This window comes from Hippopotamus amphibius, chromosome 9 (assembly GCF_030028045.1).
Source record: "Hippopotamus amphibius kiboko isolate mHipAmp2 chromosome 9, mHipAmp2.hap2, whole genome shotgun sequence".
Taxonomy (NCBI): domain Eukaryota; kingdom Metazoa; phylum Chordata; class Mammalia; order Artiodactyla; family Hippopotamidae; genus Hippopotamus; species Hippopotamus amphibius.
Genome location: NC_080194.1, coordinates 56,595,207 through 56,662,640, shown reverse-complemented (window position 1 = coordinate 56,662,640; position 67,434 = coordinate 56,595,207). Strand labels below are relative to the sequence as shown.

The 67,434-nt window shown below is 44.0% G+C and overlaps 1 protein-coding gene across 2 annotated transcripts; it reads left to right on the top strand.

Moving 5' to 3' along the window:
- The first annotated feature begins 26,918 nt into the window (after positions 1-26,918).
- ENDOD1 (endonuclease domain containing 1) lies at positions 26,919-54,672 on the top strand. 2 transcript variants are annotated; one of them, XM_057749153.1, is made up of 2 exons: positions 26,919-27,293; positions 50,565-54,672. In XM_057749153.1, the coding sequence occupies exons 1-2, from the start codon at positions 26,994-26,996 to the stop codon at positions 51,765-51,767; spliced, it is 1,503 nt and encodes a 500-aa protein (XP_057605136.1). In that variant the 5' UTR covers positions 26,919-26,993; the 3' UTR covers positions 51,768-54,672. The 2 variants fall into 2 exon arrangements, with proteins under 2 accessions (XP_057605136.1, XP_057605137.1); XM_057749154.1 differs by lacking the exon at positions 26,919-27,293 and adding an exon at positions 29,609-30,017.
- The last annotated feature ends 12,762 nt before the right edge of the window (positions 54,673-67,434 follow it).

Sequence of the window (67,434 nt, the reverse complement as noted above, 5' to 3'; positions counted from 1 at the left end):
TCAGAATTATTCTCTAAAGGAAAGTAACCTTGCAATAACCAACCTGCTCTTTTGCCTAGTATAACTTCCTATTCTCACTCACTCTGCCTACATCTTTTATTTTGTACTGCTCCTTGGGGTTTCTTCCTGCTAGACTGAATGCTGCTAAATTCGAATCAAATTTTGCATAAATAAACTTGTAAAATTCTTAATATGCCTCAGTTTATCTTTTAACAGTCTAAAGCAGAGTAATCCAGAAAAGTTAAAAGTGAAAGCACAGGCAAAACTGTACCAAGCAAAATACAAACAGAAAGCAGAAGTCATGGATCTTAATATCAGACAAGTACAATTGAGGCTCAAAGGTATATGAAAGGGCTCTAAAGGCTAAATTTCCCCATGAAGGTATAGCAGTCATAAATACACATGCAGCTTTGATAAAGTACAAATTATAGAAAATCAAACAAGTTGAAAGAAATGCATTAAAAATAGGAGAATTTGTCACCTTATGTGATATTGTGATTTATAATATGAAACATATTTGGTCCTCATCTGTTTCTGGTTGATAGGTCCTAAAACCCTTGGAATTTCCTAAGTAAAAGTGTGGGAAGACATTCGGGAACCTTTCTGAAACCTTGAAAATGTTAAAGTATGTGGACCGAGCGATGGGATTCAGAATGTCCTGCTTGAGCAGTGGAGGAGCTGAGGGTGCGGGGCATGGAGACTAATATCACCCTGTTTGGCCCTGAAGGATGGCTGGTTAGCCAAAGACGGGTAAGATTCCTCAGAGGAGGAACAACCTAAGACAGGCACAGCCGCAGAGGGGCCAACAGGGGTGGTGCATAAAGCCTTCCTTATATCACCGTGTTTGGCCCTGGAGGATGACTGGTTAGCCAGAGACGGGTAAGATTCCTCAAGGGAGGAACAACCTAAGACAGGCACAGTCGCAGAGGGGCCAACACGGGTGGGGCACAGACCCCCAATATCTGAAAGAGGTCTCCTGCCCCCAGGGCTGTTTTGCTCTCCACCCCCAGCTCAAATCCACACCTGCTCAGCTCGGACCCAGGAGGCAAACAAGGATCATTGCCCCAGTCATGTGAGGCCTTTGATTGTTTATGAGTGTAACCTGAGAATGTTAGCCCAGGAACTCAATAAAAGCAACCTGGGATGAGTCAGCAGGGCTCTTGATCCGAGAGGTCTTGAGCCCCCCGGTCCCACTTTTCTCTTCAGTCTGTGTCTGTGTCTTCTTCAAGCTTGCGGCACCCGTCACTCACCTCGAGTCGCCGAGCTGGTCTCGGCATAAAAGAGTTATGCTTTATGATTTTGTTATGTTAATGAGGTAGCTGTTGGAATGCCCCTAGGTCATTTAAGGATGGGGGCTGGTTGCAGGGGAACCAATCCTGTGATTAGAGGGTTGGAATTTTCTGTCCCACCCTAGACTTCCGAGGAGGGGAAGGGGCTGGAAGTTGAACCAATCACCAATAGCCAATCATTTAATCAATCGTCCATATGTAATGAAACCTCCATAAACCTCCCAAAAGGATGAAGTTTGGGGAGCTTCTGGGTCAGTGAACATGTAGAGATTTGGGGACAGTATTGCACCTTGAGAGGGCATGGAACTCCCCTTTACCATAGTTAGTGCAAGAGAGAAAAAATAGACAAGCATAAGGATGTAGAAAACTTTGACAGCATTAACAATAAGGTAGAATTTATGTACCTGGTAACAGAGAGAGTACTCCCTTTTGTCATTGCCAAAGGATCAATCACAAAAATTGACAATACAGTTGGGCGAATAGAAAACACCAATACATTCCAAAGTAAGAAAAAGAAAAATCAAACTCCTTAATTATCATGCAATAAAACTAGAAATTAACTTTAAAAATCAGGAAATATATACCTCCTTCCTAGAAAGTGAAAAATTCTCAACTAAAAGACTCGTAGGTTAGAGGGATATAAACCACAATAGCTAAGTTCCCTGGAGACAAGGACATAGAATAAGTATTTGTTAACTCTATAAACTCTAGAGCCAGACTGCCTGATTTTGAACCCCAGCTTTATTCTTACCAGTTTGTACGACCTTGGCAAATTATTTAACTTCATGATGATTCAGTTTCCTCAACTGTAAAATAGGACAGTAATACTACCTACCTCATATGATGGATAGGTTGATTTCTATGAGTTACTATTTTTGAAGTGCTAAGACAGATGCCTGAGTGTTTTTAGGTGAATGAAATACATATGAATACATGAGATTCAGTTAAAACAGTACTGAAGAAAGTTTACAACCTTAAGTATTTTTATCAATAAAATTAAAAGGATGCAATTAAATGCATTGTTTCCGTCTCATGAAGTTAGGGAAAAACAGAAAGAAAGTAGTAGGAAGGAATTAATAAAGACATATGCAGACATAAATGAGTTAGAAAAACTGTAAAATAATATAACTGAGAAATCAACAAAATCTCCACTGGATACTTTTCTAGGAAAAATTAATGAATTAAAACAGATTTCAGAAGAGATTGAAGCTCTAAGACAAATTTCTATGTAAGAAATACAGAAAGATGTCAAAAGATATGCTTCAAAAATCGCTAGTACCGGGTAGCTTCCTGGGGGAAGTGTGTGAAACCTTCAACCTGTGGATCTTTTCAAACGTATTTAGTCATTCAAAAAGAAGAAAAAATTCGAAGTTTTAAAGTAAGCACAACATTGATGGAAAAACTGGCAAATTGCATAGAGTATAGACAAAAGTTATTTATGAACATCGATACAAAAGTTTTAAATTAAAATTAGCTAAGACAGGCTTCCCTGGTGGCCCAGTGCTTAAGAATCTGCCTGCCAATGTAGGAGACACCGGTTCAAGTCCTGGTCCGGGAAGATCCCACGTGCCTCGGAGCTGCTAAGCCCATGCGCCACAACTACCAAGCCTGGGCTCTAGAGCTTGTGAGCCACAACTATTGAGCCCATGTGCCACAACTACTGAAGCCCGTGCACCTAGAGCCCGTGCTCCACAACAAGAGAAGCCATCGCAATGAGAAGCCCGCGCACCGCAGTGAAGAGTAGCCCCCGCTCTCTGCAACTAGAGAAAGCCCGCATGCAGCAACAAAGACCCAACACAGCCAATAAATAAATAAATACATTATATGTATATATATATAAAGTAGGCTTTCTTTCTCCTGGCTCTTCATGACCATACCTTATAAAATAAATAAATAAAATAAAATAACAAAATAAAAATTAGCTAAGATTGTCTAACTACATTAAAAGAGTAACATAATGACTAAATGACATTTACTGCAGGAAAGCTATGATGGTTTATTTTGTTTTTTTTTTTTTTTTGGCACACGGGCGTAGTTGCTCCGCGGCATGTGGGATCTTTCTGGAGCAGGGATCGAACCCATGTCCTCTGCATTGGCAGGCGGATTCTTAACCACTGCCCCACCTAGGAAGCCCAGCTATGATGGTTTAAATTAAGAAAACCTAGTAATGTGACTTATTAATAGATCCAAGAAGAAAAGTTATATGATCATTTTCATAAATGCTGATGGGCATATGATGGAATTCAACATTCAGTTCTGTTTAAAACATGGCCCCACAGAGGAATCAATGAATATGTCCTTACACTGAAAACATCTTCTCTGTTTATCTAGTTAAATATTTTATCCCAAAAGCCAGCAGTTCACTTATAAGGGAAATATTTGAGACATTTCTCCCAGTGATTAAAATAGAATTAGAGGTATTAACCACTGCAAAATATTAGAGCTATAAGTGATGGAAAGGAAGAAACTATTTACTTTTGTTTGATTGACATGAAAATCCTGGTTTCTGGAAAACCCAAGGAAGAGGCTATTTATAACTATCTTTTTTTCTCTCACTCTTCACCCTAACAGAGCTCACTGGTGCCCAGATTTTACTTCTTGGGACATTTTGTGAACAGTGAAAAGCATTTCTGCAGTGAGGAGGCAGAATTAATTTTCCTAAATCAAGAGGGTGAGAGGATTGAAGCGGAACTCAATAGAACTTTTTTGTCCATCTAAAATGAGTAAAATTAAAAGGAAAGAACCAAAGAAGGGCCAAAATTCAAAAATTCTCTATGAGGTAAAAAATTGTTGGGTACTATTGTGTGCCAAAGGGTAGTCAGTGTTTGTTCGAAAGTAGGATTCCTAAAATCAAGATTTCAGAAAAGGTCAGATGACAAAAGTGACTAAGTTGGGGTGGAGATGAAAATCATTTTAAAAAGGGGAGGAGGCAAAGAAGCTGAGAGGTCAGTTTGCTGAACAATGTGAGAAAACTCTCTTGAGAACTTTCACATTTTTCTTGCGTGTGTCAACGGTCACCCACACGTAGTCACTATTTCAAACTTTCTACCTTTCCCGAAACTTCTATTTTATCTCATTTTTAGTCAGGTGACCATAACTCTTACTTACTGGTGAAGACTCCCTCATTGTCCCAGACCTCTCTGATCTTCTATAGCACACTGTCTTCACTGACCACAGACAATATGCCAGGCTCCAAACCAAGCCTCAAGATCAGCACAATACACAAAAATCACCCTGTGAGATAGAAACTACTATTATTCTTTTTAAATAGATGAAGACACAGAATGATAGAAAAGTTGAATAAAATACTTAAGGTCACCACCTTGTAAAGATTGGGGTGAATATTCAAATCCAACTTATTGATTAATGTTAATCCTGTGCTTGTATTATCTTCCCCATGGAAATAAGCATCTTTTCAGGAAGGTCTAAATCTTGACTTATTTTTATATTTCCCATTGAACCTATTTTGATACCTATAGTAGTCACTCAATTCACATTTATTTGAATAAGTGATTAAGTTAAATCATCCAGCTAGAGTTTCTTATCTTTTTCTCACCTTACTAAAAATTTCTGAGTCCTCACCTTTCAGTCTTTCTGTGGCTTTTAATTTTAAGATTAACTCTATTTTGAATTACAGTGAGAAGCCGTGGGATTGGATTAGAATATGGCTGATTGAATTAAAATATCTGTGGCCTATCAGCCCATTCCCTTGTATTTTGAGGATGGCTCCAGTGAGAAAATATTTTATTAACTTCTTAATCTAAAATTAAGATTTCAGATTAGTGGAAGATATGCTGTATATTCTATTCTTTCTTTCTTGTGAAATGTATGAAATTGATAGAAAGGGAGACACTTCTCTGTTAAAAGTTTAAAGCATTTCTTTTTCAGTTGCAGGAACATCTTTTTTAATTTTTACACCAGAAGCTGTGATAGATGGAGCTCTTATTTCTTCTAGATTAGAAAAGAATATATATGTGTAAATAGTATACACATTATTTATACATGAATATATAGATATATATGTAATATATAGTTATTGTTTCATGGGTGATAACTAGTTTTGCTATGTTGTCAAGTTAAAAGTTTTAAACATGGATTTGTATCAGGCAAAATACTTTCATTTTATGAGAAACTGAAGGAGTGGACCAGAGTTGGACGTGAATGATTTTGGAGGATGTTGAGGGATTGGACAGGAATGGTGCTGAGTGAATTCAGCGTTTGATGGGACACATAGATGCAGGCCATAAGTCCATGGCTGCTTCATTTTGAGGTTGAGTCCAACGGGGAGAGCATATTTCTGGATCTCAAAAAAATGTTCATGTGGGGGCTTCCTAGGTGGCGCAGTGGTTAAGAATCTGCCTGCCAATGCAGAGGTCATGGGTTCAATCCCAGCTCCAGGAAGATCCCACATGCCACGGAGCAACTAAGCCCGTGTGCCAAAAAAAAAAAAAAAAATGTTCATGTGAAGTTAGGATTCCACATTATTGAACAATTGCCTGTTTATTCCTTCACTCTTGTTTCTTACTTAAAGAAAAACATGTAAAAGAGATTAAGGCAAGAAATATTTACATTTGAGATGAAGTTAATTTTTTTTAATCTTTATTTTTTATTTTGGTGATTAAATTTTTAAAAATTTTATCAAGTTTATCTTTTCATGTTCAGGTTTTAAAGAAATATTTTCCCTCAAAATATTTTCCTTTAGTGAGAGGATAAAAAACTGAGTTTACTAGTAGTGGAAAAGAACATTTTGGAATCTGTGACTGGTCAGCTGACAATGGAATTAAATCAGAGCTGATTGAATAAAATTATTCCCTCAATCATATCCATAATATAAATCTTCACTAATTTTTTTAACTTTTTATTTTATTTTGGAGTATGTTGATTAACAATGTTGTGTTAGTTTCAGGTGTACAGCAAAGTGATTCAGTTATACATGTATCCACTCTTTTTCAAATTCAGATCATCACACAATATTGAGCAGAGTTCCCTTTGCTATACAATAGGTCCTTGTTGGTTAATTATTTTAAATATAAGTGTGTACATGTCAATCCCGAACTCCCTAACTTGAGCTCATTTGTGTCATAGCTTTTTAGATTCGCATATAAGCGATATCATACAATACTTCTCTTTCTCGGTTTCACTTACTTAACTCAGTATGACAATCTCTAGGTCCATCCATGTTGCTACAAATGGCATTATTTCATTCTTCTTAATGGCTGAGTAATATTCCATTGTATCTATATACCACATCTTCATTTTCCATTCTTCTGTAGATGAACATTTAGATTGCTTCCATGTCTTAACTATTGAAATCTCTTCTCCTTTGTGTGAGAAACTGCAGAATCTAGGATTCGGTTCCTGAATGAACTGGAAAGCTGGGAGATACTTTTTATAATTTTAGTTACTTAGAGTTCAGGTGAGAATTGTTGGTGGTGAGTAACACATATGAGAGGTTTTACTGTTGTAGCAGTTAGTACTTATGTTTTATATGATAACGATTCACGTGGACCTCCAGCAACTTCAGCTGTATCCAAAACAGACTTTGGGATTTGGGAGTTTGAGGCTTATTAACTTAAAACCATAGCATATGAGAAACATGCCATCTAGAATCTAATTTTTACAATAATGACATTTCATTCAATCATGAAAAAGAAAAAAAGCATTTAGCAAATATATTGCTTACATGGAGCCCGAATAATTGAACAGATCAGGTCTGTTTAAGAAATGGAAAATCCGAATGTCTGGTACCATTGTAATAGCCAGTCTGTCCAGCAGGGGGCGAGGGGGAGGAAGGTGTGTTTGCTAAACACAGGAAAAGAAAAGACCCAGCGGTGAGCGAGCATCTCCAGTTTTAGGAAACAGCTGAAAGCATGTGGAAGACTGCCTTCGCCTGGCACACGGAGGACATGGACCTTTACAGCATCAACTTCCTGCACTTCGGGGAGCCCAAGACTTGGTACGCGGTGCCCCCGGAGCACGGCCGGCGCCTGGAACGCCTGGCCAGGGAGCTTTTCCCGGGCAGCTCGCGGGGCTGTGAGGCCTTCCTGCCGCACAAGATGGCTCTCATCTCGCCCACGGTCTTCAAGGACAACGGCATCCCCTTCGGTCGGGTCACGCAGGAGGCTGGAGAGTTCATGGTGACGTTTCCCTATGGCTACCACTCTGGCTTCAACCATGGCTTCAACTGCACGGGGCCATCATTTTCGCCACCCTGCGCTGGATTGATTATGGCAAAGTGGCCTGGGAATAGTGGCCATGACCTTTGGAAAAATCTGGGTCAGAATAAGGGAGATTTCAGGTGAGCCCCCTTAAGAGATTAAAAATAGGGGGGAAACTCTAAAGGGGACCTATAATTACCAGATGGGAAGGGAGTTGGAGGTTAGAATAGCAACATTAAGACCAGAGCTTTGTAAGGTACTGAAGTTGTGTGTGTGTGTGTGTGTGTGTGTGTGTGTGTGTGTGTGTGTATTGCCTTCTATTTTCCTGCAGCAATGAAGAATGAAGACTTTGTTTTCTTGGAGCAGCAACGAAGTAGGGAAGTGGGGAGATTTTATTTTCCTTGCCAGCCAGGCTTGGAGATGGAAAAATAAGATGAGTGTGGCCATGAAGAGGTGAGGAAGAAGGGCCGTGTCTCTGGGTTGCACTGTAGAGAAGAAAGGAGACTTGGGGAGGCCTGCATTGTTACTAGACTGTGAGGCCACTTTCCCTGGCCCCTCTCCAGAGCTGCAGAAGCTTTCCTTCCTCACCACGGCAGAGAGGGTGACTCCCCAGGTGACTCTGGATGGTGACTGCCAGGAGAGCCTGAGTCCACTACCAATTTTTGTCTTTGGTATAGGAAATTCCAGAAAGGCTGTTACTCTGGATAGTCATAATGATTCTCTATTCATGATTCCTTCCCTATGACCTCCCCTGCAGCCTCCTATTTTTCTTTTAATGGTGAAGTAAATAAATGTGGTGTCGTTGATGTGGTTTGTGTTTTCCCTCCATTTACAAACTTAGTCCATCGATGGACCCGTTCTGTGTGTATATGTGCAAAGTTGAATCTGAAGAGTGATGCCTTTAGTAAAGCAAACCTTTCCATAGTCACTGCTTTGACCTTTCCAGCAGAGGGGAGAACCGGACTTAGAGTCAGCAGAAACAGAATTCAAACCTGTGCTTTGCTACTTTCTAGTTGTGGGACCTTCAGCAAAAAAAATCATTGATTTTCTCTGAGCCAAAATTACAGGGCAAGAGTTTTGTGAAGATACAGGGATGTATGTGATGGGCATGTAGGAGGTGCTCAGTTAATTTGCATGTGTATCATACACTCTCCGGACCTCTAGGGCAAGCCCAATGCCAAGGACATGCTCATATTCTGATGCTCAGTTCTACTGTTGCTTTCCTCACCACCCCCACAGGCTTACCCATTACTTTTCTTTTATTTAATAGACTTCATTTTTTCAGGGTAGTTCACAGCAAAATTAAGCGGAAAATACAGAGAATTTCTACATACTCTTTCCCAGGCTCCTCCACCAGCATCCACACCAGAAAGGAACATTTGTTACAATGGATGAAGCTGCACTGACATTTCATTGTCACCCAGAGTCCATTGTTTAATTTACTGTTCACACTTGGTGTTGTACAGTCTATGGATCTGACAAATGTATAATGACATGTATCTACACTTATAATACCATACAGAATAGGTTCATTGCCTAAAAGTCCTCTGTGCTCTGCCTATTCATCTCTCCCTCCTCCCGAACCCCCAACAACCACTGATCATTTTACTGCCTCCATAGTTTTGCCTTTTCCAGAATGTCATTAGTTGGAATCATACAGTATGTTGTCTTTTCTGAATGACTTCTTTCACTTAGTATGCCTTTGTTTCCTCCATGTTCAATGGTTTTATAGCTCATTTCTTTTAATTGCTGAATAATATTCCATTGTATGATGTACCACCGTTTATTTATCCACTCACCTGCTGAAGGATATCTTGGTTGCTTCTAAGTTTTCGTGCAATTATGAAAACTACTATAAGCATTCATGTGCAGGTTTTGGTGTGGATGTAAGTTTTCAAACTCATCTGAGTAAATACCAAAGAGTGCAATTGCTGGATCGTATGGTGAGACTATACTTAGTTTTGTAAGAAACTGCCAGTTCTTTTTACTGGTAGAAAACTGTTCTTTTTTTCTCATGACCTACCACATATTTGCACAAAAGGTCACATACACCCATTTGTAAATTCCACTCCTTGTCGTATTTGTCCTTGTTGCAGTGCTACCAAGGCAAGGTCAAGATTTTACAATCAGTCAAAAGCCAGAGGACCCAGCCTTTGTTCACACTTCTACACCAACTTGTTGAGTAGTCTTTCAACAAATCAGGTTTCACTGGCTCTCTGCTTCCCAGTTTAGGCAAAATGAGCTCTTCGCCACATTGCACCTGTGCTAGAGTTAGCACGTAACAAGTTCAGATCAGGCAAACATGATTTGTGCTAATAAATAATGAGCTACTATCTTAATACTAGAAGCCCGAAGTTGTAAGGGCTCCTTACCGTTAAGTACATTAGAACCTGTACTTAAATGTAACTTCTAGAGGTTGATGTTTGGGTCTTGGGAATCCTCTAAGATTTATAAAAAGTTTCAGTTATGGATTTGTCTGACTACCTGGCCACACAATTATTCATAGAGATTATCCATCAGTAATGGGTCATTACTGAATCAGTTCAGTTTCTGTGTGTGCAAAGAGTCCTTTCCAGATATTTAGAAATAACTTCACCCTGATATCTGTTTCATTGGATTGTGGCCATATATGGGTTTTGAAGTTGCTTGTCCCCCCAGTGTTTGTGTTACCTTTCATCCCTTTAAATAGGAAACCACAAACAGTTGCTAGGAATTGGCTACAGAGATAAAGGGAAAGCACACTGAGCTGGGTTGAACCGACCCGGGTGAGGAAGAGCTCCTGGCACCAGCTGCCTTGCCCATCCCACTCTGCTCACCCGCCTCTCAAACTGAAATGCCTCACATGCTCCTTGACACTGATCTGCGGTGACTTCGGGGTCATAGTGGGACTCTTCTTACTGGTCCTCAGGAAGTGGTGGGTGTTATGGAGATAAGAAGTTTCAGGGGCAAAACTGAGCCCTGTCGGGCATGGGCAACATGTGGGAGGTGCCACTCTATGAAAATGTAACATTTGTGTGGCTGGATTTCCACATTTTCTAGGATCCTGGCACCCAGTATTCTTATGCCCTAATTGTTTAGCCCCTCTGCCTAAAAAAGGGCTACATCTAGGCCTGTAGACCTCAGAGAGCATCTTTTCTCTGTTCCGTCTCTCAGAGCATCTTCTCAAAAGATTCACATGGTGTCTGTGTGTTTCAGGGCCCATCCACTCATCCATCCATCCGTTCATTCACTCAGCACATGCTTACTGAGCGCTTACTGTGTACCAGGCATTGTTTTTGGAACTGGGGACACAACAGTGAAAAAGGCCAAGTTCTCCTGGAGCTTATATTCTCATTATAAAGAGAGACATCACAAGTCAAGTATTCATAAGGGCTACGAGAAAAAATCAAGCAGAGTAAAGGGTTAGAGAGTGACAGGGCTGCTGTGTCGGAAGGGTGGCCTCTCGGGGGTGTGGTCTTTGAGTGCACCCCGCAGACAAGGGGGTGGGAGCATCATTCTAGGCAGAGGGACAACACATGCAAATACCCTGGGGTAGGCGCACGCTTAAGGTGCTCCCAGGTTAGCAAAGCGGCTGGAGAGCAGGAGAGAGGCAGTGGGAAGCCAAGGCAGGACCTGGTTGTGGGAGAGACACAAAATGTCTTAACTCAGTGAATGCAAACTCCTCCCACTGAGTGCTTGGTGCCATTGGTGGGTTTTGTTTGCATGTTTGTTTGCTTTGTTTTTGTTTTTTAATGCATTTATTTATTTATTTATTGGCTGTGTTGGGTCTTCGTTGCTGTGCGCGGGCTTTCTCAGTTGCAGTGAGCGGGGGCTACTCTTCGTTGCAGTACACAGACATCTCATGCGGTGGCTTCTCTTATTGTGGAGCATAGGCTCTAGGTGTGTTGGCTTCAATAGTTGTGGCACACGGGCTCAGGAGTTGTGGCTTTAGGGCTTAGTTGCTCCGAGGCATGTGGGATCTTCCTGGACCAGGGCTCGTACCCGTGTCACCTGTATTGGCAGGTGGATTCTTAACCACTGCGCCAGCAGGGAAGTCCACCACTGGTGTTTTAATTAAGCTGGGGATAGAGGCATTTGGGCACCATAGAGCCTCTGAAAGCATTCATAATTCACAGCCATCCCTGGACATGGCTCTGTCTTTCCTATCAGATGCAAATCCTGAGAGCAGGAGGTCTGTATGTTCTGGTTTCCTGTAGTATCACCTGACATGGCACGTGTCTGACTCATATTGAATTAGGTGGGACTTTAGCATGTCCCTGGAATTCACTAAGTTGACAATAGTCATTGCACCCCAAATCAATGGCATGCAGTCAGCATTTTAGAATTGTGCTGAGGCCCATATGTGAACAATGCAGAGGGCTATGAAGGAAAGAAGACTCTTAGCTCCTCAGGAGACCTCAGGAGAAATTCTCTGGGGAAAGAGGCACCAGGTGAGAGATTGTGTGTGAGAGTTGAATGGACAGTAGATTTAGTGTTTGAGGCTACGTAGGGAAAATCGTGGCTCCAGAAAAGGATAATTTTTAGGAAAGTGCTAGGATTAAGAATTTGCGAAGAAAGAGCTCAGGATCCATTCCCTGGGAATGTCAATGGTCTCCTGCATATGTTTCTTTTTGAAAAACTCCTTCGTACCCAGGTGGCCTAACCTCACCTCTCCATGGTGCTATCACCTCGACTGTACTTACACATGACCCTCTAGGACCCTGCGCAGTTCATTAACCTATGGTTTAGCTCATGGATGGAACCAGATTCATACAATTGATAATCATCTTTCTTGGCTTCCTCTGTATAGTGAGGACTCGAAGAATATTGTTGATTGAGTGAATGACTTGAAACCACCAATAGAAATGAAAAGAAGAGCTAGCATCATAAGAAAGAGCTAAGATAAATGAATAGTTCCTATTATAGCATAATTTCTTTCATGTTAATTGTCTTTTAAATAAGATATCCAGTTCTAAGCTGGGGGTTGAAATAACTTACAGAGCCAGAGAATAAACTGTTTCTCTTATTCCAATGAGACCTTCATTCATTGATTCAGCAAGTATTGTTAAGTCCCCTCGCGGTGCCAGGCCAGTACTACGTGCTGAGGAAACATGATATGAAGTTTATGATCTGCTTGGAGACAGACAGGCAATGAGGCTGTTGCACCATGCCACAGCTTCTTCCCAGCAACCATAACCGTAGCCAGGCTCTCTCCCAAACTGCTGGCTTTAGAGAAATGTATCCCTGAAGAAATGTATCCCTTACTGGGAAGAGTAAACCTCAAGTTCGGGGCCAAAGCCGCATAGGGCTCTCAGAGCTGTTTCAGTCTGTTCTTGGGCTCATGGCAGCTCTCTTGATCACTTTTCTCAATCGTACCTGACCCATGGGCACAGGTCACCTTTTTGGGAGAATGATGGCTGCTCCAGGCATTCCTTTCCTGCCAGATCTCCAGGGGGTGGGACTGGCTTTGAGTGCCCCACTGGCTGCTGCACCGCAGAAAGTGCGTGTGGCTTACTGCGAAATCCCTCCCTTCCTCCACCCCTGACGCTGACGTTCCTTGGCTCCTTTAGGGAGCAGGCTCCTTTATGTTCCATTTCCTGTGTTCCATTCTATTCTGTCTTCCCACCATCTCCCCCCTTGCTAGGGACCCAATGCGTCCTCCTAAAATTCAGATGTTGACACCCTAATCTCCAGTCAGGGATTTGCAGATGGGGCCTTTGGCAAGTAATTAGATCCTGAGGGTGGAGCTCTCATGACAGAGATTAAAGTCCTTCTAAGAAGAGAGATGATTACTCTCTTCACCTCATGAAGATGCAGCAAGAAGGTGGCTCTCTGTAAGCCAGGAAGAGAGCCCTCACCAAGAACCTGACCGTGCTGGCACCCTAGTCTTAGACTTCCTGCCTCCAGAACTGTGAAAAAAATGTGATGTAAGCCCCCCAGTTTATGGTATTTTGCGGTAGCAGCCAAAACGGACAAAGACATGCCTCTAACAGCTTGTCTACAGTTTACACTTGCTACGCTAGGAGAAAGGTAGAAACACAGAGGCTAGGGACAGGAGACATGCTTACCATGTTATGAGCATCTACAATGTGCCAAGAACCCTGACTCCCAATTTGTATACATCCTTCACTTTTCCTTCCAAGAGATCAGTCTGTAGATTTGGGCAGTTAGAAATTGGAAGCCCAGCTCTGCCTTTTGCTAGGGTGACTGGCAAGTGACTCAGCACTTGGAGGCCCCAGCTCCTGGGAGAGCCAGCGGGGCCCAGCACACACCCTGTGTCCAAACACCAGCACTGTGCTCCTAAAACCTTGGCAAGCTGCTTCTGGACGTGATAATGAGTGCACACAACAGTAGGGCGGTTGTGAAGCTCCGTCGACTTAGTATAAGCAAGAGACTCAGAGCAGTAACCAGCTTGAGGTAAAAACAAGATATCATTTCACATTTAGTTGAACACTTTTTTAAAAAAGTGTGATTTCAGCACAGTGGCAAGAAACACACAACAAAGTCTAGCTATTATTGATGTTGTTATTATTACTCATTTTGTGTCACCTTAACAATATTATTCATTACTAGTATTACTTTCAGACTTAGAGGTGACAGACCTGGGGTCATCCCTGCTAAAGTATTTGAAGGGAGAATGACAAAGGGAAAAGATACAGCTTCTTTTTTTTTTAAACTTTTTATTTTATTTTGGAGTATAGGTGGTTAACAATGTTGTGTTCGCTTCAGGTGTACAGCAAAGTGACTCAGTTATACATGTACATGTATCAATTCTTTTTCAAATGCTTTTCCCATTGAAGTGGTTACATAATATTCAGCAGAGTTCCCTGTGCTGTACCCCCCCCCCCCACCCCCAGCCCCCACCCCGTAACCATAAGTTCATTCTCTAAGTCTGTGAGTCTGTTCCCGGTGTTTTGTTTTAAGATTTTTTTGATGTGGACCATTCTCAAAGTCTTCATTGAACTTGTTACAATATTGTCCCTGTTTCATGCCCTTGGTTTTTTTTGGCTACAAGGCATGTGGGATCCCAGTCCCCTGACCAGGGATCAATCCCTCACCTCCTGCATTGGAAGGTGAAGTCCCAACCACTGGACTGCCAGGGAAGTCCCTGTTTCTGCTTTGTAAATAAGCTCATATGTATCTTTTTTTTTTTTTAGGTTCTGCATATAAACAATATCACACAATATTTGTCTTTCTCTGTCTGACTTCACCCGGTATGACAATCTCTAGGTCCATACATGTTGCTGCAAATGGTATTATTTCATTCTTTTTAATGGCTGAGAAATATTCCATTGTATATATGTACCACATCTTCTTTATCCATTCCTCTGTCGGTAGACATTTAGGTTGCTTCCATGTCTTGGCTATTGTAAACAGTGCTGCAGTGAACATTGGGGTGCATGTATCCTTTCAGATCATGTTTTCATCTGGATGTATGCCCAGGAGTGGGATTGCAGGATCATATGGTAGCTCTATTTTTCTTTTTTTAAGGAGCCTCAATACTGTTCTCTATCGTGGCTGTACCCGTTTACATTCCCATCAACAGTGTAGGAGGGTTCTTTTTCTCCACACTCTCTCCAGCATTTATTGTTCGTAGATTTTTTGATGATGGCCATTTTGACCAGGTGATACCTCATTATAGTCTTGATTTGCATTTCTCTAATAATTAGTGATGGTAAACAGTTTTCCATGTGCCTCTTGGAAAAGCCTATAGCTTCTTATCACTCAAAGCATGGTGGGGATCCACAGCACGGACATCGCTTTTGATCTTGGTGAAGTGCAGGAGCTCGGACTTCGGCGCCGACCTACAACTCAGAATCTGTATTTTAAACTCGATGCCAGGCGAATCAGTGGCATGTGCAAGGTGGAGAAGCCCTGTTGCAGTGCACGGGTTCTCAACCCACTGGAATCACATTTGAAACATGCAGATGCCTAGACCCCCGCCCCTCCACCCTCCCACGGCCCCAAAATGCTGGTTCCATTGGCTGCCGTACAAATGATAACACTGCTATGCAGTCATGGTTGACACCCACCCATCTAGCTTTTGGTCCACGGGGAGTCAGGCTGCAGGGGTGGATGGGAGTTAAGTTTCTTCAGCAAGTGCCCGCGAGAGTTCGGGTTTGTTTTCTTTCTTGTCAGGGCCCGTGGAAAGATGGAGGGACACAGGACACATTCTTCTCTCCCGCCCCCGCCACTCCCCGGTCTTCATTCCAGCTATGGACACGTGACCAGGCTCTGTGCAGGCTTCTTGGCCAATGTTTCTGTTTCCCTGGTTGTGAATCACAGTGTCCAGTCTGGGCTGGCTGGCGGTCTCTCTGTCAGTCCTGTGTGCCTGGGGCTTGGCTTCTCATGGATGCAAGTTTGCATTTTCCTGAAATGGGATTCATCTCCTTCCTTCATCCACTCCTGCCCACTGCTCACAGCACCCAGAGTCTACTGACCTTTCCTGTGAGACCCTGGATCCCTGGTGGGAAATGCCTATTCCCACCGGGCTCAGGCTGCTTATCTAAGTGACTGTTGCTGTCAGAATGACAGCTCGTGCCCCACCATAAGGCCAAGGGCTCTCCAGGGGGCCAGTCTACTGTTGTTTGGATATGAAGGTCATGGGGTTGTCATTTTCTGAATTTTCCAGAGAAGCTAAAAAAATGGGATTTTATGGAAAAAAAATTTAACTGCTGACAGCTAGTTAAAAAACAAAACAAACAAACAAAAACTTAAAAGTCCTGAGGGCCAAATAAAACATTTCCAGAGCTCAGAGTTGCCCACTGTTCTAAACAGCCCATTTGGGTTGCAAAGATTTCACAAGCCATGGCAGCTAATCCAAATGATCGTGCTGGACCTTTGGAGATGGTAGGAAAGGGAAGATACCTGGTGTCCTCTAAGTCATGTGACCAAGGTTGCTATTTTTTTTTAAATAAATTTATTTATTTATTTTTTTATTTATCAGCTGCATTGGGTCTTCATTACTGTGTGTAGGCTTTCCCTAGTTGTGGCAAGCAGGGGCTACTCTTTGTTGTGGTGCGCAGGCTTCTCATTGTGGCGGCTTCTCTTGTTGCAGAGTACGGGCTCTAGGTGCACAGGCTTCAGTAGTTGCAGCATGGGGGCTCCTTAGTTGTGGCTCACAGGCTCTAGAGTGTAGGCTCAGTAGCTGTGGCATATGGGTCTAGTTGCTCTGCGGCATATGGGATCCTCTGGACCAGGGATCAAACCCGTGTCCCCTGCATTGGCAGGTGGATTCTTAACCACTGTGATATCAAGGAAACCCTGGCCAAGGGTTTTTTTTTTACAATAAACTGCATATATTTAAAGTGTAAAATTTGATGTTTTTTTTCTTATTAGTAATGTATATATGGCAATCCCAATCTCCCAATACATTCCCTCCCAACTCCCCCCTCCACCCCCTGCTTTCCCCACTTGGTGTCCATATGTTTGTTCTCTGCATCTGTGTCTCTATTTCTGCCTTGCAAACTGGTCGCATTGTACCATTTTTCTATATTCCGCATTTATGTGTTAATATACGATATTTGTTTTTCTCTTTCTGATTCATTTCACTCTGTATGACAGTCTCTAGGTCCATCCATGTCTCTAAAAATCTCCCAATTTTGTTCCTTTTTACAGCTGAGTAATATTCCATTGTATATATGTACCACATCTTCTTTATCCAATCATCTGTCAGTGGACATTTAGGTTGCTTCCATGTCCTGGCTATTGTAAATAGTACTGCAACGAACACTGGAGTGCGTGTGTCTTTTTGAATGACAATTTTCTCTGGGTATATGCCCAGTAGTGGGATTGCTGGGTCATATGGTAACTCTATTTTTAGTTTTTCAAGGAACCTCCATACTGTTCTTCATAGTGGCTGTATCAATTTACATTCCTACCAACAGTGCAAGAGCATTCCCTTTTCTCCACACGCTCTCCAGCATTTACTGTTTGTAGATTTTCTTATGATGCCCATTCTAACCGGTGTGAGGTGATACCTCACTGTAGTTTTGATTTGCATTTTTCTAATAATTAGTGATGTTGAGCAGCTTTTCATGTGCCCCTTGGCCAAGGGATTTTAATCCAGTGGCTTGTTAGTTTGGTAGCCTCTCTGCTGAAGGCACATCTTCCATCAGCCTAAGCATGGCTGTTTCTGACACTCACCATCTAAGACCTCTGTACGTCCTCCTAGGTGGACAGAGGACCTCTCTGCCTGACCTAGAGCCAGATATGGTGGGAGTTGTGCAGGATAGTCATACTTCCCTAGCATAGCAGAACAGAAGGAAAGAAAGGAGGGTTTACACTCTCCAATCCTCTCCCTCCCTTCCTCGCTGCCCTCCCAGAATGACAGGCAGCCCTAGTCTTTGACAGAGCCCCTTGTTTAATGCTGCCATGTCTCTGCTAGTGACCGAATGTTTCTCCCTCAATATTCTCTTTATGCAAGATGATGTGACTTGTGTTTGTTGCTAATATTAGATCTGCAACAGATGCCCTCATTGTCGGGCCCTGGGTTCATGTGGAGCAGATTAATAAAGCAAAGACAAAGGCCTCAAATACTCAGTGACTTTAAGAGCAGAATTTGCTGCAAGGGGCAAGGGGCTTACACTGTGTCGGGCAAGGTGAGGGGACAGGCCCATGAGAAACCCAGGAATTGAGACCACAGTCTAAATGCCATTAGTACTGTAGGCAGAGCTCTTGGGGGAAACGGGCAGGGGGGATAAAGTATCAAGAAGAGGCATCTTCACGTGGAGACAAACAGTAATGTGGTTTAAGCAACACGTCATCTACTCATCACTGGTGGACAAAATTAGGAGCCAGGGGAACCAGATAGTAAGTCTGGGGAGACAGCAGATAGCTCAGTGAGGATGGCCAATGAAGTGGTTCTTTCTGCTGCTTTCCATTTTTCTCAATAAAGCCTTTTAAGGCAGATCACAGGAGGTGCTTACCTACCATGCGCCTCCTGGGTTTTAGCATGGACCACTCAGACGTTCTTTGCCCCTCCCTCATCTTCTTACTGCAGGATACTTTGTGTTTTGTTTTCTTTTAAGTTTATTTTAGTGAAGTATAGTTGATTTACAATGTTGTGTTAATTTCTACTGTACAGAAAAGTGATTCAGTTAGGCATATATATACATTCTTTTTCATATTCTTTTCCATCATGGCTTATCTTAGGATACTGAATATCGTTCCCTATGCTATACAGTAGGATCTTGTTGTTGATCCATCCTATATATAATAGTTAGCTTTTCCTAATTCCAAACTCCCGATCCATCCCTCCCTCACCCTGTGTTGTGTTTTTTAATATCTACTGAATGTGCTTCCCTATCCCCAATTTTTATTTAGTTGCCTGGACCCTTGGGGAAGTTCCTGTTGCACAGTGAGGTGGCGATCTCATCTCTTTTGCCTGCTACGTGCACGCACACACTAGCAGGCATTGTCCTGATGAGCATTTTCTGCCCGCAATGATCCCAGCACTAGTGCCTCAGAAGGCTACCTGAGACTTGGTCAAGGCTAGTGGATCAAGGGTTTTTTTGGTCTGAGGAGGGTTGTGCTGGAAAGGTTCTGTGCTCGAAAGGTGCTATCTTGATTCAGAATTGAATTGTCAGGTTGAATCCTGCAGCTAACCTGTTTATAATCTGAGTTTAATCTTTCTGAAAAGAAAATTAGAGCCCTAAAAATACCTGTCTTGTAAATTGCATTTTTGTAATTGCATTTTTTTTTTCCCTAAATGAAGGACTGGTCACCTACCTATAGCGAAACTATATGGAAGAAACAAACTAGTGATTGTTGAGTTTTGCTATAGGTTAAGTGCTTCACATTGTTTAGTTCATTTCATTGTCATGTCAAAAATATGAGGTAGGTATTATTATTTCCATTTTACAGATGAGGGATTTAAAGCTTAAAGTGCTCAAACAGCTTATAAATGGAAGAGCTTAGATTTAAATCAAAGTCTTCTGATACCCAAACCTCTGTTTTTCCCACTTATCTGCACTTCTGGAGTTCTTTTGCAATTGCCAGATGCTGTTATATTCAGATTAAGACAGACACATATAGACAGAGATAGGACTGAAAGTTTTCCTTAATATATTTTGCAGTAATAAAAATAAACACAATTATTTTAAATTCATAAGTAGTTACAATGGAATAGATAATTAGGCAAATAGATTTCTGAAATAAATGTTTAAAGCTCCCTGCTGAAAATCAGGATGACCTGGTAGAAGCTGAGATCATGAGTTCCAGGACAGCTGAGAGCATGTTGTATTCACTCTGTGTCCCCAGGAATTAGCACTGAGCCAACCCACAGTGGGGAGGGAGGTACTCGGTGTTTGTTGAATGACTGAGTCTCCTCTATCCACATCAATATTTGGAAAAAAAGAGAACATCTACTTAATTTAAATGGACCTCCTTCTCCCGCTGAGAGACTGTTGCCTTTAACAATACTGCCAGAGACTGAAGGTTTGTGTCCCTCCAAAGCTCATGTGTTGAAACTTAAGTGATGGTATTTGGAAGTGGAGACTTTGGGAGGTAATTAGGTCATGAGAGTGGCGCCCTCATGAAAGGGATAAGTACCCTTAGAAAGAGACCACGGAGAGCTTGCTTGCGTCTTCTGCCATGTGAGTACACAGCAAAAAGACAGCCATCTATGAACCAGAAAGTCAATTCTCACCAGACACTGACTCTGCTGGCTCCTTGGTCTTTAACTTCCCAACCTCCAGAACAGTGAGAAATAAATGCTTGTTTCTAAGCCACTATGATATTTTGTTATATCATCCTGAAAGGACTATGACAGATAGTTTATCCAAGCCAAGCAGTTTATCCATATCTGGAGAAGGTGGATTTTGGTCATTTTTCTTCATAAGAACCTCCATTTCCTGTTTGTATTATAGGAAAGAATGACTCAGTGCCTTGGTGATCTATGAACAACTAGTGAAAATGAAATTCTCCCGTGAGTTTCTCTAAAATGTATTCTTACTAAAGCTACAGTGGTTTCCAAACTTCAATTGAATTTAATACTACTTGCTTTAAAAAAGAATTTCATTTTTTTCTCTTGTAAGATAATTTTTCTATATAAAATTTTAAATACACAAAACAAAAGAAAATAAAATAATTTTACTTACCTATCATGCAAAGGCAATTATTGAGCTCCTCTCAGTCTTTTATTTTCCTTTGCATATGTTCACACACTGAGTTCACAGCATGCATAAGATTTTTTATTCTACTTTTCTAAATATTCTATTATATAAATATTCATAGAACTTCATTTTCCATTTTTCCTGGAAATTAAAAAAAAACTTTCATAATACAAAGGCGATATATGTTTGTTCTAGTTAAATAAAACAGTGCTAATGAAAGATGCACAGATTATTCAAAATGAAGAAAATTTAAGATGTGGAAGCTTAAAACAGAATGTTCTGCTTTCTCCCATTGACAGCTGAATACATTTTAAAAGAGAACATGCAATCAGCAAGAAACAAAAAGCCAGGGAAGCTCCTTTTGATCCCCTGTCTAAATATATAACATTCACTCATGTCTGCGTGTCTCTCATCTGAATAAACTCCTTTTGGGGCCCAGAGCTGAGCTGAATTAAGGTTGGTGGGGGAGGCGTAGGAGTTGCTTATAGAACCAGTTTCCAAAGTTCACTAGAGCATCACTGGAAATCTGATGGTATTTAAAAAATATGTTTCTTGAATCTTCTCTTAGGGATAGTGTGGTCTGTAATTGGGAAACAAGACTTTCATTAGTCACTTGGGGAATGGTAGCCCAATGGTTACTATCCTCCTAAGAAAAGCAGTTGGTTAACTTAGGGCTTTGGATTTGCTCCCTGGTATATGCAGGTTTGGGGTGAGAGCTGGATTTCTGAGCCACAGCGTCAGAGATCCTACTTCTCCGCTGTGTCTCAGAGCACCAGTCTCTCTAATAAATGATTAGGAAATGAATATTGCTCTAAAGAGACATCAAATTTTTAGCCTGTCCAAGGTACCCACACCTCAGTGGGTCTCAGTTATATCACCTCTCTGAGACCTTGGCTAAGATAAAGGGATGAGTACCAGATGCGCCCTCCAACTTCAGGACAAGTTGGAGGAGCTTCTCTCTTTCCTGGAAAATGAGTCAGTCATGTTATCACTTGCCATTGCTATCTTGGATATTTGTTTAAAAATGAGCTATATTGGTTGACTCTGATGAGGTTAGAAGAGCTATATATATTTTGTATCTATATCATCTACTAAATATTCATTTAGTACTTTCTATGTACTGTGTATTCTTCTAAGTTCTGTGTATCCTGAATTTCATCACATCTAAGATGCCAGTGATTATAAGATGCACCATGACTTTTCATACCACTGAGGCAACTAAGCCATGCTACGCCATCAACTGTAAATTGCACCTCAATTTCAGAGATGTTAAAATGTGAAAAATGAATGTCTTAGAATCAATGAAACATGATATATTAATACATTTTAAGATTAAAACAACTCTAGGAGGTAGGTTCTATCATTATCCTCATTTTGTAGATGAGAAAACTGAGGCATAGAGAGATTCCACAATTTGCCCAAGATCACACTGCATTTGCACCCAGACAATCGAATTCCAGGGTCTAAGTTCATAACTACTACACTCTTCTCCCTGCAGATATGGAAATCTGAAAGAAAAAAAGTTTCAGAAAAGTTATTTTAACTATTTCTCTGCATGAGGGGACTCAAAGTTATTCCTGTCTGGGTCCACCCCTAACATCTGGATCAATATCCAAAGACAACTGAGCAACCTGGAAGTGCTCAGAAGTTCTATGGACCATATGTCTTTTCTAGTGCTGGCTTATGGGGTGAGAGTGTGCATTGGGCATGTGGCTTCTTCTATGAGGACTGAGGTTGTCTAGTGTTACTTGCAGACATCACTCAAGGTTTAGCTTTGCTAGAAAGAAGATGGTTTTGCTCACAGTTTCAGGAGAGCATGACTCAGCCTCCTGTTGGCTTGGGTGTCAACCACCACTTCTGGCTCTGAGGCCTTCTGCTTCTCAGAAAGCCTGGCATGCTTTCTCAGGCTTAGTCATGATTAGGAAAATAACTCAGGCATTCTCACCCAGATAGGAGCTACTTTTCAGCCTCCTCGCCTCTCCTCATAATTCAAATGGGATTAACTTCCTCCTTACTTGTCAATTTCATACAAATGCTTGACAATCAACAGAGAGGAGAGGGAAAGAAGTAGCTTCAGGGACCTAGAAATTTAATTATTATTCCAGTTTAAAAGCCATGGTTTCAACATATCTCATCATTAAGTATGATTTTACACAAAGACAGTGGCTACTGTCTTTCCAGAGCAGCTTTCCCCCAGGTTAGCTTTGGAAACCCTTCTCTGCCCTCATAGCACATGGCTCCCTTAAAGAGCACTTCTCACACTGTATTGTAACTGCTTGTCTGTCTGTCCCTCTGTCTTCCCTACCTACTTCAAGTTTTGTGGTGCAAAGATCTGTGTCAGTCTTGCCCTGGACTGGAGCTGACACAGCATGAAGTCTATGTTACAGAACTCACTGGTGGCATGAAAGTTCCCCAGCATTGCCCTTCCCTGTCTAAGGCAGTGCGTCAGTTACCTTCTGCCTTCTTTTCTGGTTATGCATGGAGCCCTGCGAGGTCCTGGCATGAAAGCAGGGACGAAGTCTAACATTGTTCCTCCCTGAATACTTGGCATCTAGCCAGTGCTCATGGTACACGCTTTAAAAACATTTTGAAAATGAATGAATGAATGAATTAGAGCCATGAGACTCCAAATGAAATTTCATGGAAGGGTTTTTTCCCTTTCATTTATTCATTTACTCACTCAGTGCATTGAATACTTAGTGTACAGCAGGCACTATGTTTACGTCGGAGGGGGAAGGTAGCAATTAGATGCAAGGGAAACACTAGGTTTAATAGGCACAGTCATGAAATTCCCTGGTGATCCAGCGGTTAGGAGTCTGGGCTTCCACTGTGGGGGGCCTGAGTTCAATCCCTGGTCAGGGAACTAAGATCCCACAACCACAAGCGCTGGAGGGGGAGGGGGAGGGGGAGAGGCACAGTTCAGAAAGGGCCTGTAACTTTGAGTAGGGCAGGAGGGGCACGGCAAGGGGTGACGACGTGCTTGTTAGGAAGATGGATGACTCAAGTAACTAATGTTTAGCTGGATTGTGTTAAAAAAAAAAAAGCTAAATGAAAGAGATGAAGGGATGGGAATACAGGTGAGAATTCCAGGCCAAGGGAAGTATTCTATGATGCAGAGTCTCAGGGACAAGAGAGAGCATTGTCTGGAGTAGGAACTGCAAGAAGTTGAATAGCACTGCTCAGAGCATAGAGGACCAGGTGGCACCAGCCACAGGTGAGGCCCAAGAGGGTGGGGTCAGATCTCTGTGGTCTTGGGGGTCAGGGAGGGAATTGGGCTTCATCCTAAGGCAAATGGAGAGCGATTGATGGGCTGTAAGAGTAGGATGGTATCATCAGATTTGTTTTAGGAAGTTGTTCCAGCTGTAAAATGGATTGGAGGGTGTGAAGGGGTTAAAAACTGGGTATGAGAGATGAGGTGGTAGGGGCTGTGGGACTGGAGAATGGTCTAGTTTGGCTCATGTCAAACAACTTGGAACAGAATCAACCAAACCACTGAAGTCCAAGTAGAATGTCATTTTATTCCACACTGGCCATTACTCTTCCTCTTCAGGCCTTTGCTGAAGGCTATTGACAGATGTTGGATTGGCAAGGGTGTGAGTGCAGAGGCCTCAGAGAATCTGGTTTGAAACCTTGTCCCCATGAGAAGAGAATCAGTGGCAAAGAAAGGGGACCAGAAGGTGATCAAATGGAGAGAGTGGATTATCCCTCATAAAGATGCTGTGAAAGACAGTTTTCTCCTGGAAAGAGCTGTCAGCAAAAACTTTAATTTGATCAAGTTACTCCCATGATGTAGTATGTTCCAGAATCTTGGGGTGAGGACATTTGTAATTTGCAAAAGTAAACTCAATAGCAAAATATAATTTATCTTTGGAAAGCAGACAAACAAAAAGAAGCTCTCTTGTTTGTACTATAAACTAAAAGGAACTAAAGTAGACAAAATCACCCTGGCTGTGGGATGTGCAAATGTTCTGTGTATATGTGTGTCAGTCACTGACAGGGGTCTAGGGGAAAACTAGAATCTGCCACAGGGGGTGGGAGAGTAGTGGCAGAGACAGTAATGCTTATCAAAGGGGGAGGCAGGAATCTAGAAAGTTTGAGAAATGGTGAATTAAAGTCATATAAATGCTTTCGTCTAAAAACTGAGAATTTATTTTTATATTCTGCATTTGTTCAAATACAATATAATTATCACATTTGACATATTACTCCAGACATCTATTACTTCAAGTAGCCAATGGGACCCAGAGACTCAGAAGGGACCACCTTCTGTCCCCAGGAATACGTGATCTAGTAGAGAAGACAGACACAGGAATGACTAATACCCTAGCATGAAAAGTAGCATAAGAGAGCATGTACAAAGAACATGCAAAAGAAGGGGATTGATTTCTAGTTATTTAATTGTTTAGAGTTGACAACATGAATCGACATTGGGGAACATGTATAATCCTATATAATAATATAAATCTTTTAAAAATCCCATGAAACCTATAATCCTCAGAGCCTCCCATGGAGGACATGGCTGAGGTGTACAAGAGTGAGGATGACTGGGCTGAGGGACAAGTACCACATGACCAGGGTCATCAACTCCAGATCAAAGGGGACTCTGAGTCTAGTTGTTTCTGTGACATCACACTACATGTGTCCTTTTTTTTAATTAAGAAATAAATTTAGGTTTCATTTCAGGGACCAAACCTAGTCAACATTTTCAGATATTGAAGCCTGTAAGGAATTTGTTCTTAAAATGTTCAAAATGTTTTCTCCTGACAATTTGTCTCCTATTTTACAGGCTCACCTTATGGATGTGCTGTGACTTAGAGGAAAGGCCAGGCTTAGGAAGCAGACCGGCCTGGCTCAAATCTGGCTGGGGACTCACTAATGGTGCCACTGCAGGCAAGCCTCAGAATGCCCTGGTCCAGATCCCCATGTGGCACACTGGGGAAATAAGACTAAATAATAAGATGTGAGTGAAGGTAACTTAGTAGGCACTGTGGCTCTGTCTCTACCACCATCCCATCTCTCATCTGGATTATTGCAAATGTTTTTCTTCATTCATTCTGGGCCACTCCAGTCCACCCATATCTGCCCAGAAAGCAAATGTGATTGTGTCAACACCATTGAAAGATCAAACTCCTTAACATGATTTATATAATATTTCTTTCCAAACTGCAAGATGTGAGTCATAGAAACAGTTTTGTGGGTTACCACCGGCGTGTTTTTAAATTGGAATAAAATAGAACACAACAGAAATACTAGACTGCGATGTCAATTGTCAGCGTATGTATTGTTACATGAAGCTTGTTTTCTCAGTGTGGGTCCTGTTGAACAATGTTTGGTCTTTAGCCCAGGATACCCTGAACGCTATGTTCCCTGCCTCCTTTAGCCCTATTCTCATAATCTTCTCCCTGTCAGGGGGTTGGGGACCCCTGCCTTGGCACACGCTGCTTTCCTCTTTGCCTAGTTCATGTCATCCTCTTGGTCTCAGTTCAGACAACATTCTTCAGGCAAACACGCCCTGAATCCCCAGTGGGGCAGGTTCTCACATCTCCACGTTCAGTGTTTCATTATTCCTTTAACAGCCTGCTTCTTTGATTAACGACAAGCTTTCCCATTAGGTTTCATCTTCAGGACCGCAGGGACCCATTCTTGTTTACCACTGTACCCAGTAGCCGAACCCAGGTTGGCACACAGGCACTCAAGAAAGAAGTAAGGAATCAACCAACCTACCAACCAATGATGTTGGCTGGTCTCGTTTCTTTCTTGATTCTGGTTTTGATTCTAAGCCTCGTAGCAGCAAGAAAATCACAAGAGCTTTACTATCTGCCTAGGTTAGCAATTTCCTATTACAGGATTTCTTAACTTGGCTCTCCTGGCTTCGGATCTGCTAAAACTTTATCAAAGTTGTGTCCAGGTGCGGACAGATGAGCATTTCGTTGGGATGGGGGAGACTGATTTCCGTCGGATGTCACAGGGGGTCTCTGCCCATCCGATGCAAAGAGCCATAGTTCTGTGGGCATCTCACTCCGCCTCTTTGCATCCTTGAGGATCCCTGGGGCGCGCTGGCTCCGGAGGCTTCTAGGCTCCCAGCCCCGGGGACGCTTCCATCCCGTTTCCTCCGATTAAGCCGACCCGGCTCAGACCTTTCAGTCTTGGGAGCGCGCGTCCCCGAGTCTACGAGCGCGGACTGCAGAGACTAGGCGGTGCAAGGCCCGGTGCAGCCCCGGCGACGTCTCCCGCAGCACCGCGCCCGGCCCTGGGCCTGCGCCTGCGCAACCATCTTCAGGGAGCAGGGTGCGAGGGAGGCGCGGCCTCCGGGCGCGGACCCGCCCTCTCCGCCGGGGCCGCCCAGCCCCGCCTACCCAGCGCTCGCCGCGCCTCGCCCCGCCAGGCTTCCGACTTCCCCGCCGCCCCGCTTGGCGGCCTCGCGCGTTCCCGGCCCGGCCAGCAGACGCGCCATGGGCTCCGCGCGCTGCCTGGCGCTGGGCGGCCTCCTCGCCCTGGCCGGGCTGCTGGAGGGCCGGCTTGTGCGCGAGGAGGAAGCTGGCTTCGGCGAATGCGACCGGTTCTTCTACGCCGGGGCCCCGCCGGCGGGGCTGGCGGCCGCTGCCCACGTGAAGATCTGTCAGCGCTCCGAGGGCGCCGAGCGCTTTGCCACCCTGTACAGCGCCCGGGACCGCATCCCTGTGTACTCGGCGTTCCGCGCCGCGCGCCCCGCGCCCCTTGGCGCCCAGCAGCCCTGGCTGGTGGAGCCGCAGGTAAGCGCGACGCTTCCCAAGTCCGGCCGCTGGGCTGGCCTCCCAGGGCGCTTTGCAGCCACTGTGAGCGCGCGGGTGGGGAAGGGCAGCCCCAGCTTTCGATGCCAGGGTCGGGAAACCCGGGTTTTCACCCGCCCCACCGCGCCCCCGGAGTTACAGACTGCCTTGTCCCCTGTCAAAGCCCCGGCCAGAGCTGGGCGATCTGCGAGCCTTCGCTTAAGCCTCAGGGCTCCGAGGTCCCCAGTGGGAGGTGGTTCGCTCTACACTTCAGCGTAGACGTCTGCAGTGTCTCATTCATTTCCTGAACAGTTAGGACTATGAGACGGAGACCCAAGAGACCCCTCAGATCTGCGGGATGCCTAGGGTGGGAGCTCACAGGTCGTTGCCACAATTCTGTGGGATGGGTGGCTGAGTGGGCATTTTCATGTCCGTTTTACAGAAGAGGAGATCAAGGCTCAGCAGGGCGAAGAGACTTGCGTAAAGATGGGGCAGGTCTTTTGGCTAGAAGTTCACTGCCCTTCCTACTAGGGAAAAGCTTCTCTTCTTCAGAGGCCACCTGAGCCTGAAAAGCCTTCCCTTCTGCACAGGACATTGAGTAAATTCTATCTGAAGTTGTGTTGGGTTAGGACAATGAAATAAGGTATGGAGTTTTAGAAATGGGATAGTTACAAATAGTGGGAAACATTGACTATCTCCAACTAATGGGAAGTACAAACCAGTTTCTCCTGACTCTTCATATCTATATTATCACTTGGAAATCGTGACATCTCTCAGGGTTTTCTGTTCTGTCTGGTGAGAGTGACCAAACACTCCTAGAGGCCCCCAGAGGTCCTGCTGAACCTGCTTGCAGACATCTTGCCCTAGGTTTGCTCAGCCGGGCTCCTGTCTAAGAACACCCAGGCTCCCCTGCCCTAGCAACCAAGGACACCCCATTTGGGGGAGGAGCTGAGCATTCAGCCCACCATTTTTTTTTTAAACTGACTGACTTTAATCTTTTTCTGTTTTAATTTTTTTTTTATTGAAATATAGTTAATGTACATCATCCTGCCCATTCTTCATGACCACAGCTGCCCAGGCATCCTGAGCAGGGGACTGGCTTTCAGCTGTTTTATTCAGAGACCTGGGTTGTAATTTCTGTAATCGCACTGAGTTATTTCCAGCTCTAAAACCTTGACCAGATCTCAGGCCATCTTCACCTCCGTCTCTACCTTCTCTATCCTGTTGATGTCAGGACCTGTGAGACCAGGCATATGAAAAGCTTTTGTAAATTATACACGCTTAAGGCATACATTAATCTAAAGTTGGTTTGCCCCCATCTGCACCCCTAGAGCTCTCTGCGTATCCCCCAGCTCCACAGTATGCATGCGATTGCATGCCTGTGAGGAAAATAGATGATTTGGTCCTGTCTCCCTGCGGACCTCATGGATGGCTTGGGGAGACAAAACATACATCTGAGGAAGATGTGGGGATGCACGCTGAACAAATTTCAGTTAAATCCAGAACTGTCACATTTAGTAGTCACTCGCTGTATGCCAGGCATGTGGGGTGTTGGGGAACAGAGTGCAGCGCTGGGACTCAAAGCCTTCCTGGTCTGCTGGGCGGGGAGGGGGCATCGCCTCTGATTAGAGCCACGCTGCGTGGTTTCAAGCCTTAGTTCTCCCACTGACTCGCTGTAAACTTGGGCAGGTTGACTTAGAGGTAATAACAGGATGATTTTGAGGACTGAATGAATTACTCCATATAAGGTCTCTGAGAGGTGCCTGGCACATCAGTCCTAGCTGTTATTATGACATAAGCAAAACACCCTCCGTTCAAAAAGGTAAACACAGTCCTATTAGATATGATCTGTCTTGGAGGTGACAGGGGTAAGCCTTCAGGTCAGGGTGACGTTTGCACTTTGCCTGAAGGGATGAGGTGGAGTTCAGAAGGGAGACAAGGACAAGGACATTCCCAGCAGAGGGGAGTGCTGAGTGAGAAACGCCTGGCTGAGTCAGGGATTAGTGTGGAGGGAGTGGTTGGAGCAGCTAAACCAGTACAAGTGAGTAGATGACAGTTGACTAAAGGGCTCAGAATAAAGAGGAGTGATGGAAGGGAGGGGTCCGGTATGAAGGAGTGATCAAGGCAGGTTTGGGGTGGGGAGGGGCAGAGCCATTTACGCAGTTATTGAAGGAGCCCCAAGGAGCGTGACTCATTCAGCAGAGAGGGAATGGACAGAACATTCACATAGGCAGTGGAGATGCTGGGACAGTGAGGAATGGGACTGGGGGCGGGGGGGGGGGGGGCGTAAAATAGAATAGGGAAGGCGTGGGGGAAATAGTTCCAAATGAGAGGTGAGAGGTGCAGCAGTTCAGAAGAGCGCAGGAGGCCAGAGTTCCGTGCTGCAGAGATAGGAATGGTCTAGTGGCTGAGCAGAGCCAGAAGGATGCTTTTCTCTGCAGGATGGGCTTGTGCTGCCCATCCCTTCCTACCCCGGTGTCGGGTCAAGTGAGCCAGGAGCCAGGGGATGTTAGGAGGGAGGCAAGGAAGGAGGGGGGTGGAGAAGCCTCCGGACTGTGAATCTGGCCGGCTCTGGAGCACACTGCAGCAAGCCTGCCCCCCTGAGGCCTGCCTCCCAGCCAGTGTGCCTGCTGCGGAAAGATGCTCAGGGCTCACCGTGGACTTCTGGCTGCTTCCAAGCACTCTATAATGCTGAGTCACCTTGTGCCCACATCACCTGTTTATGAGGTCAGTGTTACCAAGAGGCCCGGCAGACAGAGGAGGAAGAGTCAGGGGACCAAAGAGCTGGGTGTTTTCCTTCGGTAGTGAGTCAGGTGGGGCTGTTCTGACCCTGAGACTTCCGAAGCCCAATTCAGCAGCTCTCAAGGCTGTCCTGCAGTTTCCCTTCGGGGGAAAAAAAAAAAAAAAAAAAAAGAAACTCCTAAATCAACAATGATAGAAACTTAGTCACTCTTGTGCTTAAATTCTTTAGGGTGTTGGCTGCTCAGTGACTGCAGGACCAAGTTCACCCTGCAGAATGCAGCTTATAAGGCCCCTGTGCCTGGGCTTGTCTGCAGCTCCAGCCTGTCTCCCACCCTTCCCACCTTCATGTACTGTTCTAGCAGCATCCGGCTGCCTGGAGTGCCTCTCATAAACCATTCTGTTGGTCACATTTGTTCCTTTGCTCATGCAGACTCCTTTTGCCCTGAATGCCCTTTCTACACTGCCCCTGTCTTGCCCCTCACTGTCTCCCTACTCCATCCTTTAAGATTGCTGAGGTGTCGCCTCCTCCAAATAGAACAGCCCACCTGGGTGAGGTCCACTTCCTGAGTGAGGTCCACCCTACAGTGCTCCCTGTAATTTCTCTATTTTTGTACTTACCACATTGTTTTATAACTCCCTGCTCATGGGTCCATCTCTCCAGCTAAGCTTTTGAGAGCTGAGGGCTGCCTTTTACTCCTGCTTGCATTTCTAGTGCCTGGGACATAGAAAGCACTCAGTAAGTGTTGAATAAAATCATTTGATGTTCAGCGGTTCAATCAGGCAGCAGTGGGTAAGATATTCTGCTTAAGCTTTCTTGGAGAGCTGCCTACCTTAGAAGCTTGCCTCCCAGCTGGCCAGCAGCCACTGTTCCAAACATATTCCATATGCAGAGCTGGAACCTTCCTCTAAATCCACCCCACCAGTTCTAGCTCTGGCCTTTGGAACTACCCCAAGTGATTTATATCTCTTTAGTGTCACATGACAGGATCCCGTGTCTGAGGGGCCTTCTGAGGGACATAATGAGAACTTTAAAGGGAAGCAGGGGAGACAGAGGACTGTTGTGGGTTTTATGTAGAATGTGGTCACCTTTCAATTGAGAATGGGGAGAAGGCAAGAAAGAGATGAGACAGTGTGTTCCTATTAGCAGGATGGAGATGGCCTGGAGGGTTTGCAGTCAGAACTGAGAACTGGGTTCTTGTTTAGTTCACGGAACCTCAAACCTTTTAATCACTCAACTCATTTCTGTTTAATGGAAGAATTTTTGGTTAAGGTACTAGTGATGCCTTTGGAAAGGACGTTGTCAATTCTCGCTAGAAGGCAACATATAAGACACTGTCATTTTCTTTTTAAAATAAAATTTTGGCCGCACCGTGTGGCCTGTGGGATCTTAGTTTCCTGACCAGGGATTGAACCCGTGCCCCCTGCAGTGGGAGCACAGAGTCTTAACCATGGGACCATCAGGGAAGTCCTTAAGATCCTGTCATTTTATAAACGTGAATGCTGGAAGGAACTGGCTTTATAGTCTGCTTATACTTAATTAATCTTACAAAAGTACTGTGAGGTAGATCTTATTCTCTTCATTATAGAAATAAGGAAACTGGCTCAGATAGGCTAATTGTTGTGCGCAAGGTCACACAGCTTGGATTTGAACTCATGACTAGTTGCTCCTAGTCTGGAGATCTTTGACCTCCCATGCATCCACCGCATTAATGGTCATAGGACTTCAGTTCTCATCTTTTATACAGGAATCTTAATTTCTACTCCATTTCTCTTTCCCAACAGTTGTAGGACAAGTGGGAGCACATATTTGGCCATGTGAATATTGCTCAGGTGTCAGTGGTTCTGGAGTGAAGCAGATATCCTGGTTAATGGCAAAAGTATTTTCCTAAAGGGCCCAATGAAGTCATATTTCAAATCTTAGTAAGTGTACATGAATAGTTGTCACAGCTAGAACCTTGATTAAGTCCTTAATCTTTAATTTCCATCAGTGGCTTCTTGCCTGCACCTCCTGAAACTGTTTGATACACTGTTTCATTTATTCTAACATCAGCCCCCTTTTTGTGTCAGAGAACCAGATATAAAGAAGATATCATACACTTGCATCTCTGGGTAAGGGACACAGCCAAGAGGACAGTTCTGATTCTTCCTTCCTTGTTAAGAAACTTGACTTCAGATACCTGTTCTGCCATTAAGCGGTGTGATCAAATTCTTCCGGTCCTATTTTTCTGCTCTGTTCATTAAAGATAATAACAGTGTTGACTTCACAGAGTAGTTGTGACAAATAAACAAGATAACGCATATAAGCACATAGCATAGAACCTGTAATAGGGTGAGGTCTTAATAAATAGTAATGTGTATGCTATTAAGGTCTTATTCTAATAGGTGTTAGACACACACACACTGAATGGAATGTTGGATTAGATAGGTAACTCCTGCAGTTCTGCAAATCTCTCCTGAAACATAAGACATCCATCTGTGTATCTTCTCAAATGCTCGGTATATGTCTCACATTCACACAATAGGTGCTCAGAAGGTACGTCGTGAGAGATTGAATGGATGGATGGGTGGATGGATTTAGGTGACTAGAAAAGCAAAAACAAAACATGTGCCAGAGATGGCCTCCACCCTCCCTGTCCTGAGCAACCAAGAGGTGTGTTGTCGTAAAACACACAGTGAGCGATTGCATTCCAGCCTACTGTGCTGGTCCCGAGGAGGGCTGGGAAGCGCCTGACTCACAGGATGGTTCCAAAGTCAACTGCTCACAGTTTCTTCCTTGCTGGAGCGCAGATAGTAAAAACAGCAGTCGCACGTGCTACCCTTCACTCCATTTTCCTCCTTTTCTGGCTTTTTCTTCATCTTTGAATTTAGTGTTTCCAGGTGATTCGTGGTCATCCTCAGGAGCGAGTTTGGGTACTTGCCCTGTAGCGGCAGAGCATTTTAGTGACGTTTTGTCCTGGAAGAGTCTAGTGGTGATGGAGCTGTACACCAGTCTTTCAGTCCAGACTTAAATTAGGACAGTCCAGGAAAGGAACTATCATTTATTTATTGATCACTTACTAGTGCAAGTATCATCACAAATTCACTCATTCAGAGAACAACTCTAGGCCGTATGATCCATGGTTTATAGTTTAGGAAACTGAGGTCCGAGGTCACACAGCTGCTAGACGGCAAAGTCTGGATTGGAGCTTATGGCTGCCCCGCTCCAGAGCTCTTAGCTCCCTTTCTGCTCTACCATGCTGCTTTCCACTGGCAATGTCAGTATTTTCTCTCCCAGATTCCAAACTGACTGATTTGTTATTTTACTTTTATTTTACTGAACTAATCCTGTTGTTTGCAGGATGTCTGGCTTGGCTTCTAACACAGCATGCTGGAAATCTCATGGTGCTTGAATGGAGCTTTCCTTGAGGAATAAAGATTTTATTCTTTGGGTTTCAAATTCCCCTTCCTTTTAAAGTGTCAGCTCTACAACTGGAAATATGAGAAAATAAACCCTCCCATTTACCAGGAGCTTTCACTGCCAGTGATCTGGTCTTGCTCCTAGAATTCCTGTTATTTCAGAAATGTTTTTCCTTCATGTTGTGTATCATGTCTCCTGAGTGGTCATGTACCCTTTGGGTTAATAGAACTTGACATCTCTGGCACCGATAATTTATTGCCTGCTGACATATCTATTTGGCCACTGAAAGGAAGGAGAAATAAAAAAGAAACCAGCTGATAGGGTGAACGCAAAACAGAAGCCCCATTTAGTATTCCCGTCATGCTTTTATTGACCCAGTCCCTGACAGACATGTGGTTCGTTCAAAGGAGGTCAAATGAGGGCATTTTATATTTTTAATCAAAACGGAAAATATGAGTACTTCTCCTTTGGCAGAGTAAATAGATGGATGAAATAGGATTTGAAAACATGAACTAGATTGCATGTTCCAGTTGACTGGAACCTATATTTTAGGGGTGATTGAATAGCCCAGGATGCATGATTCAATGGGGACCATGTAAGGAAGTGGCCACTGTTTATGTGTCTGGAAGATGGGGCACCCACCACAGTCTTGGGACACACGGAAGCACGGGGAAAGGAAAGCTGGGTTTACGAACCATAAGAAAGTCTTTTGTCATTCTTGGATATTTCTGTTGTATCTGGAACCTGGGAACCCATGATAACATTGGACACCTCCTTCACAGCCAAGTGGACTGGTTGGGATGGTTAATGGCCTTGCTCCTGCACCTCAGTTGACAGACTTCACCCCTCTAATCCCTACCACCCTGAGGTCCAAGCTGCCACCATCTTAATCCAGGCCTCTGCAAAACAGCTTCCCGACTGGCTGACCCACCCCACCTGGGTCTCCTTTAGCCTTTCTCCACCTGGAAGCCAGAGAAATTCTCTCAAAACATTCATCTCGTTGTATCTCCAGTAGCCTCACTGGAACTCCTTCAGGGCTCCCCATTTCTCTTCAGATAAAGACGAGTCCTTATCAGGGTCTGCAGAGTCTTGTGTGGTTGGTCTCCCATTGCCCTCCCAGCCTTATCTGGCGTCACACGTTGCCAGGCCTTAACCCGGGGCCACTTTGGCTTGTATTTTGTTTTTGTTTTTGTTGTTTTTAATTTCTACATTCTCGCCCATCATAGGACCTTTGTACCCGCTGGGCTTTTTTGTCTTCCGTGATATTCCCAACTAGGTCAACTGCCCATAATACTCTCTAGTGGCACCAAACACACCTTTCTTTGCTAGTGTGGTACAGTTATACATTTGTTTGTGTGACTAATTGAGTGCCCCCTGACTAGACCGTAATTTCCACGAGTGCGGGGCCCAGGCCTGTCACGCACATCATTGAATCCACATTGCCTGACACAGGGGCCAGCAGCCTTTTCTGTAAAGGGCCAAAGAGTAAATAGTCTAGGCTTTCAGGCCACATGATCTCTGTTGCAACTCTTCAGCTCGGCCCTTCTAGCACAGAAGCAGCTGCAGACAGTGCATACATAAGTGTGGCTATGTTCCAAGGAAACTTTATTTATGAAACAGGTGGTGGGTTGGATGTGGCGCACAGGCTGCAGTTTGCCAGCTCGTGGTCCAGCACGATGCCAGCGCTGAGTGCTTCTAAATGTTGCTGAATTGTGAGCATCCAGCAGATACGTGCTGAACATCTGCAGTGAAATTGGAAAGCTGTGCTGTCTTATTCCTGTAACAGCATGGCAGCCCTCGACCTCGACCTACAGACGATTTCCATGAACATTTTTGATGTGGTGCTGGTGGTGGTTCTTTACCATACAAAAATATGTGCTTATGGTAAAAAAATTTTTTCTGAGCGTTTTGGAAGTATATAAAAGTAAAGGTCCCGCTTCTCACAGATAGCCAGTCTTCACAGTTTATGTGTGTGTGTGTGTGTGTGTGTGCAAGCGTGCGTGTAACATTCCAGAAATTTCCATTACATAGGGAGCAACAAGTGCATGCTCACATCCTTTATTCTAATCAAGGCTTAGCACCCTTTTGGCCTCTGTGAAGCTGCATCTGACAAGCCTCTCAAGCAGTCAGCACACTTTTTGATCAGCAGATCTGCACAGAAACATGAACAATTTGTCTCATTAAGCTTTTTCACTGGAAATAGAAGGCCTGCGGACTTGAAATGCAAAGTCTATTTCATCACCCTTTTGTTTCAAGTCTGTGTCAAGTATAACTGATAGATGGCCTGAAATAATCCTACCTTCTTTCCCCTCCCCTCATTCCTGAGCACAGGAGGTGTTATCCTTCTTCTCTTGTAGAAGAGACAGGGGCCCAGGGACTCACTGGTCTGCCTGAAGTCACAAGGCCAGTAAGTAACAAATATGACAGATATCCTCATTTCTAATCTGGTCACTAAACCCTGCTGCCACGTAGTCTCACCTTTAGAGGAACTTGAAGAAAAGCTCACAAAACCCGAGAGAAGAGGTCAGAGAAGTGGAAATGATTTGCCTGGGGGCACATTTACTAGCCTCAGAGGTTAGTTGTGACACAACATTGAGAAGCAGATGCTGTCTCTTTTGCACTAAAGTCATGAGGTCTTAAGCTTCTACAGCTCAAGGACGGTTGAGGTTGGATGCAAATAAATCATTTCCTGACACGGGAACTGTGATGCTGTGGAGAAGGGTCCAAGGGCTGTCAAGTCCCCTTCTCTCATGATCTTTAAGATGAAGGGTACATTTTGTCTGTTGGCTTTGGAGAAGGACCATCTCTTACAGTTAGTTACAGCCTTGAGTGGAGATTGGCTATGAACCTTCCCCAGTTTTCAGATGAAGGTGACACATAGTTGAGTTGGTGGGGGGACCTCATAGCCTGCAGCTCTGCACCCAGGGAGCTCATTGACCAGGCTTGTCACTGCTCTTGCTTTTCTGTTGTCAATACTGAATGCCCTTCTGCTCCTGGGGCCTCCTGCCCCAGGCCAGTCAGAGCCTTGGAGTTTCCTCTCACTCATTTACATAATATGGTCACAGCCAATCAGCGACAAGAGTTTATCATCAATTTGTTCTCTTCTCTGTCTATGAATTGGGGTTTAAAATGTAGGCATGCAGTTAGAGGGATCTTCAGTGGCAGAAACAAGCTCCCCCTGTTTATTATCTGTTCATCCATTTACTCATTCCTGGGCAGCAGGGGAGAAGGTTAACTTGGCAAAGGTTGAGCCCCAGACATCTGGGCTGCTCATTTTATCAGTGTTGTTACCCTCAGCATCACAAGCATTTATTGAGTTCTTGGGTCTAAGCCCAGAAACAGGCGTTCATGATGTGCCCTGCCCTCAGGTGTCTTGTTACGTAATCGGGAAGGCAGATCAGGCACAAGAAGTGGTTTACTTGACTCTCTCCCACCAGACTGTTAGCCCCGAAGGGGCAAGGATCAGAGTGGTGAAGAAGATGGGTTCTGTAGTGAGGCAAAATTGGGCTGAGTCCCAGCTCCATCAGTTACCAGCTGGGTAACCTTGGAAATGTTACTGAATTTCATGGAGCTCCAGTCCCCCCATCTGTGGCACGGGGCTCATAAATCATCCCTACCCTATGGATGAGTTAGGGAGGTTCAGTATGACTGTGCATTGTGGCTGCACATTCAATGTGTGTATGTTAAGCATGTGGGATGAATAAGTAACCTTTGCTTCCCAGCCCTTGTCTGCCTGGGAGGCAACCAGGATGAGGGTTACCGTGCCCTTAGGTGTGACCCAGTGTTATTGCTGAAAGGCCCTTGCTCGTCTGTACTCCTGCCTCATTGCCGCCTTGCCTGTGACAGTTCTCAGCTTTTTATGCGTTCAGCTGCTCCTGACTGTCCGCTGTGTTCCTTTGCCCATTGATACTCTCCTCTGTTGAAGAATTTGTAGAAGTGCCTTCTCTCTGTCCCCGGGTGCCCCTCGGATCTGTTCCCAGACTTCTACAACCAAGGCACACATGTCTCTTCCTTTGTGCCTGAGATTTAACCCAGGTGTCTAGACGGTTCCTGGCCTGCAAGGCCCCTGCCCCAATTCACTTGGGTTCTCATAAGAGCAGGACTCCTGAGGTTTCAGGCTTGTTGGTGCATGACTCATAAGCTTACCCAAGCTTATTCGGGTGAAGGGCAGGACTGTTGTAAGAGATCACAGGCACAAGAACAGACCTCAAAGGATCCAGAACTGGGAAACTTCTAGAAACCAAACAGTCCCACAGAGTCTTCAGGATCTTTCTCCTACTTCCTCTGTCTTTTCTGTCTTAACCAGTTCTTCTGCTTTCCCATGGATCAGCCTGGCTGCCAGTCCTAATGTCCATCTAGCAACCTTCACATCCTGTCTGTTGTCAGGCTCTGAGCTGCTTGGATCCAGAACCCAAGGGAGCCCTATTGTAGGCTGCTGTCCCTACCAGGCTGGCTGTCCCTTGGTTATGCCTGGCAAGGAAGTGGGTAGGAGAGGGTCATGTGGTGAGAAATACTGCTCTTTTAGAGATAGTGTCAGAAGTACTTGGTTAAGTTAGAAGGGGGAATTGAATGTGGTGCATTGGCTGACATACCTGGTGCTTGGCTGGGAGAGCCCAGTGTGGGCAGTCAGATGAGACTACTCGAGGGACTCACTATGCAGCAGAACCTGTTCTGAATACCAACCGTGTGCGTAATTCATGCTACAGAAGTCCCCGAGGGGATGCGGTCTCCCAGGACTGGGTGAATTGGGGTCTTGGAAAGGATCTTACTGAGGCTTTATCAGCTAGGGTCCAAGAGGAAAACAGATGGAACTCTCAAAGTAGTTTAACTGACGGAATTGAATGAAGAAACTATTTACAGGGAATTAAAGGAGTCCGTAAGATATGGTAAAGTACCCAGGGCCTAGCCGTTGCAGGATGCTGTCACCATCCCAGGCCTGTGGGGTCAGCGGGGAGGCTGGGGAGAGCTGTGACTGCAGAGAAACGCAGCCAGAGCCAGAACACAGCAACCAGGTGGGGAGGCAGCAAGGGAATAAATCCTTTCTCTTCGCTGCTCTCATTGGCTGCCCCGGTCAGAAGCTAGACCCCTAGAGAGATGAGATGATGTGGTCCATAGAAATGGGCCTCCTGGGACGCAGAGCAGGGTACAGGAGAGAGTGAAGAAGGGATCTGGGAGGCCAAAGGAGACCACCCAACACAGGAACTGCGAGGTTGGAGCCAGGCTGGGCACCCAGCTAGGATACAGGCATTGGAGAGGAATGGTGAAGGCACCCCCGCCAGTGCTGACGTGGGCGGCAGTACAGAGGGAAGCAGGGCAGCATTTACATCGTAACCACGTAACTGACTCGGTGGGGGATAGGGACTGTCCTTTTCTGGTTGGATGTACCTGGAAGATTTGAGAGAGGACATTGGAGGAATTGAGGGGGAGGGTAGGTCATGACTGTGCGAGGTTGTCATTTAACCCGCAAGTATAGAATGCTATCAAAGATGTTAAAGTAGTGAAATATGATCCAGGAGTATAAATAAGCAAAATGAGACTTCTCCCTTCACATGGGAATAAGGCAGGAAATTCATGTTTATCGATTTTGGGGATCAGAATATTAGCTGCTCTGATGAGTGGAGGATCTGAACGGCCCTATAGTACTTTATTCTCTTTCTTGGCATTATCACCCCAGCTCTTGACCTGTAGATACTACCGCTCACAAAGTGTTAACAGCGTGTGAATAAATTAAGCCTACTGGAAATGATGTAATAAGCACTTGTACTTCAGTGTTGTCCGTGCAGGATTAAGTTGCTTCTAATACAGACTGAATTTTGAGAATCATTGATTTAAGGAGACATCATTAACTTCCTGTAGTAGCTGTCCAGGCGGGGGCTTAATTCCACCAGAGACAGATAAAAGAGAATTTGGTAGCATCTAGCCCAGGCGTTTCCCCATTTACAATCACCTGGAGAACTTTAAAAAAAAATCCCAAACTGATCTCCAAGCACCACCACCCCACTCAAGCTTTTAAAAGCTTCCAGGTGATTCTAAGAACTTCTGATCTCATCTGAACACAGAAGGTGGAAAAAATTAGAAATAGAAATGTCTCAATTTAACTGACTTTTCTGAATTCTGTAGTACAGTAGTCAAATGCTAAGAATAATTGCTCTGGAAAAGAAAGCAAGAGTACAGAGTGGAAAACTGGCTTCAGTGAGTAAAGAGGAAGACAACCAGGGGTGTTGTAACCTGAGAAGGTACCGCAGGTCTGGAGAGGTCTTAAAGGCGCCTGCACACTTTCTCAGGCTCCCGAGGGGAGCAGCTGCAGTGGGGGAGGAGTCCCACGGGAGTTCCTTTGCCCTCGAGGCCCTGGCCTCCTTGCAGGTCTCCTTTGCTTGCACCCAGTGCCAGTTTAGGATTGGGGCATTTTTTTAATCCCCCCATTTTATTTTTATTATTTTTTCAAATTTTGAAGACAAAGAAAGGTCTGAAATGGAAGGGAAGCATCCTTTCATTCCCTCCTCTGTTCCACCGTCTTCCGACTTAGGAGGAGAGAACTCTTAGGCCATTTGCCTTTGCTTCTGCACGGTTCCCCCGACACAGACACGTGCCAAGTGCCTATGGTGTGCACTGCACAGGGACAGCTGGAGATGCCTGTTCCTCACCAAAGGCAGGGAGGTGTGTGGGCTGCGTGGGGAGCTCAGAGGAAGGGTGATTCAGGGGGAGGAAGGCCGGTCAGGAAATGAAAAGCACTGCATTTCTTGCTCCTTAAGAAAAATAAAAGGAAAAAGCATCCTTCTAATTCTTTTAAAGCTGTTTCTATTCCCAAGAGGACAAAGAATATTTGAGATGCCAAGAAGAGAGGAGTTTTTTTTTCTCTTAAATGGGTGGGTCGGAACTCTGTTTATGCCTTTCCTGAGAACTGAAAGGCCTCGTGGTTTATTCCTCCCCAAACGCCCTTCCTCAGCTCCTGTGGCCACACCAGCCTCCCGCTCCTTTTCTGAAAGGCAGCTCTTTCCAAAGCTGGGCATGTTCTGTGATGAGTCCTCAGATCTAGTTCATTCTGATGTGTGGGAGTGTGCGGAGGGCCTGCCTGCAGCGTCCAGCTCCAGCTCCGATAAGATTATCTGATGTTCCGATTGTCAGCTGCAGTTTTCTTTCCTTGTGAGGCGGGGCCCTCCGACCCACCTGGTGATGGGCAGTGGAGTGATAGCACCTCTTTAATGCCCTTGTGTGTGTGTGTGTGTGTGTGTGTGATAGTTCACACAGTAGAAACAAAATTGGAACCCCCACTGTTCAACTCATCTGATGATTTAACTCTTGAAAAATAAAACAAACCCAAAGGAAACAGCCTCTCTGGCCCCACAGAGTTAGATAGGCGCTCACTAGGTTACCCCCAATCCCAGGGTCTTGTCTGAATCATCCCTGGCATGTGCTTATCTAGCCTCAGTCTAAGAGTCTGCTGGGGAAGGAAACCCCACCCTTCCCCAGGCGAATCAGTGCACCGTTTCACTACCATTTTGATCATCCTTCTGGAGGACCCGCTTTCCCAGGGGAAAATCATGGAGCACAACTAGGGGACAGTCTGTTGTCTCTGGAGGCCCTCTTTTCTTTTCTCATCTGCAAATCGGAGGAAATCATATGTGCATATGAGGGCTATTGTGGATCTCAAGGAGAGAATTCTTTCAACGTGGTGAAATTAGCTTCCTGGTATGAAGGGCAGACCCTTCCCCACATTGTCTTTGGGGATCAGCCTGCCCGGCTCCAGGGTTCCCTTGTGGAACCGTGTTCCACACTCCTCAGCACTGTCTGCACTCCTGCCAGGCGCCCATCAGCAGCAGGACCACCCCTGGCCCCTCCACCTGCCAGCTGCGAACGCACCGCACCCCGCCTTCTCCCCGTCCCCGTGTCCCCTGAGCCCATCTTGCGCCTCACTGCACTTGCTTTGTCCCCTCTGACCAGCGGTGCCGTTAGCCATCACCTGTAACCCTTGGCCCCAGCCTACCTGGACGCTGACAAGTGCTAAAGTTTCATGTTTGTGTCCTACAGAGCACTGTCCCTCTCAAGAAGCAGCTCCCCCTCCCCCAGTGACAAACTCCCCTGTGGCACATCTGCACCAGGTGACACTGGTCCCTGAGGTGTGCATGGATTTCGCAGCCCAGGAGCCCTCAGGGACAGGGCTTCTGCTCAGTGGCCCCCTGTCCCTCCAGCCCGTCACCTTGTCATGGTCCCCCTGAGATGCTCTTGAGCCCCAAGATGCTCTTGTACAGAGACCTAGGTAGCCCCACCCTCCCAACGCCCCCTCTTCCTTGGACATGGGGCAGGGGCTGGTGGACAATCTTTGCTTTTCCCTATAAACCCTGCTTCTGCAGCTAAGGCCGTGTCCCTCTCCTGCCTTTACGTAAAAGATTCTCAAACGGATGTCAGTCTTGCAGCCACCTCTTGCCCGCATCCAGTCACGTCCACCACCTGTCTTCCTTCCTGAGCCCCCTGTGGAAATCGCCCTTTGAAGCCTCATTAACGACTCGCTGATCATCAGAGCCCTCAGCCTTTGTCTCCATCCTTCCCTTTCCACTCCGAGCTGGTGCCACGCACTGTGATCCTCCTCTAACCAAAGCTCTGTCCTCCCTTGACTTTGACGTGACACTGGACGATTGATTCTCCTACGGCTCCATCAGTTTCCCAGTTCCCCCTTCATCACCTTCCCCCAACACACACACACACACACCCCCTGTGGTTCTAATGCCCTGTGGCTCTCGGCCTCCCTTCCTCACCTAGAGGCATGGGCTGCTGCTTGTGCAGGGCTAGGAGCTTTTGAGTCTGAGATGCTGAGCATAGCCTTGCCTGTGCCATTTATGAATTGAGTGACCTGTACCTGTCACTTACCTGACTTTTAATTTTGCCATGTGTAAGATGGAGATGATAATAACACCTCTCTGGTAGGGTTGTGTGAAGAGTCAGTGGGATGTAGCAGTGCAGTGTTTAGATTCTGAATGGTAGTCATTTGCAGACCTGCTTCACAAGAGTCCCACTGGTACTACTGTTTACTTGAAACTTGGCCTTTACATTGACTTCAGATCAACTCATTGGAAAAGAAATTTAGTCTTATCCTAAATAATCATATCCATGAAATCATGTGTAGGAAATGCTGGTTATATGTCTTCCCAGAACACAACATAAATGCATAGCTATCAAAACAGAAACATCCGTTGGTATACTTCTCATTGTCCACAAGGCACCATGGGGTTACATGCACCGCAGTGTGAAACTGAGTCACACCACAGTGCCTGGACATCAGAAAGTGTGTGCACCGGGTTGAGCCTTTGTTGATGTTACTTCCCTGTGGCCAACGTTGCCTTTGAGCCCAAGCTCCAGTTCTGTATCTCCAGCTGCTATAAAATATTTCTGCCTATCAGTTTAGTCTCCGTTAAAGGTCAGCCTATCTGCTCTCCCTCCACTGCCCCTCATTTCTGGGTAACCTGGGCTCCAGCCTTCCAGGGACCCTCCCAGATCAGCCTTCACATCCCAAGGCTTCTTCTTTCCAGAATCTCGCACATGTCCTTCCCTGATCATTCCCTCAGCTGCCTCACGGTCCAGGCTTTTCTGCCCAGTGCCGGCAGGTATATATCTCCCTGGAATTACACGTCCCCAGTGATGCTCCGGCCTCAGAAGCCATCAGGGAATGTCCACTGTGCACAGGTCAAGTCCAGACTTGGAAGCAAAGTATTGAAAGCACCCAGAAAGCAGAGTGGATCAATAGTGTGTCACGGTCGCTGACGTCAGACCACGTGGGTTTGTGACCTCATCCTCCCTCACTGACTGTGTGACATCGTCACGCTACTCAGTGATTGAGCCTCAGTTAAACGTTCTCTAAAGAAAGTAATGGGGATCCGGTTAGGATTAAAAAAGATATGTTGTGTGAAACACTTACCATGGTGCCTGGTACATAGAGCGCACTCAATGGTTGTAGTTATAATTATTATGTGGTGAGTTATCTGTATATCAGATCATCTATGGTCTGGTCCCCTGCTCTCCCTTCCAATTAGACCATTCACTTTTGCTTACCCAGAGTCCCATTTTCATGGGCTCCTTGTCTGCGCCGTCAAGCCTTTGTGTAGATGTCTCGGTAAGCCTTACTGGCCTTTCTTTTTCTCTAAGTTTATCAAAATCTTGCACATCCTTCTAACCCCACCTCAGCTTTTGTTTTCTCCACAAAGTAAGATGTCTTCTCTGACTGCCGTTACTGTGCCCTTCCTTCCTCTGCAATCCAATTGCTTTTTTTCTTGGTAACATTTGTCTGGCACTTAACTTTATCTGTATTACACTGTTTTTCTTGGTTTCCTATTTAACTTTGTATGTATCCGTATCTTGTTTCCCTAAGTAGTTGGTGAGTTTCTGGATGTGAAGGCCTATTCTGAGGCATGTGAAGCAACTGTGGGGCTGGACTTCCTGAGTTCACGCCGTGACATCACCATTCACTCACTGTGTGACCTTGAGTAAGCTCCTTAATCGTCACATGCCTCAGTTTCTCCACCTGTCAAAACATGATAATAACAGTAGCTAGTTTTTTTTAAAACTAATTAATTAATCTATTTTTGGCTGCATTGGGTCTTTGTTGCTGTGCGCAGGCTTACTCTAGCTGTGGTGAGCGGGGACTACTCTTCTTCGCGGTGCGCAGGCTTAGTGCAATGGCTTCTCTTGTTGCAGAGCACGGGCTCTAGGCACACAGGCTTCAGTCGTTGCAGCACGCGGGCTCAGTAGTTGTGGTGCATGGGCTTAGTTGCTCCTCGGCATGTGGGAACTTCCCGGACCAGGGACTGAACCCTTGTCCCCTGCATTGGCAGGCGGATTCTTTACCGCTGTGCCCCAGGGAAGTCCAACAGTGCCTAGTTTTTGTGAGTTTAGATGAGTGAATACTTAGCGCAGGCACTTGCTGATTTAGTACATGTGAAATTCGTAGAATAATGCCTGGCATATAGTACTCAGTAAGTGTCGGTATTACCAGTCCTGCCGCTTCCTCCTGCAGCAGTGATCACACATAAGTGTGCTTAATACGCATTGTTTAACGGGTGCCTATTCACCTCCCCACCCCCAGCCCTCCTGCTCAATTTTCTATTATTTTAGTCTATTTTTCTTACATGCGTATTAGCAGGAGAATTGAAAGTCTCCTTTCATTTAATTCCAAAACGAAAAAGAAACCCCGTGGGTTTAAATAGCTTTGGCTGTCTGGTTAAAGGAAACAGACCAACTCATTGAGAGAGAGAAACAGTTTTTTTTCTTGGTACTAAATTTGAAAAGGAATTTTTTATAAGATTATTTATGGGGCAGGATGCTGGTGGTTGAGGAGCACTCATTCTTCTAAAATCTACCTAACATGTGATTAGGGAAAAAAAAATTTTTTTCCGTCAAACCCAGGGACTGTATCAAATTACCTTGGCAGCCCAGGAGGACTAGGTCAGCAGGGAGGTGGATTACACAGAGAGCTTTGTACCTGTCCCTTTATCCAGCGATTCCGCTGGGAAACCAAAGAGAAAGATTAGTGGTGCTTGCAAAAGGGCAAGAGCAACCAGAAATTGTAATCTGAAATTACACCTTACATCATAGTTGTATTTTTGTCTTTAGGGAGCAGTGTTGTCAGTAATTTACTGTAATTGCAATAAACAGATCATTAAACCATGTCTGCAGAGAGCATGGGAAAAAAAACACCTGCCCTTTATGTGACAGTGTCTCAAAGAATATATTAGACTTTTAAATCAAATATTCTTATTATTTTTAGTACAGTTTTCCATACACGAGTCAGGCATTTTAGTTACACACACACTTTGCCATTTCTTCAGAAAGTGAGAGCCTACCAAGACATAATGGTTGTTTTGTAGTGTTAAGTAAGCGTGATGATGAGGGGGAGCTGTTTTACCAGTTTTATTTAGATTTTCAGAGGACTCTTTTAACAAATGACATTAAAATATTAGTCATCTTGAAATCAAAAGAAAATTTTGTCTTAAGTTAAAAAACTGGTTTTAAGATAGGAAGTAGAAATTGTGACGGACATTTCTCTCAGTGGAGATCAGTTAGCAGACTAGTATAAGGTTTTGAGATTTAATATGTTTTATAAATGATATGGTAAAGTGATTTCATAATGGAATATCCTTTTTTTTAATGACTCTGAGTTCCAAATGCAAAATCAATGGAACTAAATTTCAGTAAGACACAAATGCCTATTTGAACATACAAGAGAATTATAGGTAATAGATAGTGCAAAGGAATCGGTAAAAATAAACAAACAAAAACCCCAACGGAATCAGATTCTTTGTAAGCTGGCTGATGGGATCTTGCAAACGTCTGGGAGTCTTTATATTGTATTCTTAGTGAGAGACTTCAGCCTGTAAAGTTCTTGACTCTTCAGTAAAAGTACTTTTCTACTTATACCAAACAGGTATCCAGGAGGTGGTCTAAATATAAAAAAGGAGATTTAAGCAAAGTGAGTAAATTTGGGGATGATAAATCTATAGTGAGTTATAAAAGGAAACAAGGCATTCTTTAGGAGAAACTTTATGTACCTTAGACAGTAGGGAAAACAAAGTTCCTGGGCAGATGTGGAGTTCCTCTCCTTCCACTGCAAACACATAGAAATGCTGGATTTAAAAAATATTATATGTATTTAAATTAAATTCATATTTCAGCAAAAAATTAAGAAGAAATTTTCAGGTGCCAGAAATATATAAGAAATCAATAGCCAAAGCTGTGTGGGAGAAGCCACGTGGAAGCTGGGGACTAGGGCTCTAACCTGCCTGGGGACAGGAATCAAGGTTCTATAGCCTGTTCATGACGTGGATCTGGAACTAGGTTCACCAGGTAAAGCTGGGGGCTGGCAAATTGTTGCAGCTCTGGTGAACCAGGCAGGAAAACTACTTGCAAGTTGTTATAGGAAGTAGCTGTCCATATAATGTCATTAGTGGAAATAGTCACCCTCTGAGAAGTAAGCTTAAAGCTGTCATCTTTCCTTTGTATGGGTCCAGATGTGCACTGCTTTCTTCATGTGGAAACCCTGAACTGAGACAATAACTCAGAAACTAGTCGAGAATCATTGAAGTGTTTAGGGCTCCAGCAGAGGCAGCTGTGAAAGCAATACTATTAGATTTTTGTTTTCATTTTTGTCTTTTTTTTTTTCAATAAAACATCATGGACCTCTTATGAAGACAAACTCATGATCATAAATTGCAAAGCACTTACGTGTACACACCACCTTGAAATCAACCAGTAGGAGCAACAAAATAAACTGAAAAGCCAAATAAAATAGACACATCTTAAAGGGACTTTGAGAATGTCTAAACTGTTGAAAGAATTCCTCAAGAGGAGAAAAAAAAAAAAAAGGCAGGAGAATTTGAAATAGAACCAAATGGAAATGCTAGAGAAAGAAAAAAGGAGTCATTGAAATGAAAAACAAAAAGAAAAAAGGAAAACACCTCAACAAAGTAGGTAGTAAACTAAACAGCTAAAGGAGATTTAGTGAATTGGAACATACATCTAGGGGCTCACCTGGAATGCAATATAGAGAGTTAATAAGATATAAAGTATGAAGAAGAACATAAGTCACAAAAAGGATAGAAAGAGAGGCTTTGATGTAATTGGGTCCTCAAAGGAGAGAATAGAGACTACTGATCCTCAAGATCAGTATATGGTCTTATAAAACATCTTTGGTATTTTTGTCAGAGGCTTAAGACTGTATCAGATAAGCCTCGGGAAATTTCTCTATTATTTATTTTATGTTCTCATTTTGACTAGTAGCATCCACACTAATTTATATACATTATTTACATTAGTGTATTGAACTATGACCAGACAAAACAAACCCAGAATACCTAACGCAGTTTTTCTCCATGAAGTTTTGCTGTGCTTACTGTTCTCTGTTACAGCTGCTGGTGTAGAGAAACAAAGTCAAGCCAAGTGAGGTGCTAATAGGAACAGCGCCTCCAGGGGACCAGCCAGCTGACCAGTTTCTAAGGGTAGTAGTACTCTGGAAACTACTCTGGCCAGTTGCCTACTGCCTGTGCTGCCACATTTCTTGAACTGTGAAGCTAAAGGTTTAGCTTCCATGTGCTCTGGGCAAAGGCAGAAAGGAAGCATGAGGGCCAGTCTGTACATGTGCACTTTTACTTTCTCCTTTCTACTCTCTCTTCATTCTGGGGACTGCAACCCCAGGGGGCTCAGACATCAGCTTCTCTCCCTGCAACCTTAAGGAACTTCATTTATTCCATGACACAGAGAGAAAGGAGACTTTAGTGGTTTTTTTTTTTACTCTCTGGTGGGGAAAACTGGTACATCAGTGTCCATTAAGATGGGAGAAGTCTGTCTTAGTAATAAAGAACATGTGCCTTAGGAATGAAAAGACTGACCTCAGTTCAAATCCTGTCCTGCTAATTACTGAGTATCTTTGCAAAAGTTAGTTCATCTTTCTGTGTTTTAGTTTCCTTATCTGTAAAAGCAGATAAAAATACCTCCTGTAGCATTTTGTATTGGAAGCATTTACTTGGCAGTTAAAAAAAAAAGTTCTTGACCGCCTGTTACATCACTATATAAGTATAGTCTTGATTTCAAATACTATATTCTACCTTGTCATCAAACTATAGGGCCAAATTTGGGGTTCATAAGAATATAGTGACCATGAATATGGGGCACTGAAGAAAGCAAAGGGAAGGCGAGGGAAGATGTGCTCTCTTCTGCCTGCGCATTCAGAGCATACAGTTGAGTTTCTGCTTTGCCTTAGGAGGCCCAGGGCAGGGAGGTGCACAGGGCCCATTGCGGAATTGGGCCCTGGCCTTCCTAATTGCCTCAGTTCATCCTGGCCCATTTCCCATGTACCTGTGAACTATGGGCAGAAAGCTTAACCATGGCAGCCCCTTGAACTCAAGTGGCCTGAGAGGATGCAGAAACAACCAGCCCAGTCTCCTCTGACCTTGGCAGCTGGGGGAACACGCCCTGAAGTTTGGGAGTATATCAACCCACAGTCATGGTTTGTGTCTAAGACCAGGATATTGTGTTGTCTCTTACACACACACACACACACACACACACTCTCTCTTTTCTCCCCCCTTTTATCTTCCCCTTCTTCACCTAAAGCTCTCTCCTCTCTGCTCATGTTCCAGCCTGCCTTCTGTCCTTGTAGGCATTATTTCATCCCTGGATAGCTCTTGGGCAGAAGAGGAACCAGTATGTTGCGCTATGCTCTGTCACATGGCTACCAATTAAAACACCAGCTCCGGGCTTCCACGAGATGGGATAAAGAAGCTACACCAGGCTAAATGCAGACACGATGTCCTAGCAACCAAGGAGAAACATGCATCCTAAGATTCCCGACCTTCCACCCAAGACTTCATGATCATGCCTTTGCCATATCTTCATCTCATGAGTCAGGAATGAGGCTGATACTCCCATGGGGTATATCTTTCAGCTGTAGGAGAGCAACAGCAGCAGCTTTACAAAATGAATGAGCTTCTTATTTCTGTCTTGGGGGGATGTGGTGGGAGTGGGCACCATCTAGGATCATTTCTAAGACTGAGGAAAGGGACAGAACAACCTTGAAGGGTGAGGCTATCGATTACTTCATCATTAGACTTCAGTGAGTACTCTTGCTTTCACACCATCTTGCTCATCGGCTGCCCTCGCTAACCCTACATGTGCATGTGTGAGCATGCCTGCATCTGCCATTGCAGAGCTGGAGAAATGCAGAGTTGGTTGCCCTCCCTACAGGAGGTGCAACAATCCACATGACCTTGACCCCCTTGGGTTTAGTGATGGGTTTAGTGGGTGGCAATCAGTTAGTAAGAATTTACTTATTTTAATTAGTTTTTTGTTTTTTCCTTTTGAAAACAACATATAAATAATTTGTGGGTTGATGTGGGTAGGAGAGGTACAGGGAGAGAAACAAGAAAATAGTGGGAAAAAAAGTACCACTTGCATCCTCGGGAGTCAGACAGTCATTGTGGGCATTTTCATGTGTTTCCTTCCCAAGTTTTTTCCTGCCTGTTTTTAGACTTTAAAAAATTGTTATTTAATTTTATAATCTGCCTTCTCCTTTTAACATTATAGCACATATTTCTCCATCATTACAAGTGCTTTTTAATGGTTTTGAGATATTTCTTTGATGGATATAACACCATTTATTTAACTGCTCCTAGTTTTTGAAAATGTAGATTGGTTCAACTTCCTGTTATTATAAATACTGCAGTGCCGACCATCTCAGATTAACAAAAATGCCTTGAGATTCTAGTATATGTCAGTCCTTGCCGGGGTCCTATATACAGGGTCCCTGTTTTCAAGGAATTTACAGTTTGGGAGCAAAAAATAGAGTTCTGGGTCAATCCTGAGCTCTTTCTTTTCATCCTTTCAGATTGGCAAAGTGAAAGTATATATTATAAAGAAAAAAAAGAAGCACTGAGAAGGATGTATATATTGAGCGTTATTGACATATATCCCACAGCTGGATTGGCCTGGACAGAACGTGCATTGTTATTGGTAGCAAATATTATGAGGAGATGCAGTTTGAAGAGAAGTTGGTCACATTTTAGCTTGGCCTGGGGAGTATCTAATAACTGACAATAATCGATACATTTTCCTCCATTTGATTTGAATGCTCTGATTAGAGTTGACTGTTTTCCGTATATCCCAGAGAATATAAATTTCACTTGAGAATATGTTCTTTAAATTGCAGCTAACGTTGGTGGCTGATTATCTGAATTACAGTCCTGATTTTTATGGGCCTGCTGAGGTTTACTTTTCCCCTTGTTTTCATTTTTACCATCAATTTGAATTTCATGGAAGCATATTTCCGAAGAAGGGCTATGGCATTTATAAAACCACAGCAGATTGAAAACCAATGTCTTGATGGTATATTTGTGTGAGTGTGTGATGGGATCTTACTGTGGGGCAGGAGTAGAGTATATTTCACACAGAGAGTGAAATGGGGAACAGCCTATTTGAAAGATGCTTTCAGACACCAGGATTGTGGGATATTAGAATGAAGTGTGTGTACACTTCCAAACCTAAGCCCTGGAAGTGTTTGTGTAATAGGGACTTTGCTAGAGTTTTGGCAGCATGATCCAAGGACACTCTGTCTGCTGTGAACAGGGACACATCTCAACCTCGCTTTCTTCTTTCAGATTGATGATCCCAACAGCAGCCTCGAGGAGGTGATGGATGAGGCTGATGCCATCAGCTCTGTGAACAATCTGGGAAGCAGACAAGCCTTGAATGGAGATTACCTGGGTTCTGATTACCAGACAGGACAGCTGTACCCATTCTCCCTCAGCAGTGACCCCCACACAGCCACGTTCACTCTCACAAATGCAGCTCCGATGACCCCCTCCTTCCAGAAGCGGTGGTACATGAATCTCAACAGCCTAATGGACCGGGCCCTGATCCCACACTGTGGCAATGGGGAAGAGCTCTATATCCTCACAGGTGCCGTGCCCTCAGACCTCAAGGTCAAAGACAAAGTGACCGTCCCAGAGTTTGTTTGGCTGGCGGCCTGTTGTGCTGTCCCTGGAGGAGGCTGGGCCATGGGCTTTATCAAGCACACCCGGGACCGTGAAGTCATAGAAGATGTGATGGTGAAAGAACTCGAGAAACTGCTTCCATTCAACCCTCAGCTATTCCAGAACAACTGTGGGGAAAGTGAACAAGACACGGAGAAGATGAAGAAAATCCTGGAAATGGTAAACCAAGTCCAGAATGAGGAGCGGAGGGTAGACTCTGAAGAGGACCCTGGGACCCTCTCCAGCACAAGGAGCACCACGTCTGCTCTGCCGCCTCCAGAGGCATCTGGGGAAAGGAGTAGCCTTTTGGGAAAACTCTTGGGCTTCGTTGCTACCCCATTCATCAAGCTTTGCCAGTTAATTTATTGCCTTGCAGTCGGAATCCTGAAGTACCTTGTGTGTTTCCTGTGGTATGTCACCAAACAGGTGACTCGTGGTCTGGAAAATTGCCTTTACCGCCTGGGGTCGGCCACCATCTCCTACTTCTTGGCCATTGGGGAGGAGTTGGCCAGCATCCCCTGGAAGGTACTCAAAGTCATGGTCAGGATCACCAGGGCCATTCTCCGCATCCTTTGTTGCCTGACGAAGGTCGTTTGCCGTATTGTGGGCATCCCTGTCCGAGTCCTTGTGGATGTGGCCACTTTCCCTGTGTATACCATAGGCGCAGTTCCAATTGTGTGCAGGGACATTGCAATGGGGCTTGGTGGCATCATCTCTCTGCTCTTTGACACTGCTTTTGGGACCATGGGTGGCCTATTTCAGGTCATTTTTACTGTCTGCAAGCGGATTGGCTACAAGATTTCTTTTGACAATCCTGGGGAGCTATAGAAAAAAAACTGAGTGCCCAGTCACAGTGAATTTGATTTTTTTTTTTTAAATAGAGAAAGCTGGAATACTTTGTCTATATAATGGGTTTCTGGTCACTGTCAATTATTGTTATATTTTGGCCTTTGGCCGGGGTGTCTGCCTGTTTTTGCAAAGGAAGATGATACAATTTCGACTTGACCCAAGAGAAATGTTCAAGGTGAGATTATGTGTAGGTCACGTGCTGTGATGTGGGGAAACTTCCAAGCCATCACCTTCAGTTATTCACTCGGATACAGGTGACCACATGAGAGACTCATGTTCATTTGTGATAATTAAAAATTGCAGGAGAAGAAAGAATCAGAAGGAGGACAACTTTAAACCAGAGGGCTTCCAAGAAAAGTAGAAAGGAAGCTTGTTCCTCCTATTACTCTCTGAGATTCAAGGCAAAACTGATATAAATATTCCTGGCCAATTTGTTATCATTTTGCTTCTCTTTCTCCCCAACTCGGCTGACTTGATGAGGTACAGACATGTTTCCCTGCTGAAATAACTTTCTTAGAATATAGAATCTGCGGTATCCCTTAGCTTTCCATGGCTCCCAAGGACCTGTAAGGTTGTTTTGTTTTGTTTTGTTTCTCCAAAGTTGAATTTTGCTGCATTTTTTCTTTTAGGTATTGATAAGTATTTTACAGCAAATGTGGCATAACAAATTCTGAATGCAAGGACTAAGGTCGTTTGCCCCTTGAATACTATAATACAGCCCTCCCAGGAATAAAAAAAGGGAGTGCAAAGGTCAGACCCCTGCTCTGAGTAGGTGCTGTAGGTCTGAGGACATCCTTAGCTACCCTTGGATTAACTTGACGTATATTAAATCTCTGGCTGAGAAGACAGAGCTCAAAGACCTACATGTTAAGCTAATAGGAAAATTCATATTCTGCAACATACTAGATCAGTCTTTCTTACACTTCAGCCAAGTACCCAGTACAGTAAAACACTCTAACTTCTGTCCTTAAATGATTGTTTTGGTATAAAGGTATAAAAAAAGAGCCACAAAATAAAAACTCTTCTGGCCATCTCGGAAAAAAAATCCATATACATATATATCTAAGTTTATATACGTATAAACTTGATTCAGAATCATTATCTCAGGAAATTATTTTTATAGTGTGTTTGAGGCAGGAAAACATAACCCTCCTATTCATGCAAGTTCTATGTGAGAGCAAATCCCCAATTTTTTGATCACGCACCTGTCATTTTAAATCTTGCACTAAAGAATTGCTGTGGGATAGAAAAGGACCAAGGGTAAAGTACTGATTTGGGGGGTGCAGACCACCAAGTATCTGAAACTTTGATGCAGAAACTTGGGGTCCAGAAAGGCAACCAGGAGAAAAGGGTGGATAAACCATTTGCATCAAGTTGGTGGACAAGAAATGTGAGTGTAATGAGAGTTACGTTTTGTAGAAAAATAATTGAATCGGACCCAAACTAGAAGAGCAGGCGGCAAGCTGCCACCCTCATCAATTTGTGCTGCAAGATAGGGAAGCATGACACCAGAATGTGAATGTGTCTAGATCACCTAAGACTCTAACACTTCTGTTTGTGAGCATAAAAGTTCATGGTTGGGCTTTCCTTCATTTTAGCAGCGTGAAGGTACATGGAGGAGCAAGGGTTTACCTTGGTACTGGTGGGTCAAGAATCCTGCTGGATGAAAGAAAGGGAATTTCAGAAGGTACCAGCAAGATGGTCTGACCAAAACCTCACTTGATGAGGAAGCTGAGGCCTGATGCTGGCTGATGGCAGACTAGGAGCCAAGGTCTTCTGCACATGTTCCATCACACCTGGGGTGTCAGGTCTGTGGTCCAGCTGCCTCCCTGCACTGGGGCAGAGGTTTCTCCATCATCCATCAGACAGACTAGGCTCTGATGAATCAAATGGGTTTGGCCTTTATGATGAAACAACTAGCTTTCCCTGCATAACATCATGCTTACTGCCTCCCATGGAATCAATATCCCCTCACAGTACTTATTTGCATACTGAAAGGCCCAAAGAGGGCATCCAGGGCAGCTTGAGCCCCTTGGCACCATGGAAGGAGAAGGGCATCTTAACTGTTTCTTGAGAACCATTTGAAAATATCTTTCTTTTTAGTTCTAGTTGTATAATATCTTATTTATTTACTATGGTGTGGCCTATTTTGAAATCTGGAAAGGGATAATAAAGGAAGAAATATCCCTAAGGTTAGGTGGCCGAGACCCTCTGCTCCGGACCGCTGCTATTGGCTGTGCCTCTGGTTCATTGGCTCCAGCAGGTGGCTGGACTGCTGGCCTGTTCCCAATGAGCTGCTTTGGGCTTTGGGGTGGGAGTTTGGGTTGATGAGCCCTGTCTCTGGCTCGAAGATTTTTCTGTGGCTTCATTATATTCTCAGGCCTTTGGGGACATCAGCTAACTCTTCATCATTATGGAGCTGATTTTCTAGTCTGTGGATCAGCCACGCCTTTGGACACTCCTGTTTTCCATTGTGCCTTTTGAGTGTTTGCTTCTCGCTCAGCATCAGCACTTGCCCCTAAGTGCAGACGACGGGGTCGGGAGAAGGAGCTAGAGTGAAACACTGGTCATTCATTCAGTCATTCATCCATCAAACGTATACCTGAACATCAGAGTTGCAGAGATCGATAATGCATGGATCCCATGTTTGAGGAGTTCAAACATCTAGTGGGGAGGCCATGGTGCAGTTGATCCGTGTACCACATCTGGGAAGCCTGAGATGGTACTAGCAGCCTGAGCCCTGGAGCACAGCAGGAAAAAACCACAAAACCATGGGCATTGGAAACGCCTTTACAGAGGGTGTGACAAAAGTCAGTTAGACATTTTCAAGCTCTGTACCATGCTGTGCGCCTTGCAATGCTCAATAAAGTAATTGTTGACAACTCGTCAGCCGTTTTCGAAAATATCTTAAGGGGGAGAATCCTGATGGTTGTAATAAGATTTGGGGGGTTATCTGTGATTTTAATATTTTTTCCATTTTCTTCTTGATTGACATTAACTCAAGCCATTTCCACTCGCATCTGGATTTTTTTTTTTAATTTTGAATAATGTGTGAGAAAACGGAGAAGGTTAGATCAGTGAAACAGGCCCTGGAACTTCTTTTCCATGTTGTTTCTCTGAAAAGCTATTTGGGACCTGAAGTATTTGAAGCACTGGGGCTTGTTGCTTCACTGATTCTGAGTCACATGGGAAGTTATAGAAACACTCTGATTTGTTTATTCATTAGGAACCCCCCCTCCCCCCAGTGTGAGAAACGACCAGCAGTCTCTGGAGGGCTGTGGTCCTCTCTGTGGCCTTTATTAGGGCCACACAGCCCTGGGGTGGAGGTGGCAGTAATTCTTGGCTGCCTTCCCAGTGTGGGCAGGGTCTTATGTGTGATTCTGTGTCTTGTTCAGCATTTCACCGAAAGTCATCACACAATGTGAGCTTTTCGAAATGTTACACTATGAGCCATATAGTGTGGACTCCTTGACCTTCATAAATGGGTTCTCAGACACAATTCTCATTGTCTCTCTCTGTTGGTTTTTTCTCCTAGATCACGGCTTGATTTCTAATAATTATACTCCAAATATTATTTTTAAGCTTACATTTCAACAAAGAAATCACTTGTGACCACTTGTTGATTGTGTTCAGTGAGCAGGAGTTCACAGTGAGATGCTCTCAGGAGGGTTCAAGGTCACTCTTGGAGGCCGTGTTGCATAGTGGTTAAGAGCCCAGGCTCTGGAATCAAAATGACTTAGGTTTGAATACTGGCTTCACCCTAACAATCATGTGATATTGGGCAAGTTACCACCAGAAGCTGTAGCTTCCTCAGCTATACAATGGGATTAATCATTAGTACCTACCTCAGAGACTTGTGAGAATTCAATGAGTTAATGAAGAAAAAGTGTTAACCCCATACCTGTCACATGGTCAGTGCCCAGTAAATGTTAATTCTTGTTGATATAGCTATCATTGGTCAGAATATTCCTGCATCTTGGATGAAATGATGGAAGTTGCCTTAGACCTCAGGATGTTTCTAGATCAGAGCTGGAAGGTCAAGGGTTAAAGTACGGTCTGGGAGTTGAGGTCATGAATGAGAATGAAGGAATCCAGAGCTTCATCAGTGGTGTCAACATATCTGGAGAGACAGACGAGGGCTGGACCTAGAAACTAGGAAAAGGAGATTCTGAGTACAGGAACTCTACATGTTTTTAACACTATTCAGGAAGGGAAGCATGAGCATTTCTGGTCTCTGGAGTAGAGAAGCATTTCCCCTCCAGACCCTTCCTTGCTAAGTCTGTAGTTTTATAACAGACTCAGGTTCCCAAGAACCCTGTTACTTGGAAGACATTTAACTAGAGAGTATGTACACAGTAGCAGCTGAAAAGAATGATGACTCTCACTGTAAATGGTCAATACTACTTATTCTTCAGCCTCTTGTGAATTAAGACATTATGAATTAGTGCCCTGAGACTAACTGGTCCTGGAGTATTGATTAGGTAGAATTTCTGGGCCCTCATTGTTAATCCTTAGACCTTGCACTAGAATGACCACCCACCTTCCCCGCACCAACTCATATGCAGTAGGTACAGCCTCCCAAGAGGCCCTGCCTGTCAATCTCAGTGCCATCCTTGGGTGATCTCACCCCATCGAAAGCAGATGCTGACAACACATCTGGACTTTGGAAGCTTGAGTAGGATGTAAAACTGCATGCTATCTTTGAAGATTACATACCTTTTTTTTTTTAATTTGACTTTTTTTATTTTTTATTTTTTACAATTAACTGCATATATTTAGAGTGTACCATTTGGTATCCCAATCTCCCAATTCATTCCCCCCCCCCAACCCTCCCTGCTTTCCGCACTTGGTGTCCATATGTTTGTTCTCTATATCTGTGTCTCTATTTCTGCCTTGCAAACCGGTTGATTTGTACTATTTTTCTATAGTCCACATATATGTGTTAATATACAATATTTATTTTTCTCTTTCTGACTCACTTCACTCTGTATGACAGTCTCTAGGTCCATCCATGTCAATAAAAATGTCCCAGTTTCATTGCTTTTTGCAGCTGAGTAATATTCCATTGTATGTATGTACCACATCTTCTTTATCCATTCATCTGTTGATGGACATTTAGGTTGCTTCCATGTCCTGGCTATTGTAAATAGTGCTGCAATGAACATTGGAGTGCATGTGTCTTTTTGAATGATGGTGTTCTCTGGGTATATGCCCAGTAGTGGGATTGCTGGGTCATATGGTAGTTCTATTTTTAGAAATAAGAAATTTAAAAATAAGAAATTTATGAAGAAGCATACATACTAATCAAATGAACCAAAAGATAAATTTGATAAATAATTAGTAAATTATAAGAGATCCACTTATTCTCTGTGTCCTAACTTGGCCCACTTAATGGATCACTCTGGTTCAAACATTAAAATTAGAGAAGTCATGGTGGCAAATGCCCAGAGCTCGTGGACTTAGCTCCTGAACTACCTTTTCATCGGCAAGTTCCACTCCCTCTTCTTGACCACTTTGCCAGCCATCTTTTCATCCCTCTGTCTTCCGTTCCAACTGATGCACTTTTTAGGTACCTTCTGGGTTTCTAAGATTTGACCCTTCAGGACCAGTCTTGCTTCTTTTTATCTTGATATAGTTACACCCCCACAGAGATCACTTTTCCAAACGGAGCCCCTTCCCAAAGGACAGTTGCTCAGGCAGCCCCAGCCAGAAGGGGTCCTGCCTCATAGGCATTTAAACACAACCCAAAGGCTTTGGGCAGTGGGAGAGAGGTTCATGAGGGTAACAAAGGGGCTTTGGCCCATGCAGCCACCCAGAGTTAAACTTATATGAGTCTAACTGGCCTGACCCCCTTCTACAGGGAAGACATGCGAACTTGAGCCAAAGGACTGGTGTACACTTGTTTACTGTGTAAGCAAGAGTAGAAGAATATGTGATACAGAGTTGAACCTTCTACAGAATAAATAATAGCTTTAAGAAATTTTTAAAAGTATAGGAAAAGTATAGAAAAATGTAATTCATGCTTAATGAAAAGGGCTTTGAGAATAAATAAAATAATTTGGGGGGGTGGTAAGGTGATACCTAAAGATGTTTCAAACCAGCTCTCATTAAGATTCTCTTATATGTCCAGAAGTCCTTCCTAAATACAAGTATAAGTTTGGACACTCCTTGCCCATCTGAGCAAGTCTATTGGCTTTCTTTTCATCCGAAGATGGCAGATTCACCCACATAGAACCTTAGAGTCTTCAGAAGTACTTTCCTCTGCAGTGATTTATCTGATTTTCCCAAACACTGCACACACTGGAGTATTGACAGGCATACCCACAGTCATCTAGACTTTGATGGCAGGAGTCTAGAGTTCCTTAGGGAGTATTTCTTTCTCTTTTGGATAGGAAAGGGCACACTTACTAAGATAGACCAATACACAGTAAAAAAACAAAAACAAAAAACAGTGTGGTTTTTTTTGTTTGTGGGGTTTGTTTTTTGTATGTTGGTTTTGGTTTTGGTTTGGTTTGGTTTTTTACTTCATGGGTGTAAAGAGAAGTTCCATCCAGTACTGTATGAGTCAGTGCTACTCTAATTTGGAGCATCACTATCCAGAACCATCCTGAAGACTCCGTGTTATAGGAGAGGCCATGTCTTAACAAGAGCTTCCAGGATTTCAGGCATTTTTGGAAGGAAAAAAAAAGGAGCTCAAGATCAAATTTGCCCTGAATTCTGCGCTACAGTGCTTCTGCAAAGAGTTATGATACAGGGCTTGGAGGTTTTGTTTCATTTGTTGTTTGTTTGTTTGTTTGTAAGTCTGCACTCTGGATTCTGTAGACCTGGGTTCAACTTTTAGTTCTCCTACAGCACTTTTGGGAAAGTCTCCAAACATCTGTGAACTTTAAAATGTGGGTCATAAAAATATCAACCTCAAAAGGTTTATGTAAGAACCAAATGAGGGGAATTCCCTGGTGGTCCAGTGGTTAGGTCTCAGCACTTTCACTGCTGGGGGCCCAAGTTCAGTCCCTGGTCAGGAACTGATATCCCCTTAAGCAGCATGGCGTGGCCAAAAAAAAAAAATCTGATGAGATAATATGCTTTGTAAACTGTAAAGTATCAGAAATATAAGGATTTACTATTATAGAAGGCTCCAAGGATGGTCCTTTTTTCTTAAAAATCAGTGCATAGTTCTTTTTTAAAAAAGGTGTATAGACACAAATGAAAATTAAAGCAGTCATCCAGAAAGTGTAAATGGCTCAGCCAAAAATTGGGTTTGACGGTAAGAGTTGAACACTATGCTCTGAAAAGGCTCTGAATGTCAGGTCCTCAGAATTCTGCCTCTTGTCTCTTCTTAGGCCCTATGTTCTTAAACTCAGCAAATCCCCTCTTCGGTAGACGGATCTGCGCTCACCTCATGCCTGTTTTCTTTCCTCCCGTGTGAATCAGCCAAGCCCCTGAAATATTAGGCATTAAAAAGAAAACACCTTATGAGTCATAAGCAACAAGAGCTGAACAAGAAATGGTGCCAGAGAATGCAAAGTCCCAGGGGAGCCTCTGAGAACCAGCAGAAGCACCCAAACCTCCCCTGGCATCTTGCCAACGGGAGGCCAGCCCGGGCCTGCCACTGAGTCACTGTCCCCAAGAACACCAGACAGCAGCTCCTGGGATTATGATTCTGGAGGTTGTCTCAAGTCTCTGATTCCCCAAGCTATTTGTGGATGACGCCTATCCAGGTGTATCCTGTTCAAGGCATCGAGAAGGAAACATCCAGGGAAGCAAGAGTTCCAGGCGTACGGAATCAGCAGGCTGGTGAAAGGGGAGGGTGCTTGTGGGACCCAGGGGATCTGAGTTTCCTTCCTGTGACTCATCGTGCCTTTTCTGGAGGCCATCACAGGACTATCTTTAGGATCTTGGCAAACTGCAGGTAATAAATCTTTGCTTTTCAACAAGTACTTTCACATCGATGAGTCACAGAGATTATCAATTTCTCTCTCCTATTTGAGGGTTCCCCAAAACTGAGAGAAATCTCCTGGGACATTGTTGGGATGACAGCACCACGTCACGCACATCTGCACGTCGTCGTCACTGTCACTGTCATCACCGTCAGTGCCATCAGCGCTTCCCAGACTTGCACATCCATGAGCGGCCTTACCTTTAGATGGCAACCAACCTGAGAGCAGCTAAGAAACATCGTCACACTCATTGCTCCCAAATAACCCCCCCACCCCCACCCCAGCAGCCTGCAGTTGTGCCAGAAATCTTACCCCTTGGCTCTCTTCCCTTAGGCTGTCTCTTTCCCAAGAAAATACAAACAGCCTGAGGAGAGTCAGCCCATTGTGTTAATACTAGCAGCGCAGAGTAAATGATCCTATGAAATCCTTCCCACTAGCTGAATCAACTCCCACACACAGTAATTGTTTTGCTAGGTGAGAGGCGTGGTGGGAAACACTGGCTGAGAGGGTCAGGAGGTGCCTTAAACCAGCTTCCCAGGCGTGGGGCTGGAGCCTGGCCCAGGCGAGCCCTGTATTGTGAGGGCTGGGGCCAAAGTTAGGGGTCCTCTAAGATCTGAGAAGTGATGCCAACAAATTGCTCTCTACTTGGCAAGTAGAAAATCAGCCCATGATAGATCAAAGTAGAAATATACACCTGAAAGAAGGCTCATTACCTGTATCGTGCCAGTTAATGTTGAACAACCAGTTTACTGGGGGAAAAAAAGGTCCTGATTTGTAATGTTTGCCAATTTCTCAAGTATAAACACCCCCACCATGCCTGATATTCCGCTGCCAAGGTAACACCACTGAAAGCAGAGTGGGGAAGAGCACAGTCTGCTCTCCTGAGCTGGCCACACAAAACTCCAGAATCCAATCGAGGGCATTACGACACATACAGAAGTGTTTCCAGCACAAAAGGAGGTGCTCAGACATCATATGGTAGGGAAAGAAAAATCACTGAGATGCACACTGACCACATCCAGAAGGGTACTCTCCAGGAGTGAAGAAGTCTTGGCAACGTGAACTTTGAATATTTCCAAATCCAAAGGCTATATCACCGGCCCTGTAAAATGAATGTGTCATTATTTTTGGCTCGACGCCATTAAACTTCACCAACCTAACACCTCTTTTCCTATCCTATTCCCACCAAAGAAACTTCTGATTGTTACCTGGCTTCCGATGTAGATTTGCCTCTAAGGCGAGTGTACACTGAACACATAGATTTCAACCCCCCTCAACAATGCTTTATCTCAGCAAATTTTAACAAAGTGGATTTCAATTATGTTTTGGTTTCCTGTGTGGCTTAAGAACATAATGTATTAAGACGCTGATGGGGGACTTCACTGGTGACGCAGTGGTTAAGAATCCACCTGCCAATGCGGGGAACGTGGGTTCAAGCCCTGATCCAGGAAGATCCCACATGCCATGGAGCAACGAAGCCCATGTGCCACAACTACTGAGCCAGTGCTCTGGAGCCCGAGAGCCGCAACTACTGAAGCCCGTGTGTGCCTAAAGCCCATGCTCTGCAACAAGAGAAGCCACTGCAATGAGAAGCCCGCTCAGTGCCATGAAGAGTAGCCCCTGCTCACTGCAACTAGAGGAAGCCTGCATGAAGCAGTAAAGACCCAATGCAGCCAAAAATAAAACTAAATAAATAAATTCATTAAAAAAAAGAGATGCTAATGGAAGTTTCCAGTCTACAAATCAGTTCTATTTTTCAGTGTAAATTAATAAAATATCACAGTGGTGTTCCCCTCAGTCTCTCATGTATCCTAGTGTAAATCCCTTTCTAAAAGCCCATCACTTTTGGAAGCTCATTAGAGCCCACATCTGAGCGTGCAAATATGAGAAAATACCTCCAGGTGTGGTGTCCAAACCAATACAGAGAATTCTACACAGCCCTGGTTAGCTTTCCCTGAAACACCATGGCCACCTTTCCATCTCCTCTCTCAAAACTCACTTAGCACTGTAACCTCTCTCCATGAATCAGATATTATGAGAATGTATTGAAAATCAGTGAAAACTCAGTTGCTGCCATTGTACTTCAAGATGGCAAACTGCATTTGTCAGGATTCCTCTGGTTGTGTGCAACAGAAACCCCTTTGAAGCTGGCCCAGTCCCAAATTTACTGCATTATGTAACAGGAGCTTGGAGAGGGTCTTTTGATATCAGGTACTCACAGGATGAGAGAATTCTATCACACTACGTTGTCCTTATTCTCCGCTAGACTAGATGGTCTTTCTTCACACAGCACGGAGCACGGTCACAGGCAGCAAGGGAAACTCATCCTCTGGCCTCATATCTAGAGAGGGAGGGAAGCTTCTCTGTTAGGTCTGGCTAGGAAAATCCCCAGGCAGTTTATTTTTCTCTTTTTCTTTTTTCTTTTCTGTTTTTCCTCAGTTGACTACATTCTCTCTTGGGCCAATCACTGTGGCCAGGAAGATATTATAAGATGATTGGCCCAGTCTGGGTCATGAACCCATGTGATGGTGGTGGTAGTTGTCATAAGAAAAATGAAGGAGGGGGTGCAAGATAGACACCTACAATAGACCCTCATGGACTGACTCACAGCTTGATTTAAGACAGAGTGATGCCCTTTCAATATGCAAGGTGCGCTGTGATTTATAAAGCCCTTTCACATTTATCAGTGCAGATCTGGAACACACATATTTTGGTTTTTGACTTCTCTTAAAAAAAATAGAAGCTCTGGTAACTCTGGGCTAGAGCTGAGTAGACCGTCAGTCATGGATGCCATCTTTTCGTGATCACCTCTCTGAGCAGCTTTGCCACCTGGGTCACCTGGGTTTGCTAATCCCTAACATCAACTCGTTTCATTTCTGTCTGTCCGGAGAGCACTAAATATCCAAACTGTATAGATTTTATTTTTTTAAGAACTTTTATTGAGATACAGTTAACAGACAATAAACAGCATGTATTTAGAGTGTACAATTTTGTGTCCCAATCTCCCAGTTCATCCCCCCCCAACCCTCCCTGCTTTCCCCACTTGGTGTCCACGTGTTTGTTCTCTACATCTGTGTCTCTATTTCTGCCTTGCATTTCCTCTTTCATAGTTGTTAGCATTTGCCTTATGGATTGAGGTGCTCCTATATCGGGTGCATATATATTTATAATTGTTATCTCTTCTTGGATGGATCCCTTGATCTTTATGCAGTGTCCTTTCTTGTCTCTTGCAACATTTTTTATTTTAAAGTCTATTTTATCTGATGTGACTATTGCTACTCCAGCTTTCTTTTGATTTTCATTTGCATGGAATATCTTTCTCCATCCCCTCACTTTCCGTCTGTATGTGTCCCTAGGTCTGAAGTGGGTCTCTTGGAGGCAGCATATATATGGGTCTTGTTTTTGTATCCATTCAGCCAGTCTGTGTCTTTTGGTTGGTGCATTTAGTCCATTTACATTCAAGGTAATTATCGATATGTATGTTCCTATTACCATTTTCTTAATTGTCTTCTTGTTGTTTCTGTAGGTCCTTTTCTTCTCTTATGTTTCCCGCTTAGAGAAGTTCCTTTAGCATTTGTTGTAGGGCTGGTTTGGTGGTGCTGAATTCTTTTAGCTGTTGCTTGTCTGTAAAGCTTTTGATTTCTCCATTGAATCTGAATTAGATCCTTGCTGGGTAGAGTATTATTGGTTGTAGGTTCTTCCCTTTCATCACTTGAAATATATCATGCCACCCCCTTCTGGCTTGCAGAGTTTCTGCTGAGAAATCAGCTGTTAACCTTATGGGAGTTCCCTTGTATGGTATTTGTCATTTTTCCCTTGTTGCTTTTAATAACTTTTCTCTGTCTTGAATTTTTGTCAGTTTGACTACTATATGTCTTGGCGTGTTTCTCCTTGGGTTTATCCTGCCTGGGACTCTCTGCACTTCCTGGACTTAGGTAGCTATTTCCTTTCCCATATTAGGGAAGTTTTCAACTATAATCTCTTCCAATATTTTCTTAGGTCCTTTCTCTCTCTCTTCTCCTTCTGGGACCCCTATAATGCAAATGTTGGTGCGTTTAACATTGTCCCAGAGGTCTCTTAGGCTATCTTCAGTTCTTTTCATTCTTTTTTCCTTATTCTTTTCCGCATCAGTGATTTTCACCATTCTGTCTTCCAGGTCACTTATTCGCCCTTCTGCCTCCGTTAATCTGCTATTGGTTCCTTCTAGTGTATTTTTCATTTCAGTTATTGTGTTGCGTATCTCTGTTTGTTTGCTCTTTAATTCTTCTAGGTCTTTGGTAAACTTTTCAATCTTTGCATCCAGTCTTTTTTAAAAGTCCTGAATCATCTTCACCATCATTATTCTGAATTCTTTTTCTGGAAGGGTGCCTATCTCCTCTTCATTTAGTTGTTTTTCTGGGGTTTTATCCTGTCCCTTCATCTGGTACAAAGTCCTCTGCTTTTTCATTTTCTCTGTCTTTCTGTGGCTGTGGTTTTCAGTTCCACAAGACAAAATACTGCTGATACTCCTTGATACTGCTGTCTGCCCTCTTGTGGAGGAAGCTATCTAGGAGGCTCATGCATGCTTCCTGATGGGAGGGACTGATGGTGGGTAGGGCTGGGTGGGCAGAGCTCAGTAAGACTTTAATCCAATTTGGTGGGCAGAGCTCAGTAAAACTTTAATCTGCTTGTCTGCTAATGGGTGGGACTGTGTTCACACCTTGTTGCTTGTTTGGCCTGAGGCTACTTAGCACTGGCGCTTACAGGCTCTTTGGTGGGGCTAATGGTGGACTCTGGCAGGGTTCACCCCAATGAGCACTTCCCAGAACCCCTGCCCCCAGTGCCCTTGTCTCCTCAGTGAGCCACAGCTGCCCCCCACCTCTGCAGGCAGCCCTCCAACACCAGCAGGTAGGTCTGGTTCAGTCTCCTATGGGGTCACTGCTCCTTCCCCCTGGGTCCTGGTGAGCACACTTTTTTTGTGCCCTCCAAAAGTGGAGTCTCTGTTTCTCCCAGTCCTGTGGAGGTCCTGCAGTTAAATCCCGCTGGCTTTCAAAGTCTGATTATCTGAGGATTCCTCCTCCCGTTGCTGGACTCCCAGGTTGGGAAGCCTGATGTGGGGCTCAGAACCCTCACTTTAGTGGGTTCTGAGTATAGTGGGACTTCTGCAGTATAAATGTTCTCCAGTTTGTGAGTCACCCACCCAGAATTTATGGGATTTGATTTTAACGTGATTGCACCCCTCCTACCGTCTCATTGCGGCTTCTCCTTTGTCTCTGGATGTGGGCTGTCTTTTTTGGTGAGTTCCAGCATCTTTCTGTAGATGATTGTTCAGCATTTCAAATTGTATAGATTTTAAACCAAGATTCAGAGATTCAACTGACTTTCCTAGGACGACACAGCTTGAAGGTGAGACTCAGAACCTAGATCTTAGAGTTTAAGGTTGTTCAGCATCACCATATAAGGTTGTACAGGTTGTCCACTGCACACCATGTCTATGTGAATGGAGTCTTCTAGAGTTGCATAGTTAACAGTATATATGGAAGCCCTATGACTATTTCCCCTTCCTTTTCACCACAGTTATAATACTGTCACAAATTTGTTTAAAAGAAGTCAATTGTCAATTCCTTCAAATGTTTATTATAGAACAAATACTCAGATGACTAAGAGAAATGATGAATAATCGGGTTGAAACAAAGACCAGCAAGTCTTAATATGGATAGATACTTTGTCCAACTTACAGAAATGATGCAGTTAGGTCTGCAATGAAGAACTTGCTCCCTAATGGCCATATTTGTGTTAAGGGTGATTTCTCTGTCTTGCAATTTCCCTTACTTTACAAGTAATTCATTCTCTCCACAGATTTCAGTTTCCATGTAATTAAATTGAGAGGTTTGCATTCATTTTTTCAGAAATTCAGCAGTGCTTAATCCTGACTGAACATTGGAATCATCAGGGATCTTTTATTTATTTTTAATAGATGCTTAGGTCCCATCCCTAAGGATGTGAACAGAAACTTGACCAAAAAGAGAGATACACATGTCAAAAAAAGAAAAAAAGCACATGAAAAGATGTTCGATATCATTAGTCATTAAAGCAATTTAAATAAAAATCACAATGAAATGAAATGAATATACCCACACCCACAAGAACGCTGAGGATGTGGAGCAACTGAAGCTCTCATTTTCTGTTGATGGAAATGTAAACTGGTACAAGCACTTGCAAAACTATTTGGCAGCTTCTTAAAAGGTTAAATATATACCCGCTGTATGATTCAGTCACCTAAGTATTTATCCAAGAGAAAAGAAAACATACAGCCATACAAAGACTTGTACATGTGTGTTCAGAGGAGCACTGTTGGTAATAGTCCCAAACTGGAAACAACTCAAATGTTCAGTGACAGGTGAATAAAGAAATTGAGGTATCTTCACACAATGGAATGGTATACTACTACTCAGTGGTGAACAGGAATTGACACACAGCCACATGGGTAAATCTCAAAATAATTCTGAGTTAATGAAGCCAGACAGAAGAAAAAGAAAATACTATGTGATATTTGTATAAAATTCTAGAAAATGGAAACTAATCTATAGCAACAGAAAGCAGACCAATGTTTGCCTGGTGGTGGCATGGGGGAGGTAGGGAAGGATTACAAAGGCCATGAGGGAACTTTAGGAGGTGATGTCTTGTTCATTATCTTGATTGTGGTGATGGGTCAGGATGTATACTTATGTTGACAAATTGTTTATTAAGTATGTTTATTATATATCAGTAATATAATGTATACAATACAATATATATCAATATAGCTATGAAAATACTGATACCTGGATCTCAGGCACAAGATTCTGATTGGATTGGTCTAGGCATAGCTATTTATTAAAAACATGTACAATTCTGTTGTACAGCCAGGGTTGGTTCTATGACTTTAGGTCATTACAGTTGTCCCACGCCAGGTACTTTGAGAAAGCCCTTCTCTACTATGTGGACTAGAGCAGAAAGGAATGGTCCCATACCAGCTGTTTCTCATCCAAAAGTATGCCAAGTGCTCAAATCCATTGCCTCAGCGCCCAGGGGTCAGGTCTGGCTGCTTGGAAGCTGGAGCTCCCTTGGCCTTTCACGGAACAGAAACATCCCTCACCCCCAATGTTTATCCATCTCCTCCAGGCAGCCTGATGCCTTCTTTTGATTTCCTTTCCTTTCAAAGCTGTCTTGGGTCAGAATGTTGATGATATTTAACGTAGATAAAGATGTCAGTTGGGAGGGTTTGTATGTGTCGAAACAGTGTGATTTGCCCCAGCGAGCTGCCTCCTAGTAACACCTGTGGGTACAGCCTTGGGCAGGATGAGAGGCTGATACCAGATGCTTAGGCTTCAGGGTTAAGGCAGCAAAGTGTGGATCCAGAATCCCAGGAGGCGGAGGAGAAATCCTCCCCATCCTGATGCTCCCAACGATGGCAGCAAAACTTGACCAATGGCAGAGGCCAGCGAACATGGCAGTTGGGAACTTGAAATAGGGGGATGATATTTTTGCCAAGGCTCTTTTTACTCAGCCCAGGGACACAGTGAGAAAGGTATTGCTTCAAGTCCAAGTCTACTTATTATTAGTTTGGGAAAGTCATTTAACCTCTTTTTGCCTCATCTGTAAAATGGAGACAACAAGGTCTTTCTCATTTACTTCCACAGTTATTGTGGCGATCAGATAAGAAAACAGATGTGACCACACCTTATAAA

Bases quoted from the DNA above. Each gene is read 5' to 3' on its own strand.
- ENDOD1 (XM_057749153.1), top strand. From the start codon at position 26,994: ATGGGCTCCGCGCGCTGCCTGGCGCTGGGCGGCCTCCTCGCCCTGGCC. The intron at 27,294-50,564 runs GTAAGCGCGACG...TTCTTCTTTCAG, and splicing joins CCTGGCTGGTGGAGCCGCAG to ATTGATGATCCCAACAGCAG.